The 63,996-nt window shown below is 42.6% G+C and overlaps 1 protein-coding gene across 2 annotated transcripts; it reads right to left on the bottom strand.

Moving 5' to 3' along the window:
- Window positions 1-3,277: 3,277 nt before the first annotated feature.
- LOC306706705 (mitochondrial carrier homolog 1-like) lies at window positions 3,278-21,647 on the bottom strand. 2 transcript variants are annotated; one of them, XM_079173868.1, is made up of 12 exons: window positions 21,435-21,647; window positions 17,547-17,631; window positions 17,348-17,454; window positions 15,771-15,833; window positions 14,772-14,829; window positions 14,464-14,515; window positions 13,954-14,013; window positions 13,776-13,869; window positions 12,493-12,540; window positions 12,342-12,409; window positions 11,400-11,475; window positions 3,278-3,685 (listed from the first exon to the last, which is right to left on the bottom strand). In XM_079173868.1, the coding sequence occupies exons 1-12, from the start codon at window positions 21,573-21,575 to the stop codon at window positions 3,611-3,613; spliced, it is 927 nt and encodes a 308-aa protein (XP_079029994.1). In that variant the 5' UTR covers window positions 21,576-21,647; the 3' UTR covers window positions 3,278-3,610. The 2 variants fall into 2 exon arrangements, with proteins under 2 accessions (XP_079029994.1, XP_079029995.1); XM_079173869.1 differs by lacking the exon at window positions 11,400-11,475.
- Window positions 21,648-63,996: the final 42,349 nt, after the last annotated feature.

Here is a 63,996-nt window from a genome sequence, read left to right as displayed (position 1 = left end):
GATGACGGACCACTTGACCGCAGTCTCTCTTCGTCACCCTGCTCCTCTTTGTGGCCGGATGTTGAGGGAGTCGGCTCTTCGGACCTGTCCTCTTCTTCCTCCATGCCGCTGGTCAGGTTGCTGAGGCAGAGGTCGTCAGGTTCCCGCGGGAGACATCCAAAGCGAGGAGCTCTGAAGATGTCGCAGCTGTCTTCAAACTCAAACTCATCTTTATCAGCCCAAAAACCATCCTCCCGATCGCCAGCATCCTCTTCCTCCTCAGACGACATGCTGTCGTACCCAGAATGCTCGCCGATCCAGTCAGAAGTTTCGGACCTGCCATTATGTTCATAATATATATATATTGTATTTTACCTGCACAAGATGATTGTACCATCAAATAAAGCATAATAATGAAGCATGTTCAGGAAGCCTCCACAGTGCACAGCACGGCCGCCATCATGGGGAAGAGAACAACGAGAGGTGAAACCTTTGTTGTTTAAAGCCTCCTCTGGTTGGAATAATCTATTCGATCCATGTCATCTTTACACTTGTTCAAAAATGCAATCTGTCTTCTTATCACAGGACCAGTTTGTCCATAATATCACCTCTGTAATTATGTTTTATAACTTCAGTATTTAATGTTAAATGACGTTAACGCTTTTCTATAATCTCTGATTCTCAGTTTGATCTCTTTATTTTTTTGTGATCAAATTGAGTAACGTATTTGTGATTCCATATTTCAATTTCATATACATTTAATTTCATCATACATTCTATCATCAGCTTACAATGTATACAAGTCTTATTATTCGATATTTATGTATTCATTGTTTCTTGTTTTCTGTCAATGGTTTAATTTTGTGTTATTGTTGTTGAAAACAAGGTTTATGAATGACAGTCTTACCTTGTGTTCGTGGACCTAAACACAGCCACTTCGGACGAATGTGATCCGGTTCCATTTGGCTATTTCTGTCCCCGTTGATATATGAATTGATTTGGTCATGCATGACAATGACGTTATTGAATATGTTTGTACTGTGTCTTTCAGCGTTGCACTTTGTAGAAGGTCTTTTTCCTCATAATAACGACATCATTCCTCATAACGACATCTTTCCTCATAACATCTTTCCTCATAACGACATCTTTCCTCATAATAACGACATTCCTCATAATAACGACATCTTTCCTCATAATAACGACATCTTTCCTCATAACTACATCATTCCTCATAACGACATCTTTCCTCATAACATCTTTCCTCATAACGACATCTTTCCTCATAATAACGACATCTTTCCTCATAATAACGACATTCCTCATAATAACGACATCTTTCCTCATAACGACATCTTTCCTCATAACTACATCATTCCTCATAACGACATCTTTCCTCATAACGACATCATTCCTCATAATAACGACATCTTTCCTCATAACGACATCATTCCTCATAACGACATCTTTCCTCATAACTACATCATTACTCATAACGACATCTTTCCTCATAACATCTTTCCTCATAACGACATCATTCCTCATAACGACATCTTTCCTCATAACGACATCATTCCTCATAACGACATCTTTCCTCATAACTACATCATTCCTCATAACGACATCTTTCCTCATAACATCTTTCCTCATAACGACATCTTTCCTCATAATAACGACATTCCTCATAATAACGACATCTTTCCTCATAATAACGACATCTTTCCTCATAACGACATCTTTCCTCATAACGACATCTTTCCTCATAACGACATCTTTCCTCATAACGACATCATTCCTCATAACGACATCTTTCCTCATAACTACATCATTACTCATAACGACATCTTTCCTCATAACATCTTTCCTCATAACGACATCATTCCTCATAACGACATCTTTCCTCATAACGACATCTTTCCTCATAACTACATCATTCCTCATAACGACATCATTCCTCATAACGACATCATTCCTCATAATAACGACATCTTTCCTCATAACGACATCATTCCTCATAACGACATCTTTCCTCATAACTACATCATTACTCATAACGACATCTTTCCTCATAACATCTTTCCTCATAACGACATCATTCCTCATAACGACATCTTTCCTCATAACGACATCATTCCTCATAACGACATCTTTCCTCATAACTACATCATTATTCATAACGACATCTTTCCTCATAATGACATCATTCCTCATAACTACATCATTCCTCATAACGACATCATTCCTCATAACGACATCTTTCCTCATAACGACATCTTTCCTCATAACTACATCATTACTCATAACGACATCTTTCCTCATAACATCTTTCCTCATAACATCTTTCCTCATAACGACATCTTTCCTCATAACGACATCATTCCTCATAATAACGACATCTTTCCTCATAACGACATCATTCCTCATAATAACGACATCTTTCCTCATAACGACATCATTCCTCATAATAACGACATCTTTCCTCATAACGACATCATTCCTCATAACGACATCTTTCCTCATAACGACATCTTTCCTCATAACGACATCTTTCCTCATGACATCATTCCTCATAACGAGATCGTTCCTCTTAATAACATCTTTTCTTGTTCGTTAGCTAGTTAGTACCTCATCATTATGAGATAAGGTGTATAATTATCTTTTTCTTTCTAGATGCAATGTGCTTCCATAGAAAATATATACACGTTATTTTATCAGAGTTAACATGCTCTCTCATTCTTTGCATTTCCTCTCATCAGTAAAACAAACACAATGTAGCCTTTATATTGGATTCAATGTTAGAAGTAGGCTACTATGATCAGAACAATCTGAACATTCAGGTTTTCCTCTTGTGGCTCAAAAGTGAACTGCAGACATAAATGTTGAATCAAAGATTCAAAGAAATTCTGCTAATATAAATATAAAATCTTCTGCGACCCACCTGTGGTTCCCGACCCAGTCTTTGGGAATCACTGCTGTAAACTGCTGTTGATCTGCAAACACTTTTCCCTCCACAACAAGCAGTTGTGTATGAATATTAAAGCAAAGAGCAAACTTTGATCCCAGTGAAAACAACAGGCCACATGTAGAATCCACTGGTCTGTATTAGGAGGGCCAGACTACAAGCTCTGATAGCTCTACTTTATAAAGATGAAGCAGCAGAATCACTGTCAGAAGCTCTGATACCAGACAGAGACACACGTGTAATATATTGTGTCACAGCATTGGTGTCATCACTGGAATGAATTGGTTGCCAGCGGCACAGAACCACCAGAGCACCGTTTAAGTGAGTTATACATGTATGTAAATATATATAAATCCATTTTAATGTTTCAGCTGATAAGTGTTACAAACCATTTCAGAGGAGCGCCCAAAAGCTCAGGTCAAGAGGACACGGACAGAGAGCTACTAGACTCCATTAAAGCATTCACGTCATGTTATCTGTGATTGGAGATGAAATAGATATAAATATTGCTCCCCTCACACTCCTGATGGTGTAGCTTTAAGAAGCTTCACTTTAACTAGAAAAGTTCATTGGCACTCCTTGAACTGTATCTCTGCTGCTCCTGCTACATCTGGAGGAACGTGTTTGTGAGCGGGAGGAGGAACACCCCAGCAGACGATGATGACGATGATGTCAGTCCTCGATGTCCGGCAGCGAGGTCACAGGAACCCGGCGGAAGAAGAAGCTGGATCCTCTGAAGAGGTGACCCTGACAGGAGGGGACACATACAAGCTGTAAATGCTTTGGATTACTTACTACTGAAATCTTCAGTACACAATAAGAGTATCAGCCTTTAAAAGACCTGCTCAGACTAAAGGATGTGTGTGGATGTGGAGGTTCTGAGCTTGAGGTCAACCCATTTAGCCAAATAACCGGTGCAGCCAGGACATTGGCAGGAGTATTCATGTCATATCTGATCGCTGTTGAGTCTTAATTCTTCCCAGAAAAGTTGTCTCTTGAATATATAAAGCAACACTATCAGCTTGTTGTCCACGATAAAAGACACAACTAATCATGTTACTTCACATGTTACTTTAACTTACTCCTACCTTTGTGTGCAGCAAGTCGTTTACCTTCTGGTCCCTAGCCCTATTTTTAGGCCTCTGCTCAAAAATTGCATACCCATACTAAAAAGAGTGTATTTCTGGAACTACAAGGTCTATTTGAATAATGTTGATGTTATAATAAAGGTAACACTTGTGAGATTTGTTCAGATGTATAATTATCAGTGTATATGTTACTGGTTAAGAGTAAATGAAGATGGCACACAGCTCAAACTGAAAACTTTCAGGTTCACCTGAAAAAGAAAAGGCACTTTAATTGTTATTTCTTTGGAATGATGCAGCTGCAAGTCTAAAACCACTCTCAAATCATAGCACAATATGTGAACAGTCTCTCTGCAAAGTTTGACTTTGATAAAGTGAAACAGAACAAAATTAGAGAGGTTTTAGTACAGAGGGTTCACGCGAGGTCACCCAAATTGTCATTTTGGAAACAGCTGTTCCATTGTAATTGTCTATACTATATAACTATATATATTTCACTTGTTTTATCACCAATAGTGTTCAATCTATTCAAATACAGCAGTTTGGCTTAATTTTGAGAGCCAGAATCCTCTCTGAGCCTATTTTGTGTCTGTCATCCATGGAGTTCTTTTTCAAACTTCGTTTGGTGTTTCACTATGGGAATCGCCTCGGTGTGACCAACTATGGAAGCTCCAATGACACCACGTCTGTCAGTGACAGACAGGTCGACTGTGGGAGGGCCCCGCCCCCCGCCCATACCCATTATCACAAATCATTCTCGCTTTCTTCCCGTGAAGAAACTATAGCTCCCTCAGCTCATCTAGGCTAGCTTGGATTTCTGCTCTACAGTTCACAGACGACCCATTAAGGAATCCGTTGCCGAACGCAGTTCCTGGCTTTAGTCTGGAGTTTGCTGAGTAAGTACTTAGTACTTAGTTCAGACGTTACACAGACTACCCTGTATTTGCTTAACTGTGTGACATGATTTGCTCTGGCTAACGCTTTACAGCAAGCCTACCAATTTTCGGTTAGCATTAGCTTGTTAGCCGAGTTGAGTACCGTTAGGAGTTCAGCTAACGTGTCACAGCTAGCAAACTCCTTCGGTACGCTATGAGCCCGGGCTAAAACCTGTGTGCTAGCACAATTGACCGACAGGCTAACGCATTTTGGCGCACTTGTGCGGCTAATTGTTTACGTATTTCCCTCCCTTTGCAGTCGCCATGACGAAGACCGCCACCCCCACCAGAGGGTCGGAACCGAAGGCCAAAGAGGCTGCATCCCGCTTGTGCCCTGCGTCATGCGAGGCGTCCATCTCGGGCAGGGACCCTCATCCTATGTGCATAGCTTGCATGGGTGCTAAACATGCCCAGGCAAGTTTGCACTGCGTGTCAATGCCAGAGAAAGTCCTGGAAAGGAGACAGAGTGGTGGTATCCAATAAGCAGGACCCGTGCCTGTCAGGAACCACCACAAAAGCCACCCATATGATGCAAGCTCCTTTGAGCTGGGCGGACATGAAGGAGGCTGAATGCAGGGAAATACCTCCACTTTTCGAGGAGCTCCTCGATGTGGAGCCGGGCTGTGAGGATGCAGAGGGCGTTGCCAACTCTGACTTCCTCGACATGGACGACATGGAGGAAGAGGAGGATGACTCCACATTTCCTCTCCAACAGCCCAGGCCCCCTAGTGCAGGGGTCGGCAACCTTTACTATACAAAGAGCCATTTTGCCCTATTTTCCACCAAATAAAATTTGTCTGGAGCCGCAAAAGCTATTTGATGTCAAAGTTCTCACCACATATCAAGCATTCAGGTAAGCCAGCATCGTTGGCAGTGAAAGCAAATTAATACGTCCACGCAGAATTAAACTCTCTATTTTCCTCCGTGACTTTTCTTCTTTTGGATTTATCCATCGATAGTTTACCGAGGGTGGAGGTCTGCAAATGATGATCAGGCACCTGCAGGGAAAGGCGCATTATGATGTAAGATTCAAGTGGCGCATCGCGTTAGTGTGGCCGTTTTTTAATATATTACTATTTTGCTCGATAGGGTTCGAATCCAGGTTGATGCGATCTTTCCATAAATATATTTTCTTCAATGTATTTCTTCATACGTGGCTGTGATGTAGTGCTCACTTATAAAATCGTAATCCCCGCAATATACATGAGATGTGGTTTTTAGATCTCCAGCAATATGTTTGTGAACACAAGACACGCATGGAAGGGAAACCAGTAGGTTTGAAACCAGTAGGACCGGCACCCACTGCATGCCCAGTGAATAGTCACGTGATATTTGTTTTCAGGCGTTTAAGTCTGGACGGAGATCATCTCGAAAGCGATGCTTAAACGCCGTGTGGACGGAGGACTCAGGGAGACGCAACAGAGGGGCCAAAGAGCCACATGCGGCTCCGGAGCCGCAGGTTGCCGACCCCTGCCCTAGTGCATCCGACGCTGTTTCGCCAATGGATATGGATTATACGAGGTCTGAAAACGGGCCGCATCCAAATTGGGTATACTATGGCAGGCAGCCCAGGATGCTACAAGGGGGGAGCGAGACCTGTATGACGGTAAGAGGCACCAGCCCAGCTGCCATCAAAACAACTTCTGCTGGCAGTGCCTGCTTGTATGAAAGAAATTAGCAGGTACGGGTCCAGTCCATTTAAGAGTAAGCTTCCCACCAAGCTTCCTACTCAATGCTGGAAATTGAGGGGATGGAGTTGGGTCTGGCTGAGCCCCAAGCAGTGGCTTATCACCTCCACCCAAACCGGCGCTCTCTCTCCGCTTCCTTAAACATCTCTCTGCCAAGTAAAACAGATCGCCTCACCGCCTCCGTTTTCCAGAGAATGTATAAATATGCAGCACAGTCTGTGTGCTCGCTAAATGCTATGACTCTGCTATCTGCATACCAGGCAGAAATCCTGGAGCAGATGGGCGGTCTGAACACAGGGGCACCTGACCCGTTCCTATGGGATGAGATCTGCGTGGTGAACGATCTCATCCTACGCCCCTCACGCGGTGCAGTGCAAGGATGCGGCCGTGTAATGGGTCTGGCAGTCTCAGGTGAGAGAGCCCTGTGGCTAAATCTCTCAGGCCTCGGTGATGCTCAGAAGGCAGAGGTTATGGATGCTGCATATGACCCAGCCAAAGGTCTATTTGGTCCAGCTCTTGAAAAGATGAGAGACCAGCACCCTCAGGAAACAAGAAGGTGAAGCCTTTGACCTCAGCTTACCCCGGAGACACATCCCTTGTGCCCCACAGGAGCCGAGGGCTGGTTTTGCTGCTACACCCAGCAGCCTCGATCAGAAAACTCCAAACCATGGGGCAAACACTCCTTTGCTGCAGTGGCAGCAAGAAACTGCTCATCTCACCCTGGGGAAGAGAAGAAGAAGCGTACGACCTAACCAGCCTTGTTTCTCCCTCTCCTCCTCCGTCCAAGAAAAGGAAGGAGATAGAGGGGAGACAGAAGCCCCAAGTTCATGTCTCAGGAGGGGAGGAGCATCAGAAGCAACAGCACTTCTACCCAGTTCAGCAAACAAATGAATAAAGTTAGCATTTTTGCAGCCAGGCCAAGAGCCGAGGGCAAAATGCTCCACCAAAAACAAAATAAAAACAAAACCATGTCATGGCCCCATAATCCTCACAGGGGGAGCTTACGCTCCTCCGAGGGTAGGCCGCTCCCTTCAGGTAAGGGAGGTGATGTCACCGCAGTATGTGTGCAACCCCACTTGCATGCGCAGTGCACCCATGGGTTTTGTTCACTATTTCTCGGGGGTACAGACTACAATTCGCTACGAAACCACCCAGATTCAACGGGGAGTTGGCTGGGGAAAGCCGTGTCGTTCAGACTATGGCCAAATCCCAATGTCCCCCTTAAACCCTCAAACCCTAAACCCTCAAGGACTTACTGATGTCACCTGGTAAGTGGTTGAGTATAAGAGACTGTGAGGGCTTGAGATGGTGTAAATAGGAATGGGAACAGCACTTATACACACAATATATCACGTTACCATGAAAACGACAAAAAATATGATGTATAATTGTGTGTATTTATTTTATACTTTGTACTCCCTGATTTGAACGTCTTCCAGGATCTTTACTCACAAGATGAGAAGTAATTTCATATAATCTATTTACTCGTTTTTGTCAAAACAGCTTCAATGAAAAAATCTAATAGTTGATGAATAAATATCCTCTGATTTCATGTTTATTTTTTGTTCCATCTTTAACCCTTAATGTTTCTGTGTAAATGTAATACTCCAGGCTGAACGCACGTGAGCCGTCCTCTTTGTTTAACTTTTTTTTTTTACGTCTCCATGCGTCCACTGGTTACCCCGTGTTTAACGTCACATTGCAATGATTTGTGGGTAATTCCCTTAGGCTAAGTCAGCATACCATGCTGACTTGCGGAAAGGGTTCATTAAGGGCTCAAAATGTCTGCGAGAGAGCCCTCAAACACTCAATGATTTGACAACGGGACAGCTGGCTCAGACTCTCATAAACCTCTTGGAGCACTGTGGTAGCGTACATCAACCGCCAAGGCAGCACTCGCTCACTACAGTTGCACAGGTTGGCCAAACGTGCTGCTCCCCTCTCAGCCGGATCTCCCCGACTCTAGCCAGGGTGAGAGAACGCGGCTTGTCACGAATCCTGATAGCCCCACGGTGGCCTTCCAAGCATTGGGTAGCAGAAATAATACAGCTTCTCGCGGACGAGCTGTGGCCTCTCCCCATACGCAGGGACCTTCTGTCCCAGGTGGGCGGGGAGATCTACCACCCTCACCCAGGCGCTCTGGGCTTGGCCCGTGAGAGGTGGAACTTGAATGCGGCAGGCCTGCCTGCACGGGTCATTGACACCATTCAGAGGGCTAGGGCCACGTCCACTCGCTCTCTTTACAGTGGTAAATGGCGGGGTTTTTTTGAGGAGTGGTGCCAGTTGAGGCACACTATTCCTTTTCAGTGTTCAGAGGTGGACCTGCTACGTTTCTTGCAAGAATTAGTAGATAAGGGTGAAGCCTTTTTCCACTATTAAAGTTTATTTAGCGGCTATCTTAGCCTGTCATTTAGGCTTTGGGGAGAAGCCTGTGGGGCCGCATCCTTTAGTATGTCGTTTCATGAAAGGGGCACGCCGTAAGCTCCCCTTTTCCAGGCCCCTGGTTCCTCTGTGGGATCTGTTGGTGGTGTTGGAGGCCCTCTCTCAACACCCATTTGAGCCTATGGAGGCAGTGGGGATGAAGTTTATTTCACTTAAAACAGTGTTACTCTTAGCTTTAACCACAGCAAAACGTGTGCGTGACTTACATGCTTTATGCACTCGCCCTTCTTGCTGGGCTGGGCTACGCCGCACACTTTTGTAAGGTTTACAGGCTCGATGTCTCTGGGCCTTCCTTGGCACAGGCTGTGCTCGAGGCAAACGCGCCAGAGTCTCTGCGATAGTCATTACCAGGCTGACAATATTTGGCTTCGGGTAGGGTTATGCAATCCGAGAGTGGGCTATATCTCCCATAGTGAAAAAGAAATTTGGGTTACTTAATGTAAACCCTGGTTCTTTGATAACAGAGTGAGGTGTCACCGTCACAACCCTCCTTGCATTGACACGGAAAGAAATCGGTCTAGAATGATTTGCGAAGAGGCAGTCGGCTGTGATAATGGGTAGGGGCGGGGCGACCCTCCCACAGTCGACCTCTCTGTCACTGACAGACGTGATGTCATTGGAGCTTCCATAGTTGGTCACGCTGAGGCGAATCCCATAGTGAAACACCTCACTCTGTTATCAAAGAACCAGGGTTTACATTAAGTAACCCAAAGCTTTCTCGTCTACCTGCAGTTTCTCTGTGTCTATACAGGCCTAACTCAGCAGCTCATTGGTCGATTTCAGTCAATAAACCCTCCTTCGACGCGTCAGAGCCTATAGAATTGAGCTGGGACAACGTGGTATTGATTGACAGAATCATTAGCCAGTCAGAATCAAAACCGCGCCGTCCCTCGCGAAGGTTGAAATCCGATACGCCGAAAGTCAAATCTTCCACCCCCTCGTCTCCTGGATTAGAAAAAAAACCCTTTCTTTCAGGAAACAGTTCAGTGACACACAGGATATACGTAGAACATTTTTTTTAGCTACAGAACTGGGAAATTATCCGTTCTCTTCATGAAATCAGCTCACGGTGAGGTGCATTTATGATTATTATTGATAAAGCAGTTTGTGGTTCTGGTGCTTGTTTGCTCATAGCTATGTAAGGGTTTCACGGAGAGACATTTTGAACTTATACCTGGAATCTGTGTCAAATTCTCTTGCTTTCTGATATATTGGTTGTCTGTGTTAGCTTTTAGCTTTGTGTTGTTAGCTCAGACCGTAGCGCATAGACGGCAGACTTATGGCGAAAAATACGTGATATTGTGGTACATCTTCTAGTTGAAATATTAGTTAAGTAGAATTGTGTTTGGATTGTGTAAAAATGGCTGACATGATATTGTTGCCCAGACTTATATATAACATGTGTGTATCATTCATTATATTCATTCCTGCTGTACGCTAAACTTTCTCCGTAAATCTCGGCTCTCGGGCTAGAGAGGGGCTAGGCGCCAACAAATACGGATTGATGTAATATATTTTGTTCGATAAAAATGTGTCAATTTTGGAAATGATTACCTCGATCTTTTTTGCAATACATTTAGACTTTTAGACTTTACAATGCTCTGGAGTTATTGGAAATGTTTGGATCACACGAGTTGGACACAATCCTGGGCAGATCTAGTGCATCGCCCGCTGTAAATAAATAGAACATATTCCAACCAAAGCACACTTCAGGATATTCTCTTACGAAGGATTTAAATTCAGAGTGATTATTAAAAATGGCGAATGCAAAAGTAGCCTCACGTCATAAACAGGCTGATGTCCCAGCGATAAAGAGGAAATACACTTTGTTTTCATGGTTATTTTAATGTTCAGTTCCAGATTCATATAGGCTATTTATAATTTATGACAGCGTTTTCCTGATCCAAACTATCAATATTATATCGGCCTTTACCAATCGGCCGACCTCTATTCTAAACCTTTTTGTTTCAGATGTTTAAAAAAAGCACAGCCCTGAACTTTAAAAACACCGTCCCTCCAACACTGAACATATTATAACAGTATCTAAAAGGATTTAAAGATGTACCTCTGTGTGAACCCTACTGAAAATAAAATGCTACATTTCAATGATTCATTATGAAAACACATAATACATACATAACGGAGTATATTTGGGATTTGCACCTTATTGATATTTTATATGATATCTTTGCACTCCTTCCTGTACTGTAACTGCTGCACATAACCACTTCCCTTGGGATAAATAAACTACAGCTGCGAGGATCTGTTTGTGTCATTGTGCTGTCACTGCATTTGCTAGACTGTACTTTACTTTGTTGCTCAGGTGATTCCAGCAGTGCAGCCAGGACCTAAAGATGGGGGAGCGAGGAGGAAGACCTGCAGCCAAGCTTGACAACACAAAGCACAAGCAGTCAGACCGCCGCCTTTCACAGATACAGTACGAGTACAAAGCCTTAGATGTGGTAAAACTGAAAAACATTCATTCTCAATATACTTGTATCAACTTGAAACTATCCACCAAGTTTATTTACAGGACATAAACCCCCTTTAGTTAGGTACGCCACCTGTTTTTCTCAGGTACGAGCTAACAGACTGAATGAACTGACTGCATGCTGGAGAGTAAAATACGGAAGCCGTGAGGGCCAATAGAGAAAACTCATTTTCTGAGTTTGATCTCACTCATTTTCTCTCCCGTTTAGGACTTAAGAACAGGTGAAATATGGTTTGCAAGGATAATCTTTTTAAATTAAAAATGAATCTGCTAAACAGGTAAAGAAAAGTTTTTGCAGATGTTTTTTTTTTATTGTCAGCATCAAGCGTTGAGGCTGAAGCGCACCACTACCCCATTTAAATAGGACTAAAAGCTTTCATACAGGGGAGTTTATACATATGTATATATTGTGTGTTAACAAGTTATGTACCATTACTGTCATGTCTTTCTTTTGGCTAAAAATATATTTTAATCAGCGCTAATCTTACTTTTAGTCCTATTTAGAACAAGAGGTAGAGGTGCCAGTTGTGGTCACAATAAATATGACAACAAACGGTTGATCGTGACAGAGAAATATTCACTGAGAAACATGTTTGATTAAAAAATAGATTATCCTGGGTATACATTTATCTGACCGGTTAAGACACAGGAGAAAAAAACTCATTCAGATCAGACTCAGGAATGGTTTCAGGGCTTCCGTAATAAAACCATCTGGTCCCTGATTATGAATTTGTGAATGCAATGTGTGAAAGAATGACTCACCCACAGTTGTTGACTGCCATGAGATCAGCCACCAGCATGAACGGATATGTTAGAACACTCACTGCAATCTAGAGAAGAACACGCTCCATTAACATGAAGAAACGTTGCATATGAGAAACATTTCAAATAACAGTTTGAATGTTGAACTTACTCCCATTACAAACTTAGTGTAGCTCCTTATGGCTGAGGCCTGACTGAACTGCAACAGAAGTACAAGCAGAGAGGTGAAACAGCACTTCCATTAGTTTGCATGCAACAGGAATTAAAACAAATAAATAAAAAGATACATCTATAATAGTTGTATAGCTGGCATAAACTCACTATCCAGAAGAGCATCTTGAAATTCAAACTTTACGCCTTATTCTCTAATCTTCCTGATCATTTAGTTGAATAACAGCTGGTGACCAGTACAGTTAAAAGCTGCTCACACAGAGGTCCTCAGAACATTGAGGGGGGTGGAACTACCTGTACTGTAAAAGCTCACATGCTTAATGAAAGATAATGTGCATTTCTGCAGCACTAACTCCAATTACAACAGCAGCCCTGTCCTACTGCACGCGTGTAAAACACTCTTTATAACACGATTACTGTCTTAATTCACTTATAATGTCCAGTTGCTTCTACTAGTTGCTATTTTTTTCCCAACGACACATTAAGTTACCATCAGTTAAACTCAAACAAAAAGTGAAAAACATACCAGGAGAAGACTGAATTATGCCCTTTGGACTACTGGAAGGCTTCATGGTGAAAAAAGTGCTCAATTTAATTGATAGCAACTTAAGAGATAAAAAAAATACAGAAAATTGAAGCGAGTAGAAATAAATAAAAGAATTACATCACATTTCAGAGAATATAATAAAGATGAGTTTGAGTGCAGATGGAGGCATGAGGAGATGTGGTCAGAAGAGAAACCAAAATAGTTCCAAATCATCATTTAAATAATGAGCAGCTTTTTGTCCATTCATTGTGTTCAGTAATAGTACGCAATATTGTGTTTCCCACTTGTATGATGCAAACTCCAGAGCGTTGTAAAGTCCAAAAGTCAAAATGTATTGGAAAAAGATTCACATGCTTTAATCGAACACAATATTTTGATTCAATCCATATTTGTTGGCATTTAGCCCTTAAAAAACATTTTCACTGCGGCGAAAGAACAGTTTGCACTTGTTGCTGCACACAAAGGAAGGAGTAAGTTAAAGTAACATTTGCATGCGTTATATATTCTGGGAGGTCAGATAGGACATGAATACATCTTGTCTGCTAACTGGGACCACAAAGGTTTAGCCCATATTTTCTAACGCTGGTTGTAAAAGGTTAAAACAATACATGCTTCTCTATTCAATCATTTGTATCAGTAAGAATGAGAGAGTAAACACACAGGATGTATTGCCACAGCTTGTTTTCTTGCAGCATCAGAGAAGGTGATGGACTTACACTTTCGTCCACAGCGTAGGTGTTGATGAAGTGAGCCAGGAGGTTACAGCACCACAGGAAGAGGAGCTCTCCCACCACGTGGGGCATGAGACCACTGCCAACACACAACACGGCTCAGCCCGATGCAGGTCAAAGTGTAGAAAACATTTTACTGATGAACAGCGACGTTATGACTCACACATAGAATCCAGCCACTCCTTCCTCCTTAAAAATCTTGACCATGCAACTGAACATCCCACTGCAAATGTGACAAAGTCCATTAACAGAATGTGTACAGTGTAAACACCTACAAGCAAGAAGCTCATGTTCAACGTTTTACAAGCTCTGAAAACTTTATTTTTTAAAAACTGTTACATATTTTCTCTGTGAGAAGCTGCTTGGCTTTTTATCCAGTTTAAAGACACATGTTTATGATTCACTTTTCAGATCTCGTGGTTGTTAACGACACTCGCTACATATCAGAGCTGGGTTACTTACTGTTAATGCTAAATAAAAGACATTTCCCACTGCTGCTCCCTCACATTACACGGAGGGACTTGTATTTATCACAGAGGTTACTCTACGAGGTCACTGAACATTTAAGGATCATACATTTTAAGAATAACCTCATGGTTGCTTACTTAGTCATGAGAACTGAATGTTAAAATAAAGCATTGAGGCATATCTGCAGCATTGTATGAAGTCTTACCCGTACTTGACCTCTCTGCCAACAAACTGGGCCATACACCGCACTGACATCACTGCCAAAGGAAAGCAGAACAGATGATGAGCCCAACAAGCCGTTTCCTACTTGGTTCTTATGGCGTTCCATTCCATTCAGCCAGAATATGACATCAGCTGTAAGGGGACTGACAACATGGCATTTACTGAAGGCTGCCCAAAATGGACGGATGGTCAAATCGTTTCAGAACGATAAAAACAAAAAGCAGAACCTTCTGCAATGTGCCACTGTTAAAGTGAATATGTTTGGTGTAGACAGCCTTAATGAGGACATACCATGAAAAGGATGAGTGGCTACTCTGGACAGGCACTGGATGATCATCTCATGTGAGGTCTGGAGAGAGGAGACAGTTTGAAGAGACCACCTGGTGTGAAGTTGAAAGGGTTCTGATTCATCAGCTGTCTATGTTCAGGTGGATTGATGAGTCAGCAGTTAGCGCTGGGCGGGCTACATTTTCTGATACCGACGCTGATGCAATACCTCATAATATATACGTTTTTGGTACATTGAGGATTATAAACACATTGTTTTCATTTAAAAACAGAAGCCAAAGAACTCATATTGTAAACGTTAATAAACATTAATAAGCTGTGACTGTACAGAAAACTCCCGTACAATAAACGTCTAATGTCAGCTTCCCCAACCGTCGGATCAAAGAATGACAAGAGAGACAACATGTGATCAAATAAAGTCAACTTCTGCCGCTGCACTTTTCCAGACTCTGTGTGTCTTAAACCGTGATGTGTTACATGTTGGAGCGCTACTCAAATAGATGCATTTCATAACGGAACAGTTAAAGTCACTGCAAGCAACTGTTAACTGGCTATCAAACAGCCTGTTTAACAATGACCTGCAGAAGTAAACAAGGATACTCAGTTATTTCTACATAGTTATTCTTAATGTCTGACGATTTACCGAGACATCTGACAACGCGATTTTTGGCATGCAGGTTCACCAAAAACAGCTCAGCCTCCAGCAGCGACCATCCAACCGCGGACACACTCAGATGAGGCATCCCAACACCGACACCACGCTGCTGGAGGCCCAGGCCGTATTGCTGGAGGGAAGGGAGGAACGGGAGAACCAGAACCAGGACTGAGAGGAGCAGACGGTCAGACCCTGCTGCAGTAAAACAAGAGTTTTCTTAAAGAGAATCTGGTGCTGGGAAACACTACCGCGACATACCAACATCTCCAACAGAAAGTACGAGTCACTTCAGGTCGACTCTGATTTAAATAAGTCGGGATGTTACTCAGGAGTAGCTGACCTCTCACCTCTTTGACCACTTTCCTGAGGGAAGTCTGCAGGTCCTCTCTCTTGGAAAGAATCTCCACCTGCTGAAGAAAGAAGAGACATCACTTTGACGACCCTCCACAATATCCACATCTTTAAATGCTTTCAAACAACCTTTTTACCCAAAGACATTTCTCTTATGCCCCCTGTAATGGGCCCAATTCATATGAGCCCATTCGTTCTTGAGAGAGAGCTGTTTGACTTAAGAAACAAATACCTTGATTCTGAATGGTTCTGACATTAAATAAGCTCAAATAAATATGAAATAAAACTGTAACATGACACTGTTAAATCAAGTAAAATCCTTTTGGTTATGACATTCCCTCCTTTCTTCTCCAGCTAGTGCTTTTGACCTGTGATGGAGGGATGCTAACAAAAAGAGGGAACTTCACAGTCAGAAGACTTGGATACGGAGTGTAGACGCTAGAACCAGGACTGTGTTTGTATGAACCGATCTGTGCTAATTATCCTCTCATTGTATTGAGAAGCACTTTGTGGAGTCTGTTTTACCAAATGATGGAGACTGTATCATGCAGATGATGATTTACAGGTGATGAGGTCATGATATCCAGCTGTGCGTGATGACAGCTGCTCTGTGCCGTCATGGAACCTCACAGACATTTGAGTAATATTTGCGTTCTGTGTGAGTCAAGTACACATGAAAAAAACTGTTCAAAATATAGATTTCATATAAGTTAATTGTAAAAGTGAATTTTATATATATAAAAAAAAGAATCATCTTGTTTTTGGGGATATTATTGACGGAGCTTTGAAATAATCAAATCTTTCTGCTTTCTGCAAGCAATACAGTTAAGTAACATGAATAAACATGCATTCAAAATACCTAAACATCAATCAACTCAATAGCTAGTGGGCGACCGGGGCTTAGTGGAGAGCAGGGTCGTCCTTCAATCAAAGGATAGGCGGTTCCATCCCCAGCTCTGCTGGTCGCATGTCGACACTGAACTCCAAAACTGCTCCCTGAGCTGTGCCTGCGGTGTGTGTGAATGTTAATTAGTTGGTAGCCCCTACCATCAGTGTGTGAATGGCTGAATGATGACAAGTAGTGTGAAAGTGCTCAGAGTGGTGTGAAGACTAGTACAGTCGATTCACCATTCACCATATGTCTGGAAGCAGGGCGTCAGATCCACGGCAACTGGTTTGTGAGTAAGGATTGGTAGTCGCTCCTCATCAGTGGACTATGATTTGTTTCCAGTCAAATTTATTACATTTCTTTTAAATAATATAAAAATAATATTAAAAAGCAATTATTTCATAATGAAAAAGAACAGATATCGGTAAAGAGCCAAATCGATAAGTATTGATAAGAGTGTTTTGGATAACAGCGGACATGTCGTTCCACCACAGCCATCTCTAATGCACAGCAGGCTGCACACTCTACACAGGCTTTGAAACATGGAGGTAAGTTAACTTAACATTGCCTAAATATTGGAGTAGGAAAAGCAATCACCGGTCATCACTTTCAATCGTCGATATACAATCCAATTAGAATTTTATTGTTTCAAAAGCACAGCAGCCTTCATGTCAGACAGGGTACCTGTTTAACTTTGCTCCGGACCACAGTGGAGATGGCGCTGGACACGATGCGAGGCGACAGGCCGCGGAAGAGCCCTCTCTTTCCGTCCACCGTCACGATGTGCTGCGCTGGAAGCACAATTTACATTTACCGTCAACTGCTGTCAACTTGTCCGGCGGCGAGCATTACGACATCGATTAATCCGGCCTCACTCGCTCACCGTAGGAGAAGAAGCCGGGCAGGTACAGGACTCTTCGTCCGAACATAGTGGTGCCCACCGTTGAGGGGAGCGGTTCATGTCCCACCTGAAACAACAGAGCCGGAGATTAAACACAAGCCACAAGGGTGATGCTGACCCAAAACACCACCGCCCTTAGAGTCATTAAGCCGGTTCTATTTAAAAGTAAAAAAAACTGGAAATGACTCATTCATGTGCAATATCAGTATCAATAATGTATGTATGAGCAATATTTCCTACCTCATATGTGCAATAATGTGTACCTGATTATATTGTATTTTTAGCTTTTGTTGTTTTGTTTTTCTGTCCACTCTGCTGCTGTATTCCTGCAGAATGTCCCCGCTGTGGAACTAATAAAGGATTATCATATTCCATCTTAATCTGTGATAAGAAACAAAAACAGGGTTTTCCCAAAACCGTATCCTGTCTGTCAACAACCGTCTGTCCTCTAATCAATCATTTTAGATGCTGATCACACAGCACAGGTATCACACCAGCCTGCAGGACATTGTGATCATAAAGTCATGACATTAATCAGCAGCCTAGCAGCTTGGAAATGATGGTTAACAGAATCCAGGAGGGACAATTTCATAAGATTGCTAACTAACTGCCGGTAGCAGAGTACACATTACATTACATTACATTACATTACATTACAGTCATTGAGCAGACGCTTTTATCCAAAGCGACTTACAATAAGTGTATTCAACATAGGTATTCAAGAGAACTACTAGTCACCAGAAGTCATAAGTGCATCTCCTTTTTTAAACAAGCATCTAAGAGCATAAACCAGAGCATACGTACAGTGCAACATACAATAAGTGCAACGAGCTAACACGCAATACAATAAGTGCAACGAACTAATACGATTACAATAAGTGCAATAAGCTAATACGAATAAAATAAGTGCTAAGTGGAAGGCTCAGGGTAGCACTTCTTGAAGAGGTGAGTTTTCAGCCTGATGAAAGATGGGCAGTGACTCCACTGTCCTGACATCAGTGGGGAGTTCATTCCTCCACTGTGGGGCCAGGACAGAAAACAGCCGTGACCGGGTCGATCGGCCGCAGAGACCTCTGAGCGACGGGGGTGGTCGTGCGGGGGTGTAGGGCTTGACCATGGCCTGGAGATAGGAAGGAGCTGTTCCTTTCACTGCCCTGTAGGCTAGCACCAGAGTCTGAAACTGGATGCGAGCTCTTACAGGGAGCCAGTGTAGAGCACGGAGAAGGGAAGTTGTGTGGGAGAACTTGGGGCGATCGAACACCAGACGAGCTGCAGCTTTCTGGACAAGCTCCAGCGGTCTGATGGCCGACGCCGTGGCTCCAGCAAGTAGAGAGTTGCAGTAGTCCAGGCGGGAGATGACAAGAGCCTGGATGAGCACCTGCGCCGTCTCCTCAGTGAGGAAGGGGCGAATCCTCCTGATGTTGTAGAGCAGGAATCTACAGGAGCGTGTAACCGATGAGATGTTTGCTGAGAACGACAGTTGGTCATCCAGGGTCACACCCAGGTTCCTCGCAGTCCGAGTTGGCGTCACCACGGTATCGTCCATGGTGATGGACAGGTCTCGGTGCGGGCAACCCTTTGCCCTATGTTGTCCTCTTCCTATTGGATGATCATACGGTCATAGTATCTCGCTGTGAATTGGCTGAGAGACATGACCGACTATACATTGGACCCTGACAAATCAATAGCTCGCCTGTCTTTCACAACTTGTGTGAAGCACAGAAACGATCAGTGAGGTTTTTGGGGACCGGCTCCCACTGACAGCTGCAGGGTCTTGCACTAGAGTGCTCTGCGCTCCTATTGGTCAGCGAGACATTCTGGCACCTTAGTGTTTCTCAGGATGCTGTGACGCTTCACAGATGCAGCAACTGTTGTCTTCCACTATGACACACCACACAGGATCAGGTGTAGTGCCCGACGGCCCACATCTGTCCTCATTGGGCTGATGTGGGCATACACATTGGCTACATTGTGTCAGTCTATCCACATGCAAAAGGAGCAGCTATGGAGCCAGCCATTACAACTAGACGTGTTGTAGCATCTCATGCACTGTTTCTCTGACACTTTTTTTATTCAAACGTGGTTAAATGCAGCATCTTTTCTAACGGGACGAGGGTTCAGAGCACACAGTGGACACATTGGGATTCTCAGTCAAAACTGAGGAAATATTTGACATGAGAACAATCATGCAGGCTTATTTGAAGAACATGTGCATTCATGTTTGACAATTTATAAATAAGGGCAAAACTGGGGCTTTCAAACCCCACTGGAGCTCCACGGAGAGGTTCTCTGCTATGAAGGTATATTTGTGTTTTTATTACACAAACAAACAAAATGTTTTGAGAGCAAAGGTTTTTGATTTGCAGCCACAAATTCTAGTTTCACAAGCAAAACTAACAAATAATTTATTCTCAGTTTATATATTTTTGCTTACAAACTTGATTTTAGATTGCAGTGCGATAAATTTGTTTGCGTAATAAAGACACAAATATACCTTCATATCTGCCGTACAGCATCTCCTCTTACCGGTGTTACGTGCCTACTGGTTTTTGAACCTACTGGTTTCCCTTCCGTGCGTGTGTTGTGTTCGCTTAAAAGCAGCCGCTGTTTTCTGCCTCTGTCGCCTGATTCGTCACACATTCACAAACATATTGCTGGAGATCTATATACCACATCTTATATCAATTGCGGGGATTACGATTGTATAAGTGAGCACTACATCACAGCCACGTATGAAGAAATACATTGAAGAAAATATATTTATGGAAAGATCGCAACAACCTGGTTTCGAACCCTGTCCAGCAAAATAATAAAACTCCCGATGGCGGTCGCGCTACGCACTCCGCCACCTCCACTTGTTTAATTCAAAAGGTATTCATTTATTTATTCATTAAGTCACACCTTGTCAATACCCAGGAAACGTTTTGGTTTAAGGTAAACTGAAACAACTGGTTACCTGGGGGCGTATCTTCGAACACTTCCAAACCTTTTTATCAACGCTTTTTCGCGAGGCTTTGCCCAGACACCACCCACGCATTTTGACAAAAACAAATGTACTTTTGTGACGATTATACAGTGACGTTATAGTGAAATACAGTGGCTCCCATTCCGACGGGGTTAGTTAAGCGATACATGTCGGTATCCACAGTATATTATGACAATGAAACCCCGTCGGAATGGGAGCCACTGTATTTCACTATAACGTTACAAGACACATACAATATGTAGAATGACCCTGTCAATCACTACGTCCATTTCTTCATTGTTTTGAGGATAGAACATTACTGATATTTCATTCCTCCTGTGGCTTAGTGTTCGCTAATGAGTATTTTCACAATACAATCGTCACTGTATAATCGTCACAAAAGTACATTTGTTTTTGTCAAAATGCGTGGGTGGTGTCTGGGCAAAAATATATATAAATATATTTTCTTCAATGTATTTCTTCATACGTGGCTGTGATGTAGTGCTCACTTATACAATCGTAATCCCCGCAATTGATATAAGATGAGGTATATAGATCTCCAGCAATATGTTTGTGAATGTGTGACGAATCAGGCGACAGAGGCAGAAAACAGCTGCTGCTTTTAAGCGAACACAACACACGCACGGAAGGGAAACCAGTAGGTTCAAAAACCAGTAGGCATGTAACACCGGAACAACAGCGCACCGCAGCGGGAATCTTCTGCCCGTTTAACGACCGTGGATGTAACGAGCAGCAAGCCGGTTGTCGTCGGTCGATACATTGATAAAAAGAAAGTACATGGGGACGTGGGGGGACATTTGGAGGACTCCATAAACGACACAGCAGTCGACGCGTTGACACAGTCATCAGAGTTGCGGTTAGCTAGCTAACAGCAGCTAACTTACCTGTATTAGCAGCTTCACATACAGCAGCGGATGCGTGAAGGCTGTTACTCCCGCTCCCAGCAGCAGCACCGCGGTGTCCACATCCACGAGGGTCGGTGGAGCATCCTGCTCGACATCGATTGCCTGACCGGACACTTCCATCTTTAATTGCCGTCCGTAGAGGAGGGAGACGGCTTCATGCTCTGCAGGAGTGCCCCTCCGCGGCTGCTGGAGTAGGAGGGCAACTGAAAGAACAATTTCCGCATTGTACTTTCAAAATAATATGCACTGTTTCAGAGGTAATTCAGGTAGGGACGAAATACTATTGTAATAAATCATACTCATGTATGAGACAGAGCGCGAGCAAGAGACGTGTTTTATTACGAATATGAGGACTTATTATTGCTAAAACAAATGCCACGTGACAGCTGAACCAAAACACTTGGGCGGAGTCTGGCTCGTGCACATGAACACACGTGCACACCGCTTTTTTCTAATCCCCCCCCCCCCCCCCCCCCCCCCCCCCCCCCCATTACGGAGGCAGGCGTACGCAAGGTTTTATAAATCTGAAATATTTGTAGTGTGGATTTTATAAATGAGACCCCAGATATTATACATTATTACGTTAGGAAAGAGTGGACCAGGAGGTACCAGAGATGCTTTCATAAAACCGACATTTAGAAATAATTATCCAACACCATATAAAAACCAGAAAATATATGTTGTCATAACTTTCTTCGCTTGGAGAGTCATTCCAATTATATTCTTGTGTATTCTTTTTCATTTCTGTATCTGTAACATTGAATAGATTATACTTTGTATCTTCTAGGAGGTTCATATGAAACGTACCACATATTTCAAAATATTTGGTATACAAGAAAAACATTTAGAATAGTCCCAACACATGAGTTTTTAGAATTTCTGAGGTCACAAAGGAGTTTTGAGTTTTTCAAACCCAGATGAATGTAAACGAAGCTTTAAAATAAGTCCAGCAGGTGGTGCTCTTAGCTTTACAATGGCCCTGGGTCCTGTTGTCTTCTCTGTGATCCAGGAACCAGCAGCAGTTCATCTGCATATATTCTTTATACTAAATCTTGTGAACTTTTACTCATTCCCTTGTCATTTTTTATCTACATTCTAGCACAAAACTGTACAACTCTTTCATTTTATAACAGATATATTTTATACTTTTTATTGTAAACATTTCTATTCAATATGTATGCACCAAGGCAAACTCCTTCTCTGTAAAATCCTACTTGGCAATGAACCCAATTCTGAAATAAGCTGCGAAGCCCACAGACTTGAGGGTCTACGTATTCAATTCAATGTATTTTGTGTAGCCCAAAATCACAAATTTGCCTCAGAGGGCATTACAATCTATACACATGCGACATCCTCTGTCCCAGGACCCTCACATCAGAACAGGAAAAACTCCCCCAAAAACCCTTTAACAGGGAGAAAACAGGAAGAGACCTTAGGGAGAACAACAGAGGAGGATCCTCTATCAGCCTGATAGATATAACAGAGTTACACCACATTCAATGCATATGATATCAATTATTCATATAATGAGAGAGTAAGCAGAATAATAATGGAACAATTAAGACTAATAACAGCAGCAGTGGATATAGTAGAATAATAATGATAACAAAAGCAGTAATAGCAATAGCAATGTGATTACTAATAATGACAGTAGCAGTAGGTGTGAACCACGGCAGGAGGCAGGACCAGGGTCCAGATATAACCAGGATCCATGGAATCCTGTGAGGAGAGAAAGCACAGAGACTCCGGGGAAGAGGCACAATTGGTAATGTGCATTAATGGGACATGAATTCATACAGAAGGAGAGAGAGAAGAGGAGACAGGAGCTCAGTGTATCCAAGGATGTCCCCCGGTAGTCTAGGCCTATAGCAGTTTATCTAGCGGCTGGTCCAAGGCAATCCTGAGCCAGCCCTAACTATAAACCCGAGCCAGCCCTAACTATAAACCCGAGCCGGCCCTAACTATAAACCCGAACCGGCCCTAACTATAGACCCGAGCCGGCCCTAACTATAAACCCAAACCGGCCCTAACTATAAACCCGAACCGGCCCTAACTATAAACCCGAACCGGCCCTAACTATAGACCCGAGCCGGCCCTAACTATAAACCCGAACCGGCCCTAACTATAGACCCGAGCCGGCCCTAACTATAAACCCGAACCGGCCCTAACTATAGACCCGAACCGGCCCTAACTATAAACCTGAGCCAGCCCTAACTATAAGCGAAAGTCTTAAGCCTACTCTTAAATGTGGTGAGTGTGTCTGGCCCCCGGACTGAAACGGGAAGTTTGTTCCACAGAAGAGGAGCTTGATAACTGACTTTTTAACACTAGGAACCAATACGTGCTGTTCAGTTTAGCAAGCAGGGTGTCAACTCAAAAGCTGGGGCGTCCCTGTCCCATTCTTCATCAAGTGAATTTAAAAAAGGAGAAAATAGGATAAAAAAACCATTAAACTCAGACATTACATAGTATAATATTTTAAATAATAATCCACTGTGGTCAAACTCATTAGAACCAGTTATCAAATACCAGAGAGAGTTCAAACACATTGAGAGTTACACTTAGAGGTCTGAGGCTTGCTTCTTGCTGCACCGAGGGCTTAGATGGACCTGAGCTGCATGTGGACTCTCACTCATCTTGTTCCTACTATCAAACAACAGACAACTCATTATAAAATATAAATAAAAAAAGAGATTGGAAACGCAACGCTGATTCCCTTCAACTAGATTTTTTCCTTGATGGGAGAAAAGAATCAAAGCTTGAATTGTGGAAATGTCAACGAGACACTTCAATCAGCTTGTCATCTGCAGTCATTGTTTGCATATGGCCATATCATTCATCGCAAACCGCTGAATTCCTCTTTTTCTCATATGACATCAACGATCTGCTGTCTGGATGAAAGAATATGATAAGTAGGAGCCCCCCCCCCCCCACACACACACACCACAAACGAGTGTGGTTTAGTTGCTGACACTGTGGGTGAGTTGATTTACTGTCATACTGGCAGGTGCTGGTTTCAGCCCACTGACCGTTTGCATTCATGCTGACAGACACAAGCCCTCAGACTGCAGGTGGACACATCACTTACTTCATACCACAGCTTTGTAAGCAGTGAAGTGCTGCTTGTAAAAACGAGGCTTTAAGAAAGCCAATCCTTTCTTTCATGTATCCTTCCCCAGTCTGACATGAACTATTATACTGTGTCTGGTGTGAATTCAAGTCAAAATAATCGCGATATCTTTTTATTTATATTTTGAAATAAACTATGGATCAAATGACTAAGTGTGTAATGAGAAAGGAGTCTCTGATGAATACCAACTTTTCCGTTCTCCTCAGCTCTTTTTTAGCTCATCGTTTTGGTTTTGAGACCCACAACTTTGCTGTTTAGGTTCCGTCTCAGTGTTCTCAACCTGTTTTCCTGCAGCAGCTGGCACCTGTTGTCAGTGATAAAATCCTCTGTACACTATACCTGCTCAGCAGCAACCAACAGACAGACTGCATAATGGAGGATTCAGCAGTTAAAGAGACAGATATTTAGCCTCAGGAAATGGTGGAGACCAAAAAAAGAGCTAAAAGAGGGTGAAAAGAGGGAGACCTGGCTCTGTGGATCGATACCGGACTCCGCGTTCCAGCTGGCTGGCTTCCAGCTGTTCAGAGCGGACCGCAACACGGAGCTCTCCGGCAAATCGAAGGGTGGAGGAATCTGTTTCTATACCAACAGTGGCTGGTGCAACGATGTGACAGTGGTTCTGCAGCACTGTTCTCCTGATCTGGAAACTTTTATCATAAACTGCAAACCCTTCTACTCCCCCCGTGAGTTCGCTTTATTCATTCTGGTCGGTGTTTACATGCCGCCGCTGGGCAACGTGCAGGAGGCACAGCGGACACTCGCCGAACAGATACGTTGTGTGGAGCGGACCAACCCGGAATCTCTAGTTATTGTCCTTGGTGACTTTAACAAAGGAAATCTCAGCCATGAACTCCCTAAATATAGACAGCTTATTAAATTCCCAACTAGAGAGGAGAACATTCTGGACCACTGTTACACCACAATCAGCGGGGCTTATCACGCCGTCCCTCGTGCTGCACTGGGACTCTCTGACCACGTCATGGTCCATCTGATTCCTGCATACAGGCAGAAACTCAAGCTCTGTAAACCTGTGGTGAGGAAATTCAAGAAATGGACCAGTGAGGCTCTGGAGGATCTTCGGGCATGCTTGGACTGTACAGACTGGGATGTGTTCAGGACTGCTACCAACAGACTGGATGACTACACAGAGGCTGTGACTTCATACATCAGCTTCTGTGAGGACAGCTGTGTTCCATCAAGCACCAGGGTGAGTTACAACAACGACAAACCCTGGTTCACAGCGGAACTCAGACAGCTAAGGCTGCACAAGGATCAGGCATTTAAGAGTGGGGACAAGGACTTGTATAAAGAGTCAAAGTACAGGTTTAGCAAGGCGGTGAGAGACGCTAAACGACTGTACTCTGAGAAACTTCAACACCAGCTCTCAGCAAACGACTCTTCTTCTGTCTGGAGAGGCCTCAGACAGATCACCAATTACAAGCCAAAGACCTCACACTCCATGAATGACCTCCGCCTGGCAGACGAGTTGAACGAGTTCTACTGTCGCTTTGATGGACAATGGGGCAGCTTTGATCCATCCCCCACAGCCCCGTCAACCAGCCCCAGACCACCAGGTCCCCCTCCCCCAGCCCGGCAGGGGCCCATGCCTCTGTATCACCCATCCAAGTGTCCCCCCAACCCCCAGTGACGACTCTCTCTATTCTGGAGAGGGACGTCAACGGGCTTTTTAAAAAACAGAACCCCCGCAAAGCAGCCGGCCCGGACTCTGTCTCACCCTCCACCCTGAAGCATTGTGCTGATCAGCTGTCTCCGGTGTTTACAGACATCTTCAACGCCTCCCTGGAGACATGCCACGTTCCAGCCTGCTTCAAGGCCTCCACCATCATCCCCGTCCCCAAAAAACCAAGGACCACAGGACCTAATGACTACAGGCCCGTCGCCCTGACCTCTGTGGTCATGAAGTCCTTTGAGCGCCTTGTCCTGTCCCACCTTAAAACCCTCACCGACCCACTCCTGGACCCCCTGCAGTTCGCCTACAGAGCCAACAGGTCTGTAGACGACGCAGTCAACTTGGCCCTTCATTTCATCCTCCAGCATCTGGACTCCCCAGGAACCTCCGCCAGGATCCTGTTTGTGGACTTCAGCTCTGCCTTCAATACCATCATCCCGTCTTTGCTACATGACAAGCTCTCCCAGCTGCAGGTGCCCGACTCCACCTGCAAGTGGATCACAGACTTCCTGTCTGACAGGAAGCAGCACGTCAAGCTGGGAAAACACGTCTCAGCCTCCCGGACCATCAGCACTGGTTCCCCCCAAGGCTGCGTTCTTTCCCCTCTGCTCTTCTCCCTGTACACCAACAGCTGCACCTCCAGTCACCAGTCCGTCAAGCTCCTTAAGTTCGCGGATGACACCACCCTCATTGGACTCATCTCTGGTGGGGTTGAGTCCGCCTACAGGTGGGAGACTGATCATCTGGTGACCTGGTGCGGTCTGAATAACTTGGAGCTCAACGCTCTAAAGACAGTGGAGATGGTTGTGGATTTCCGGAAGAACGCAGCCCCACCAGCCCCTATCACCCTGTGTGACTCCCCCATCGACGCGGTGGAGTCCTTCCGCTTCCTGGGCTCCATCATATCCCAGGACCTCAAGTGGGAGCTGAACATCAGCTCCATCACCAAGAGGGCTCAGCAGAGGATGTACTTCCTGAGGCAGCTGAAGAAATTCAACCTGCCAAAGACAATGATGGTGCACTTCTACACAGCCATCATTGAGTCCATCCTCTGCTCCTCCATCACGGTCTGGTACGCTGCAGCCACAGCCAAGGACAAGGGCAGGCTGCAGCGCATCATCCACTCTGCTGAGAGGGTGATTGTTAGAAAAATTCACGCAAGACCGAATGGAAAATCATTAATCAATTGGCCATTTATTCTTGCAAGAAGGAGACAGAGTTGATTCACATACAAGCTATGTCCCAATTCAGGGGCTGCATCCTTCGGAGGCTACATTCGGAGGCTACATTCGTAGACCGGTTACGTCACAGCGCGGCGACTAGGCTGTCCCAATTCGCATGTTTGTCGAAGACTCCTTCGAATGCAGCCGACGAATGCAGCCTTCAGACCCCAGATTTGAAGGATACATCTGATGTATCCTTCGCGGCCCAGCACATCCCGAGATGCATTGCGTGCCGGTGAAGATTTTATTTGAACAAACATGGCGGCGACTGATGCGAGAGCTGGAGACGCGGCAGTATTCACTTTTAAATGTAAGTATTGGGTTTCAACTCACTCGAATGTCACCGATACTAATGTTGAAGCAAAATAAGAGATCGTATAACATCACATGTGTGTTAAAATGTTCCGTTAAGTTACGTGACGTTGGTAACTGACAAGCTAACTAACGTTAGCCGCTGCGCTATTACCGGCAGCTCGGCTGCCTGCATCCGACCGTAGTTAAGCCTTAAAGTAACTTTTACTTTAAGGCTTTACTTTCAAACCTCAGAGGTTGAATAATATCTTACTGAGGTTGTGATGATTTTACAGATGATTCATACTTCATATCATGAACATAAACGGACCAACGTGAGCTCAGGTAGATAGGTAGTGAACCTGAAATATCACCTTAAGTCCGGTAACGTTAAGATTAATTACACGAATACACTGAATTTGAGTGTTTTGCTGATTCTGTTCTTGTTGTGTTACAGAGAGCCAGGAGCTGAGGGGAGAACAATGGACAAACATTCAGCAACCGTAGCTTTGAATTAAGACATTAGTCCATTTGTAATATCTGCATTTGACCATCCTGTACTTCAGGTTACAGTTACATTAGCTCATCATTATAAAGCTTCACTAATAACACAACCAGTAGATCCTCCTCATGTGTTCATGTTGCTGTCACAGAGATGGCAGTTGTGACGTCACCTTTTTATTTTATTAATTGAAATTGAAATAAGACATCCATGTAAAGGATTTCTGTGTGAATGTGTGTATATTCTGCTGTGTAAATTATAAAAAGTATGTGTTACTGCAAGTTAATAAACATGTTTGCTGACATTTGTTTTGCTGCTGTTAATGTTAACTGTCTTGATTGATTTCCTCTGCCTTAGGATTGCTATGTATGTGTGAATGAAATGAAATAAAGTAACAGATAAATACATTTAATTACAAGAACTATAACTGATTGAAAATGAGTTATTTAACATAGTAACTGATTTCATTAACTGATTAATTTAGAAAAACAATATTATGAAAAAGATAACCTCCTCCGCGAATCGCCACCTTACCGTGGTGGAGGAGTTTGAGTGGCTCAGTGATCCTGGGAGCTATGTTGTCCGGGGCAGTAGCCCCTGGTAGGGTCTCCCAAGGCAAACAGGTCTCAGGGGAGAGCCCAGACTAAGAGCGGTTCAAAATAACCCTGATGTATAGCAGCCCACGGACTTCAGCCACCTCGCCCGGACCAGGGAAACCGGGGCACCCTCCCGGAGCCAGACCCAGGAGGGGAGCTCGTCGGCGAGCGTCTGGTGGCCGGGCCTTCGCCCATGGGGCCCGGTCGGGCTCAGCCCGAAGAAACAACATGGAGCAGCCACCCTGTGGACCCACCACCCGCAGGGACAAGCATCGGGGTCGGGTGCAATGCAGACCGGGCGGCAGGTCAGGCCGGAGGCCTGGGCGAGCCGATCGCCGGCAGCATAGACTAGCTCTAGGGACGTGGAACGTCACCTCGCTAGCGGGGAAAGAGCCAGAGCTGGTGCAGGAGGTGGAGCGATACCAGCTAGATATAGTTGGACTCACCTCCACACACAGCACTGGCTCTGGAACCAAGCTCCTGGAGAGGGGTTGGACTTTGTCCTTTTCCGGAGTTGCCCAAGGTGAGAGGCGCCGGGCGGGAGTGGGGATACTCACGAGCCCCCGGCTGAGCGCCGCTGTGTTGGAGTTCTCCCCGGAGAACGAGAGGGTCGCCTCCATGCGCCTACGGGTTGCGGGGAGCAAGGCTCTGACTGTGGTTTGTGCTTATGCACCTAACAACAGTTCAGAGTATCCGGCCTTCTTGGAGTCGGTGGGAGGGGTCCTGGAAAGGGCGCCGCCTGCCGACTCCATAGTTCTCCTGGGGGACTTCAACGCTCACGTGGGCAATGACGGAGAAACCTGGCGGGGGGTGATTGGGAGGAACGGCCTGCCCGATCTGAACCCGAGTGGTGTCTCGTTATTGGACTTCTGTGCTAGCCACGGTTTGGCCATAACGAACACCATGTTCGAACATAAGGTGGTTCATAAGTGTACCTGGTACCAGAACACCTTAGGCCGGAGATCAATGATCGACTTTGTAATCGTATCATCTGATCTGCGGCCGTATGTCTTGGACACTCGGGTGAAGAGAGGAGCAGAGCTGTCAACTGATCACCACCTGGTGGTGAGTTGGATCAGATGGCAGGGGAACCGGTTGGAAAGACCCGGCAAGCCCAAACGTATAGTGAGGGTGAACTGGGAACGTCTGGCGGAGGACCCTGTCCGGGAGGTCTTTAACTCCCACCTCCGGAAGAACTTCTCACACATCCCGAGGGAGGCTGGGAACATGGAATCCGAATGGACCATGTTCAAAGCCTCTATTGTGGACGCGGCCGCTAGGAGCTGTGGCCGGAAGGTCATCGGTGCCTGTCGTGGCGGCAACCCGAGAACCCGATGGTGGACACCGGAGGTGAGGGAAGCCGTCAAGCTGAAGAAGGAGGCCTTCAGGGCCTGTTTGGCCCAGGGGTCTCCTGAAGCAGCTGAGAGGTACCGGCAGGCCAGAAGGACTGCAGCTGCGGTGGTCGCGGGTGCTAAAACTCGGGCATGGGAGGAGTTCGGGGAGGCCATGGAGAAGGACTTTCGGTTGGCCTCAAGGAGGTTCTGGCAAACCATCCGACGGCTCAGGAAGGGAAAGCAGGGCCTACCCCAGGCTGTTCTCAGCAGGGGGGGGGAACTGTTGACCCGGACGGGGGACATCGTCGGGCGGTGGAAAGAACACTTTGAGGAACTCCTAAACCCGACCAACATGTCCTCTGCAGAGGAGGCAGCGCCTGAAGACCTGGGGGGCTCACCCATATCCCTGGCAGAGGTCGCTAAGGTAGTCAAAAAGCTCCTTGGTGGCAAGGCGCCGGGGGTGGATGAGATCCGCCCTGAGATGCTGAAGGCGCTGGACACTGTTGGGCTGTCTTGGCTGACACGCCTCTTCAGTGTCGCATGGGGGTCGGGATCAGTGCCCATGGACTGGCAGACCGGGGTGGTGGTTCCCATTTTCAAAAAGGGGGACCGGAGAGTGTGCTCGAATTATCGGGGTATCACACTACTCAGCCTCCCGGGGAAAGCTTATGCCAGGGTGCTGGAAAGGAGGCTCCGACCGTTTGTCGAACCTCGGATTCAAGAGGAGCAGTGCGAATTCCGTCCCGGCCGTGGAACAGTGGACCAGCTCTTTACCCTCGCAAGACTACTGGAGGGGTTCTGGGAGTTTGCCCAACCAGTCTACATGTGTTTTGTGGACTTGGAGAAGGCTTTCGACCAGGTCCCTCGGGGGTTCTTGTGGGGGGTGCTGCGGGAGTATGGGGTGCCGGACCCGTTACAACGGGCGATCCGGTCTCTGTACGACTGCAGTAGGAGCTGTGTCCGCATTCTCGGCAATAAGTCAGACACGTTCCCGGTGGGTGTTGGCCTCCGCCAGGGCTGCCCTTTGTCACCGGTCCTGTTCGTGACTTTCATGGACAGGATTTCTAGGCGCAGCCGGGCGGTGGAGAACGTCAGGTTCGGGGGTCTCGGGATCACCTCTCTGCTATATGCAGACGATGTGGTCCTGTTGGCCTCCTCGGATCGTGACCTCCAGCATTCATTGGGGCGGTTTGCAGCTGAGTGTGAAGCGGCGGGGATGAGAGTTAGCACCTCCAAATCCGAGGCCATGGTGCTCTGCCGGAAACCGGTGGATTGCTCCCTCCAGGTGGGGACGGAGTGCCTACCTCAAGTGAAGGAGTTTAAGTATCTCGGGGTCTTGTTCACGAGTGAGGGTAAGATGGAGCGGGAGATCGACAGGCGGATCGGTGCGGCTGCAGCAGTAAAGCAGGCGCTGCACCGGACCGTCTTGGTGAAGAGAGAGCTGAGCCGGAAGGCAAAGCTCTCAATTTACTGGTCGGTCTACGTTCCTACCCTCACCTATGGTCACGAACTCTGGGTCGTGACCGAAAGGACAAGGTCGCGGGTACAAGCGGCCGAAATGAGTTTCCTCCGTAGGGTGGCCGGGCTCAGCCTTAGAGATAGGGTAAGGAGCTCGGACATCAGGAGGGAACTTGGAGTCGAGCCGCTACTCCTTCGCATCGAAAGGAGTCAGCTGAGGTGGTTCGGGCATCTGATTAGGATGCCTCCTGGACGCCTCCCACTGGAGGTTTTCCGGGCACGTCCAACTGGGAGGAGACCCCGGGGAAGACCCAGAACACGCTGGAGGGATTATATCTCCCAGCTGGCCTGGGAACGCCTCGGGATCCCCCAGTATGAGCTGGAAAATGTTGCGGGCGAGAGGGAAGTCTGGGTCAGCCTGCTTGGCCTGCTGCCACCGCGACCCGACCCCGGATAAGCGGAGGAAAATGGATGGATGGATGAAAAAGATCTATGAATTTATTATTGAATAACTGATTAAACACTAAACTAAAACCTTGGAGGCTGCATATATACTGAAAAGGTGTTTAGTTTAATGTATATATATTTATAATCCTGCTGAGCAGGGATTATATATAGATATATATATATACACACACTATAAATGTATATATACTATAAATATATACACACACTATAAATGTGTATATATATATATACTATAAATATATATATAATCCTGTTGAGCAGGGATTTTAGGCGACGGGAGCAGCAAGAGGGGGCGGGAACAGCTGTTGACGCAAACAGGAAGTCCTCTGTAGCGTAGGCCGTCTCATTTCGTAGACCGCACGGTCTAGCCTACGCGGTCCTCAAAGGACGCAGCCCACGTGGACCGCGAAGGCTGGGTCCTCCGAAGGATGCAGCCCCTGAATTGGGACATAGCTACAGTATACATGGATCAAGGCTGCTCAGAGGTCTGACTCTGAGCCTCGGATATTTATACCAAGTAAACAATACAGTGTCACAGGCAATACGTCACGAAAGCATAACACACACACAAAATGGCTTCCACGCCATGTAGTAGTCAGGAGGCTATGTTCTCATAACATAGCTCTGTACCCATCTTAACGCTCCCACAGTCCTTATTATCATTTCAATCCAGGACATGCTGCTGAGTGTTCTTTCGCATAGACTAAACAACTGTGGTGAGGCAGTTCACACAACAAGGACACATAAGGACACCAAGCTTTTAAAGCACACCTTATAATTAGTCATTTAGATTTTCCCCAACATAACCCACCTGTTTATACTATTGTATAACTTCTAATAAAATCAAAATGAATAAACGAATCAACGTCCAACCACCTTCTATAAAATTGAAAAAATGTCCAAGCATAAACAACACATCAAAAATCAACAACAATAAAATTGAATGTATCAAGAATACATATATATTTTAATGTTATATGAATTATACTAAGAGTACCACATTGAATAAAAAGAACGTTCTAACAAACATTCTGTGTACTGTATTACTGCAATCATCATTTCATCTCTTTTCTCGATTTTCAACATATGAATCATCATTAATTTACAGTTCAGTGTAAACATTTCGTTGAGTAGTCACTTCCCAGTTCCTCGCCATCCCGCTAGGAATTCTGTAAGTACACTAGAGTATGTTCAGTCATGTTAACATCATTTCATCGCTGCATTAATCTCCCCAAACATGGTATGAAAGTTCAATCCAGATGAACCAAACATTTTTGTAGACTTCTCCCTCTTTCCACCTGCAACACCTCCTGAGCTCTCTACCATATTGTTGCTCACCAAAATAGCATTGATTCCAACCCCACAGCAATTTGATTTCCCCTAGGGACCCCAATGCCATCCATGTACACAGACTGACTGAAACTGCCAGATGGGCTGAGCTTTATGGTCGTGGTCTGTCTCTAGGAGTTTACGCAGGAGTCATCCATAAGTAATGCATAGAATGCCATCACCAACTCGTGCCAATGCACGAGCCGCTCCACTGCTCAGCTTACCTCCACAGAACCACCAGGTGTCAGCTCTGGGCATCGTTCGCTTCCATCAGTTGTCTGTGAGATGTTTACATATTACGCACCATATCAAGGTCCTCACAGGAACTCATTCTGAAAACAAATAGTTTGCTGCATCGGGTGAGAAACAGTGTGATATCTCGTCAACAGGTGGCAACAGACAGTAAACAATTGTACGGCACATTTGAACCCTGTTGGATTATTTTCTAGTTCCCAGCATGTAATGTTAGTGTAGTTGTCATTTTGTATTTATTAATTGTCCATTTAATCTGCCTAAATTCCCACCATAAATTGAAACTCGCTAAAGCAAAGCAAAACATAGTTATGCTTATGCCACATAGCCCTGTCTATCTAAATTTACCAATTTCCGCGATGTTAGTTCTACCACGGAGCTCTTCTGTTTCTTAAAAACACCGCTAAATCCCTCTGAGCGTGTTAGTATGTTCACTGGTCAGACAAGCGGTCCCAGAGACTTTCGCTTCCCTGCTCTTCCAGACTCACTCAGAGGAAGCAGGTGTCCCAAGATTAAGAGTTATCAGTGTACAATTGATTCACTTTTATATGCTCTCTGCTCTTCAGAGAGCTGTTGGTAATTTCTTTTCTTTTTACCAAATCTTTTTAATATATTCTGCTGTATCTTCCCCCATATCTTACAAATGGTTTAGGCTCGTTAAGATATGTTTTCTTAATTTTAATTTAATTGTACCATTTATTCTTTCAATCAACCCTGCTAACTGTCGATGATAATAGCAATGATATTTCATGTTTATTCCTAATACCTCAGCCTAACGTTTTATCACCTTGTTTACAAAATGTGTATCATATTCACAATAATTTATTTCTAAAAGTTAGTATTTCTTTAAGCTTTTGCTTCCCTAATAGCATCTCGATCCATTTAGACCTCTGTCAATTATTGTCAAACAATATTTCTTCCCTTCATATTAGTTTAGTTCAATGAAATCCCTGCAAATATGTTGAAATGGATTATATTTTGCACATATAATGCCAGAAACTTTTTCTTTTTTAGTAATTTGTAAAGACCCTGCTTATCATAGATAACCTTCCCCCCTGTTGAGACATGGTTTAAACCCATGACTCAAAAGAACCGTATATCTATATAAGGTCTTAGGTAATATTAGTTTGCCCTCAGGTCATTCCCAGAACCTTTGTTGTTGTTGTTTTTTCAGTTTTGTTTATCCAATACTTTTTTATTGCTGTGGAGCATCTGTTTGCATGTCTTTTAAGATCTCGTAATCTACTTTTGCACTTCAAAAGAAAGTTGGTCACTTGTTTTCTGTGCACCCTTTTTTTTCCCCCTGCTTCATCATCAGCTTTGCTGTTTCCTGTTGAAACAGGTCAGCACCTGTTTTGTGTGCTATGCATTTAAAAACCCCAATTGTACTGCATCTCGTAATTGTAATATCAATTCTCTCTCTGTATAATAGGTTTGTTAGTTGATGTCACCATCTCTCTATTTTCCCACGCAAACACCTGCAAGCATGAGTATGCATAGTTACTATCTGTATCTTAGTAACGACCTTGTCTTTTCCCCTCTCTGTGTCTGTGAGAGCGATTAGTTCTTCAGCTTTGTGCTGAAGAATGTGATGTTTAGAGATTCAAATTTTAAAACCTTAGTATTTGTCACTACTGCATATCCCGTTGCATTTTTACCATCTCAATAATTTTTACCCGAGTCATCAACAAACCTAGTCACATCTGTATCTTTAAATGGAATGTAAAACTCCCTCAGTCTACTGTTTGTGTAAAAAACTTGTCATAATTTGGCAATCCCACCTGATGAACTTGTTAACATCTTTTTTAATATCATTAAAGCTTCGTCTGCTTCAAGAGTCCTGCACAACTTGTCATGTGCTCCCATAGTTTTATCATACATCAATTCTGATAAAGGTTTTCCTAATTCCGCGTAATTAGGAACCCAATTTCCACATAAATTAGTCATTTCTAAGAATAACATCATTTGTTTGTTTTTTGTTTGCTTTGAGAATGGCTTCTTTTCTTTTGTCGATCGGCCATTTTTTGATAAACCATAACCCAAATATTTAACTCTCTTTCCAAAGTTGGAGTTTGTTTCTGCTTACTTTATGACCTTGTTCCCCGAGAAACTTTAGCAGTGCAAGAGTATCCTCTTTGCATTGTTATTGTATCTTAGAGCATATCAAAATGTCATCTACATAAAGTAAGATTCTTCCCCTGGTGGGTCGAATTTAGCTTTTTAGTTGCATTCATTGTTTTCAAAACCTCTTCCTCAGCAGAGGAGAGGGTGAAAATGTCTCTCTTATTTTGTTTAAATTAGATAAGTGCACAGCCTTTGCTGTGACCCTGGACCAGTTTATCAAGACTGCAGCTTAATAATTTTGTTGAGTTTAGAAACCTCTTTCACACAACAGTCAATCGTTTATTCGAACCACTTTCATTCTCCGCCTAACAGGTTAACTGGACAGTTTAACACAAATGCTGTTTTGTCTGTAAACCTGCTTTGGGATCTTATGATCGTTGATGGTACCGATAGATATTCTGCTTCTACATGCCCCAAAATCACACAAAATTACTACTTCACATCCTTCAATAACTCTAACCCCACAATTCTATTCGATATAGTTCTAATATTTCTATTTATTATTCTTTACCGTCAGTTTGTGCATCAGTGTGTGTGTGCTTTTACATGACCTGATTTATCCGCTGAATTAGGTGTCCTGACGGCCTCCTCCTCCGATGTCCTCCTCCTGTCCACTCTCTTCCACACACAACCAAACTCCGCTCCGTAAAACTCCCGTCCATCCTCTCTCTCTCTCCCCTCCATCCGCTCTCTCTCCACGTTTCCCACTGTCCCGTCCACACCTGCCTCCGCGTCTTTGATTGTCTCGGAAACACACATTAAAACAAACAGGTTCAGATATTTCAAATAGCATCATCATAGTCAAATATCATATTTTGTTTCCCTTTTTCCTTTTCATGGTTACACTGCAACACTGTTGCTGTGTACAGTTAATAATACTGGTGGGTTTTGCTCACCATATTCTGTGCCCGATCTGGTGTGTGCTGGCCTGTAGAGCGGTCCGTTGGAGTCCTCGCTCATGAGTTTTTCAGCGCAGACACAATTTCAGCTGAATTGTCTGTGCTGGGATTTTTCGCGTTCGGGCCTGGCATGTCCAGAACAGTGGCAGGAGAAGAGCGGAGTGGAGTTTTTGGAGGATCAGGAACCTGTTGAGCCTGTTGTGAGATGGCTGAAGGAGAAGCAGAGGGAAGGAGGTGGAGGAGGTCGTCCTCTGCACACCCCCTCACTAAAATGTATGCTTGGATACAAATCAGGAGAATTAGTCACGTTATTTTTGCATTTCTTTCTCATTGTCTTGTTTTTTTCTGTAGTCTTTACTCTCTTTTTATTCCCCTTGAATTGTTTTCTATCTGGTGAATCTAAAGTTGACATCCTATGACTGTCAATTTCTCATTAAACCCATATTTTTCCTTCCATCTCTTTACATGTTTAATGCTTTCTCCATCTTCATCTTCATATATTTAATCTCTCCCTTTTAAATTTTCATCTTCATATATTTAATCTCTCCCTTTAAGATGTTTTCATCTTCACTTTTCTTGCTCATGCATGAACCCATTATTTCTTATAGTTTTGTTGTTTTGTCTTTTACTTTAAATTATTATTACCTGATTTTAGGTGTTTTTTCTAGACTCCTTGAGTCAAAGACAAATTTCTAATTCCCCCAGTTTGCTCGTCAGCAAGGTCTGGAATTTCTCTAATTTTCTGTCTGTCTCACTCTCTCCCCTCTTTCTTTTTTTTTTATTTTAAAAAGACTCCCTGAGCCTATGACAAATAGTGAATTCTTTAAGTAGTTCGCCCTTACAAGTCAACAAACCCTCCTTTGCTCAGAGGTCTTAAATGGCATGGGACTCGAACCCAGCCTCAGGACTTTAACCTGAAAAAGACACGGACTCTAACCCTGTCTCGGACACGGGACTCTAACCCTGTCTCGGACACGGGACTCTAACCCTGTCTCGGCCTCCACCCTTACAAGTCAACATACATATAGAATTCTACCCTAAATGCCTTTCCCTTTTAGGTTCCGTGAACCTAAGTATTAGCCAGTCCGCGACTGCTATCTTTGTTTACTAAGTCCCTTAGACTTTCTAATTAGTAATGGCGTGGGACTCGAACCCACCCTTACTAAAGTTGTTAATCTTCCCACAAAATTTGTTTTAGGGTACTTAACGAGGTTTAGGCTCACGCACGCCTTATAACCTATTTCTATTACCTGCAATGATTGTGGATTCCCAGAATCCCAGGTTGCAATGATTTCCAAACGGCCTGGTTCACCAAAAGGAACTCGTCACGCCTCCTCCTCTGCAGCAGAATCCTGGCCTCTCAATTCGCCAAACTATCCTCTTGTGAGGATAGGGCTGAGGACTTTGTCAAGAGTCCTGGACTCTGTCGTGCACGATTTCAGGATCTCAAAGCTGGAGAGAAGTAGGAGATGTTGAATCCCGGCTTCGAAGGACCATCTATGTTAGAAAAATTCACGCAAGACCGAATGGAAAATCATTAATCAATTGGCCATTTATTCTTGCAAGAAGGAGACAGAGTTGATTCACATACAGTATACATGGATAGGCTGCTGAGAGGTCTGACTCTGAGCCTCGGATATTTATACCAAGTAAACAATACAGTGTCACAGGCAATACGTCACGAAAGCATAACACACACACAAAATGGCTTCCACGCCATGTAGTAGTCAGGAGGCTATGTTCTCATAACATAGCTCTGTACCCATCTTAACGCTCCCACAGTCCTTATTATCATTTCAATCCAGGACATGCTGCTGAGTGTTCTTTCGCATAGACTAAACAACTGTGGTGAGGCAGTTCACACAACAAGGACACATAAGGACACCAAGCTTTTAAAGCACACCTTATAATTAGTCATTTAGATTTTCCCCAACAGTGATTGGCTGCAATCTGTCGTCCCTCCAGGACTTGTTCGCTTCAAGGACCCTGAAGCGAACAAGAAAGATTGTAGCCGACCCCTCTCACCCTGGACAAAAACTGTTTGTGCCACTCCCATCTGGCAGGAGGCTGAGGTCCATCAGGACCAAGACCTCCCAACACATGAACAGCTTCTTCCCTTCCGCCGTCGGGCTCATTAACAGAGCCCGGGACCCCCACTGACTGTCATCCCCAGGAAAAATTCCTACCGGTCACTCCCCTGCATCCCTTCGATCCATATTTCACTCGACACTTTTACACTACACATCTTACTTGTTTATAGTCCTGTTATCTGTTCGTTGTTTATAGTCCTGTTATCGGTTCGTTTGTGCACTTTATTTTATATTTCACTTTATTTTATATTTCATCCTTATTCTATGTTTCACTTTATTTTATATCTTACTTTATTTTATATCCCAATATTAATATTATTTTGTTTCTACTTGCACTGATTGTTGTTGTTGTTGTTGATTGTTAAATGTTAAGCACCTTCCCGTCATGTCAAATTCCTTGTATGTTCAACATACCATGGCAATAAACGGTTCTGATTCTGATTCTGATTCTGATATTGGACTTACATTCATCAAGTTGACACAAACATTTCTCCTACCTTTCTCTCCTTTAGCATAGGATACACTGGACCATCCTTTACCAAACGAAAGAAGATAATGCCGCCCCACAATTCCTTGCGGTGGCAATATTTAAAGTGATGCACTATTCGGCCGTGATAAAAAACGATTTGCCTATCTTGCACAGGTTTAACAACTATTGTCATACAGTCATAAACTAATTGGATTCATGTTGATGACTATGAATAGACAGTGACAATCTTTTCGTTTCATTTTATATGTATTTATTCACTTCTAACATGTAACAAATAAGTAAAAAAAAAAAAAAACAAGAATACAAAGTAAAATAAACAGTAAATGAACAAATTGTCATTCTTAATAATAAGAAGCATCAGTATGAAAAAAAGCTAAGCCTATAATAAATTATGAAACTGTTAAAAAACTAAATATAACCAAACGATTAATCTGTTACTGCACAAAGGCAATAGTTACCAAAGGAGGTCTATATATATATATATATATATATATATATATATATATATATATAATAGATTTCACGAGGCCATATCTTATCTTTTATGTTTTTGTAGACTTTTGTTGTAGTTTCGCCATAGCAGACCTACGTCAGTGACATCCACCGTCGCATCATAATTACGTAGTTTAGAGAAAGTGGAGTCGGATTCTCTGAGCACCGCGATTGTCTTTTCCTAACTCCTTATGAATTCTCCTTCACATCTTTCCTAGACCTCATGACATTTTCAAAAAAGACGCTAGGAGGTAACTTTTTGACTTTTCGACCGTAGCCTGGGTTTCAAATTCAAATATGGCAACACAGAGACTTGTTGGTACTTTTGGAGGTATTGGGTCTTGGAAGCTGAGAATAGTCATCTGATAACTAAGTGTGGTACTTATTCATAGTCACGCAGCTGGTAACTTGGTCATTCTCAGACAGAGCTAACTAGTTTACGTTAACTGTAAAACAAGTGGCATGAATAACAACCCAAGTGCAGACACAGACAGGAAGCAGATCATGTTTTTAACAGGTTTATTGCAGGTGAGTTGAGGTTGTGCTATAGGAGCAGAGGGATTATGCGGTAGGTGGCTGGTCGGTGTGCCGACAGAGAAAGCTGAGGGAATGAGCAGGCAGGTTAACAGGAACCCCTTGAGCACCAGGGACAAAGAAGTATTGATTTGGTTGACAAGCCTATGATTGTTAAAGCTAGAGGCCTGAGCGTAGCTACCGCTGTGACTAGAACAATGCTGTGGAGACGAGTCGCGTTAAAATACTGCTGAGGTCGATGAGGATTGTAGCCAGGTGTGTGGTGAGCCTGGAGAGGTGAGCTGATTACCAGCAGGCATGTTGGTATAGGCTGGATCCAGGATGGGAACACACACACACATACATAGCGAGAGACAAACAGGGGACTAGAAACAACGGAGAGGGGACAGGGGTCCTGACACCTATATGAACCAATATATCATGTGTGCATGGAGATGCCCAGCCGGTCTGCTGTGCTTGCTTGTTGTGCGTGCCCCATTAAAATAGGGCTCTGAGTGTTTTTAGCCACACAAAGAATTCATGCTGAAATATGAACTGTGTTGAAGGTTGACTCTTAATTTTTACTGTTGTAGATTGTAAATCATATTTTATAGGCTTGGTGAATTCCATTACAGAGGTGTGGATTTACATTCCTCCTCTATCCTGTTGGATATAAATTTAGATTAAATATCTATGCCCATCATGCTCAGCATAAATTGAAATGATGGAGTCTCTTTTGTTCATTTAAATCTGCAGAGTTGGCTCCGTTTATTTAAAAGTTTTCTTTAATTAATCCCAGGGACCTTGTTTTTTTCTGTTCTTTGTTATACACACACAGCCTGAGTATTTTATTAGCTGGTGGTCATACAGGGTTTGGATGGATCGGTGCACCTGGTGGGAGGTGAGTGGGGTTGTACTCAGGTTTAGCTAGGGTCAAATTCTGAAAGCAGGCCAACAAATTGTGTAATGGTTTAATAATTCCCCTTTGCTTTTCTTCTCTTGTCAAATTGTTGATGTAGTTCTGTGGGGAGGGACTGTGTGGTTCGTAAGCCCTGATGGTGTCTGTTGTCAGAGGTTAATGAATATGTGTAAGTGTTTGCTAATACATTCACCATATCAACTAAAAGTGGGATTTCTTCTGACCCCAAATAGCCCAAAAAGTGATTATGCAGCTTTAATTTTAATTCTTTTTTAAGAATACCTAAATATAAAGACCATTTCAGTCTTATACGAGGAGCCTCGGCAGACTTTGTGATGGTGTCTGCAGTGGTGGAACATTATTATGTACATCTCGCTGCTGTACTTTAATATAGTTTTTAAGTATTTGTACTTTACTTGGGTGTTTAAATTCTATGCTGCTTTATACTTACTCCACTGCATTTATTACTACTAGTTACTTTACAGATTATTAATTATTAGATTATTAATACAAAAATATAAATCAACTAAAACATTAGCCTATATATTGTTATAGCTTATGATACTCAGCAGTATATAAATTAACTTAAATTAACTCCACTAATAACAGCTGCAAGATTGGTGCTGCTTATGCATTAATGCATCAATAATTATAAACCATAAATATAATGTACTGTATATTAACCTGAAATTAAATACATTTTACTTTTGGTATGATAAATATATTTTTACATTACATTACATTACAGTCATTTAGCAGACGCTTTTATCCAAAGCGACTTACAAGAAGTGTATTCAACATCGGTATTCAAGAGAACTACTAGTCACCAGAAGTCATAAGTGCATCTCCTTTTATAAACAAGCATCTAAGAGTATAACCCAGAGCAAACGTACAGTGCAGAAACAAACTAATACGAATAAAATAAGTGCAGGGTAGTACTTCTTGAAGAGGTGAGTTTTCAGCCTGCGCCAAAAGATGGGCAGTGACTCCACTGTCCTGACATCAGTGAGGAGTTCATTCCTCCACTGTGGGGCCAGGACAGAAAACAGCCGTGACCGGGTCGATCGGCCGCAGAGACCTCTGAGCGACGGGGGTGGTCGTGCGGGGGTGTAGGGCTTGACCATGGCCTGGAGATCGGAAGGAGCTGTTCCTTTCACTGCCCTGTAGGCTAGCACCAGAGTCTGAAACTGGATGCGAGCTCTTACAGGGAGCCAGTGTAGAGAACGGAGAAGGGAAGTTGTGTGGGAGAACTTGGGGCAATTGAACACCAGGCGAGCTGCAGCTTTCTGGACAAGCTCCAGAGGTCTGATGGCCGACGCCGGGGCTCCGGCAAGTTGCAGTAGTCCAGGCGGAAGATGACAAGAGCCCTGATGAGCACCTGCGCCGTCCCGTCGGTGAAGAAGAGGCAAATCCTCCTGATGTTGTAGAGCAGGAATCTACAGGAGCATGTAACCGATGAGATGTTTGCTGAGAACAACAGTTGGTCATCCAGGGTCACACCCAGGTTCCTCGCAGTCAGAGTTGGCGTCACCATGGTATTGTCAATGGTGATGGACAGGTCTCGGTGCGGGCAACCCTTCCCCGGGAGGAACAGTACCTCGGTTTTGTCCAGGTTGAGCTTGAGGTGATGTGTTGCCATCCACCTCGAGATGTCAGCCAAGCACGCAGCTATGTATACCTCCACTTGAGTGTTACCGGGGGGAAATGACAAGACCAGCTGGGTGTCATCGGCATAACAATGGCTAGGGAAGATTAAAAAAAGAAAAGTTTTGCAGTCTAGGATATGTCAATGATTAGTAACAACATTGATTCTGATGCATTTTATTAACCCACTTAACACTCCACGATACAGCAACAATGTCCCTGGTGGAAACCAGGGGAATAGCATCTATTAGCCTCAAAGGGCAAAAATGGAACATGTCTTAATCTGATGGAAAATAGGAAAAAGAAAAATTTTGAAGCCAGGGCACTTGTTTAAAAGCCTGATATAATTTATACTGTAATGGCTGTGAGAGCAGAAATTGTGGTGGGATTCAATGGGGACATTTCTGTTCTTAGGGGTCTTAGTGTCTTGGGTACATAGTTTATTATAAACTTATTTTAGCTGAGGTTGAGCTGCCAAAATTAGAAAAAAATGCATTAATATAGACAAAATGTCAACAAATATAAATGAAAAAGCCCAAAATGTCCATAGTGAAGCACAAGGATTAGTAAGTAAGTATAAGATTTATTTATAAAGGCTTTTCACAGACATTAGTCACAAAGTGCTTAACAAGAGCAGAATTACAAACATAACAAACACAATGTGACCATATAAGGGCCAATAATTTACATTAAGAATGCACAAAAAACAGAAAGTACAAAATTAAAACCTGGTTTAAAAGCAGGCCTAGGACATGAGTTGTTACTCAAACGCCAGTTTAAACAGGTGTGTCTGGAGCTGATTTTTGAATGAGTTCACAGAAACAGCAAACCGTCGGGGTGCAGGCAGAACATTCCACAACCTTGATGCTACTGCCTCAAAGGCTCGGCCACCACGGATCTTAAGCAGGGGCGGGCTGGGGGAAAAAAATGGCCCGGGAGTTACTGTCAGACCGGCCCACTCAATACACGGCGCGTTGCCCACTCAATGCATCGCACGTATCGACTATGTCAGTGGCCTACTTGGAAAAATACCCATACACTTAACATTATTTTGGATGATTACAAAGAAATTACATCATATATGTTTTTGGATTTGGATCCACCAATTTGCCTGGATGGACACATGGAATAAAATGATACTGGCTATTGTAACACAGGTAGGTATAGTTTACTAGATAAATATGCTGAACTCTGGGCTAGTATCAGAAGGTTATACGTATAACTACAGAGCCTTATGGAATGAATGTCAGCAGAGAAAGACCACACAATAAAGAAACTGGAATCAGAGGGTAGAATTAGTATGAACTATATTGTAGAAATGAACAGAACAGAACATACGATGGGGTGTGAACATCAGTGGTATCAGTAGTGTTGCATGCTGGGTGTGTGATTGTGTGTGTGTGTAGGGGTGTTGAAGGTGCATAACAAATCAATAAGTTAAGTAACAGAACCTAAACTAACTCTGCCGGGCCAGGTTCATTATAGTCACATGGTAATAAAAAACAATATCAGTATACTCATGTGTTATTATTACCTCACTACATGAGTAGTTTTTGCAGCAGCTCACTCTTTTCTGCAACACCGTCACCAGTCGGTGGTTTCCCAAATAAGTCAGAGATTTTTTTATATTTTGATGCACCTTCCTCCAGGCATCTCAAGGGCGTAGGTTTGGTCTCAGCATTGGTAGGGACACTGACAGCGCCCCCCCTGACAAATATATTAACATTTGTGTAACTTGGAACTGATTTAAACATAATAACAGTAATAAAACCTTAGTTTAAATACAAAACAGTATTCTGCACCAAATAAATAATAATAATAAATAATTAAATAAATGAATAAAAAACGTTCCGCTAAAATGCCAATATACAGTAACAGTATATTCTATATCTAAAATATATATAAAAAACTTTTCAGTTGTGCAGGCAAAAAAGACAAAAAAATAGATCTATTCTGCAGCACTTAATAGACTATAAATAACGTGCTTTCCTCCTTTATGCAATTATTAGTAGTGCTGGGCAACGATTAACATTTTTAATCTTGATTAATCGCATGCATTATTTGCGATTAATCGTATTGTTATGGCAAAGTTCAATAATGAATTCAAAAGTAGTGTATTACACACTAATATTTTAAAGTACTGCTATATAAACAAAAGTGCAACAACATTTGGTTTGCAAACACTTAAAACAAATAAGGTGCTTTTTAACAGCAGTATTCCCTTTACACAGCAGCAGTTATATCTCTTCACTATCTGTGCTCAGTGTGCTGACTGTATGTGAAACGTTCCACTGCTGTGCAACAGGAATAAAGTGTTTCAGCACGTTTCATCTAAATGTGTGTCTTGTGTCTTCATGACAGTCAGAGCATGTGAATGCAGCTCTACTGTTCATCAATATAATGCTGTAACTCAGAGGTAATGATGGTTACCCAGCGATCAAAGAATAAAGACACTTTACGCACGATTTAGGTGTATTTTCCCTTTAACTCACGAGATGCAGGTAGCATGTTTTATACTTAATGTGAATATAATTCATACTTTGTTGGCATCTTATTCTGAAAACCGGATGTTCGTCTGAAGAAACCGGATGTTGTCTCACGTTAATCTTTCTGCTAACTTTCAAAGTCCTTCGCTCGCTCCCGATCTGTGCCGTTTGAATGAGTTTACCGTGAATTTCAGCATATAGGTCACTAACATGTACGTGTCTGCTGAGTTGACCACGGAGACCTGAGTGTCTGCTGACTTTACCGCAGCGATGTCCAGTAGTCTCCATTCCTCCACCGCTGCCAGTGAGCAACGGACTTTCAAAATAAAAAAGTGCGCTATAAAATAATTGTCGGCGTTAATTAATGAATGCGTTAACGCGATAATAACGCGTTAACTTGCCCAACACTAATAATAATACGAATGAGTTTGCAAATATACTGTGCAAAATATTGTTTTCTAACAGGCAATTCAAATTAACAAAATATTGGTGGGGACAATTGTGTCTTTCCCAAACTTTGGTCATGACTAGTCCCTATGGATCATATGCAAACCTACGCCCTTGAGTGCAGCAATACTCTGCTTGATCGTAGGGACAAATTCATCTGGTGCAATAACTAGAACCTACGTCTTAGTGCTGTTAAGTTGTGAGCATTTAGGTAAAAGTTCTGAATGTTGGGCATTACATTTGAGTGCACTCTTCTGGTCTGTTTTGGTAAACAGAAGGTAACAGCCGTATACTTCTCAGACATTCTCAGATAAACCTGAAATATTACGGCGCAGTTGTGTCGTAGGCAGTGTCTGGGCTGCTTGCCGTGAAATGAAAAAGTCTGTGGTGCAAATTGATATAAAGCAGCTTGAACGACCGCCCCTCGCTCAAATGTGTGTTATGATGAACAGACATATCAGGAGATGGTACCTGTTCAAACATTTGGAAATAACTAAGATAAAAAAAAATCATGGACACCATGCAGTCTGATTCAGTTGAGTCCTTCAAATCTAAACTTGAAACTCATCTTTTCGCCTTCACTTTCCAGTAGCGTGTTATTATCCGTCTAATGGGTCAGTCCCACTCTCAATGAAACACACGTCACCATAGTTTTCCCTACAACATAACTGATTGGTTTTAGAGAGTCATAGTTTGATGGAAAAAAACTGCCAAACGTGTCCAGCTTGTCGCAGAGTTGCTGTTGAATTGTTGCTCAAGCGATTTTTTTGACATAGTTACGTTGTTACTCTGGCAAACGGCATTTGTTTTAGATGGAATGGATCAAGGTGATTGGTTTCCCCATAACCGCGCCATCGGAGCGCTGAAACAAGTTGAGCTCAACTTAGATTTGTAGCGAGTGTAGTGTCTTTTAACGAGATATTAAGGGAAGAACTCGTCTTGGACGCGTGTTTAAGGCTAAAAATCCAGTGCGGTGTATATCTTTGGATTTGGCTGTCCATTTACTCACATTCTGAAATTATATGCTCACTACCATTATGTAGATAGCTATTGTTGCAAAACTGTAGCTGTCGGGCGTCAGTTTGTGGCGTTATGTCACCGGCTTCCATTGAAAATGACTGTAGTGTGTTAGACTGCATCAGTAGAAGATGGTGCCTCAGAAACTACAGAGAATGGGGAGAAAAAAGAATCATGTCTCATTGAGATTCATATGCTGTAATTTCCGGTCAACCCTGAAAAATTAACCCATCAATTTAAGCTTTTCTGTGCTTGGACGAACCATCCTTTCCCATTATTGCATTTCCCCCCATTTCCTTTGTGTACATTTATTAAGTTCCAGTGGTCCTGAGGTTGATATATGAATCACTGCTCTCTCATGGTGGTACCACAAATGCCAACGAGTGTTCATTAAAATCCCTGCAAACAGATAAAATAGATTCCCCTTGGTGCTGCAGAGAAACATTACCACAGATTTCCCTTATACTAATGATTGTGATTAAAATACTATCTGGAGATGGTAAAAGCGAACCGGAGATGTCTGGTCATCCCACCATACCGGGGACAGAGATACATTTTTTTTAGTTTTAACCATTATTGCTATTGGTGAAGATAACATTGACAAGCAACCAGTGGTGGGCCGTCAGGGCCTGCAAGGCCTTCTCTGCTGGCCTAAACAGAAGCACAAAGTTATAGCTATTTTATAATTTAATATTTTTTCTTAAATACACTACATGTATTATAATTTATAAGAATATTTTTCCCATTATTTTATTTTCTCATTGCACAGCTACTGTGTTCCTCAGTTGCTCTGCTTCCAGTGCAGCTTGTTTTAAGTAGAGCTTTTATCCAATCAGATTTCACCTCTGTGTCTCTAAGAAGAGAGGCCCGAGGCCTGCAGACTCACAAGTGAATCCCTTTGCAGTTTAAGTGAATGGGGATGATATTGTTGATTGTCATAGTCTTCAACCAATCAGATCTTTAGTTTGACATTTTGGGCGTATTCTTTGACGTGCCAGAGCCTTCTAGCTGGCCTACAAGTATGTCAGCATTACATGCAGCTCAGTTTGCAGGTGCAGCTCTGCAGTGAGGTGCAGCGTGTGCTGTGATTGGTCAGTGGGCAAGCACGTGACTATTGTGAAACGAAACTTAAAATAGCCATCAGAGGCTTAGTCTGAGTAGTAAGAGTTCAAATTGAAAGATATGGAAGAAATTATGACATTTTTAGCATTTAGCTTGGTGTCGATTTTTTTTATTTTACCTAGCTTTGTTTTTTTAACACTCAATGGCTGAAGGAGGAGAAACGGATTTGTGAGTTGGGATTTAACCGTGGGATTAAAGGATGGAGGATGGAGTTTGTCTTTAAGTGATCAGCATCTGGTAAGTCAACTGCGGTTTTTTACATCTAATATCTTAATGGCCCTCGAGTGTGTAGGTGTTCCGCTGCAGTGTTGCTGGATTGATTTGTTGCTCTGTTGTCATATGACTATATGTGACTGGTTCTTGTGAGTTTGTTGTTGTCATTGTGTTAATTATATAGATTTGGACTATATGCATTGTCCGTATACCGTCATGCGCGGAGTTATTGTTTGCTAAGCTAGTTTAGCCTAGCCTCTCAGAAGTGCGGGCCTCAGCTGTTTTTTGTTGTGTTTTTTTTGGTTCCGGGTTGAGAGGTCATAAAGCCCGTTGTCTCCTACATGAGCGCAGTCCACCGAAAACATTATATTTCCCATAATTTAAGCTTCTGCATTTTCCAAATGCACTAGTATTATTCAAAAGTATTGTTTGGTTTGTAAGCCTCGTACCGAACGGTTTAATATGAATATGTGTATTATTAAATCCCTAGAAACAAATAACCGCATCATGAGGTTATTAGGTGGTGTTTCAGCTGCAAGACAGCACTGAAGGCCCAGGTATAAAATGCACGGCCCGTCACTGCAAGCAACTGCTGAGATCTGTCACATCGCTACAACAAAATCAGATGGGTTGAAGAAAATAGCAAACAATGAATAAACATGCACTAAAACCCTTTATTTGAAGGTTGAATTAAAAGTGCAGTCATAATCGACAGCCTGGTTCCAGAACTATGAATCTCAGGTTGTATCAGCTATAAGGCTGTTTAGTCCAGTTGGAGTAACAATTAACCAATCCTAGCTTTGTAGTCAGGGTTAAGAACGCCATCTTCCTACATATAGCTATCTAGCTATAGATAATAAATAGCATTACAATTAGCCACTGAAATGGCATCACATGTACATTTTTTCTTCTTTACGTTCTTTTAATGTCTTCCTGTAGTCCAATGTCCGATGGCTCACTCTTCTTTCATGGTCTAGCTGTTGGTGTCTGTGGTGGCCTGAATGGTGACAAGAGCTGACTGTGGCTGCAGATCAGACGGTACCTCTTTCACGCCGGGTTTGAGCTCAGCAATAGTTCTTTCCTCTGATATTCTTCTTTTCTTCTTGATCAAATGAATGCCCATGAAGAATGAATTTTGATTGCTCACTTGTTCCTCTGAATACCATCTATTGTCATGGTATGATAAAATAAGTTGCACTCAAGTCTAATATTACTGATCTGGCTTTACCAGACCTTGTGTTTTGGGTGAGCAGTTGACTTGAGTCCTTTTCATTTTCAGAAATTAAATAAATGGTTTTGTGCTCCTAATAAAATCACATATTTAACTCCAGTAATTTGTTGCGTATTTTATAGATCAATCATAATTTCTCTTTTACTTCTTAGTACTCAGTAACAGTTTAGTTAGAGCATCCTTCCCTGTTTCTATAGAGCAGCCTCCTCTGCTATCCAAGTAAATCGTGACTCATTTCACTCTGTACTCGTTTTATGCATGCTAACTCAGTAATCCAAATTATATCTGGCAACTTCAATAAAAACACAGGCAGCCTTAATCACTGACTTCATTCACTTAATTATATTCAGTTTGTTCTCAATCTCGAGATGATCTGTTCGGCCTTGAAAGTCTCTTTTTTGTCCCCTGAGCTGCAATCATCTCGCTCCCACCATGCCTTTGTTCTAGTGGTCCGGCCTTATCGGACACTTTGAATGTCCCCTCTCATGTCCGGAGCAGACCGGCTGACAAGACCTGCTCACAGCGAGGATGGTGACTCAGCAGCTCCAATGCTGTCATCCACTGACAAGAACAGAGACTGTGTGCTGGAGTTAATTAGCAAAGGTGCCCTCATCTGTGAGATGGTAAAAACTCATTAGCAGCTTAGTGTTGTGTTGTCGTACTGAAAGGCGACACGTGAGGGGGTGGGGTGGTAACAACTCTTCTGTGTTGATCGTCATCCCTGTCGAGTCCACCATGACGGGATCTGAAACTGTGGCCACAAACTGCCACAAACATGTCAGGGGGACCACTTCTCCCTCTGCAATTAATCCACAGAGCTCGCTGGTAGCGAGTATTCTTCATGTTTCACAAGTTTACTGAGTTATGCAGCTGCAAAAACATAGACAAAGTTAGATAACCGATACCGCAGTCGTCTGAGAGCTATAACGTTTGTGTGTTTAGTGTTGACAGTTCATGACCAATGCAGAGAAACTGACAATCAGTGTCACCTGCTGACAACTGCAAACAAAGAACAAGCCGGAGCCACTACCTTCTTCACCCCAAAGGTGTTCAATGTTAAATAAATCCTACTGTTACACTCCCTTGCACATCCTTTCTGTTTCTATAGTTAAATACACTTGCCACTTTTACAATATACTTGTTTTAAAGTACTGTTACCATTTTAATATTTTTATTTTTTTCAATTTTGTCTCGGTTATTGCATTGTGTTTATTGTTTATTGTTATGCACCATTCACCAAGTCAAATTCATTGCATGTGTAACGTACTTGGCAATAAACGGTTCTGATTCAGATTCAGATTCTGATAAATGAAAAAGATATCATGAAATATCAATTGATTAAAAATATAAATTAACCAACAATTTGACAATAGAAGTCTATGAGAAAATGACTCTACTTCTCTCTTGATTTATTACCTCAGTAAACATTGTAAACATGAGTTTATGTTCTCAATCTCTAGTTTCAAGTCTTCTTCAATACAGCATGATGTTCATTTAGTAAATGATGGTCCATTTAGAGTCAAACAGACCATAAAGCAGAGTATGCTTTAGGGCGGGGCTACTGTGATTGACAGGTTGCTGCAGCTACCAGAATATGGCAAAATATATATATATATATACCAAATATGCCGTCTTTACGTCACTCCTCCGCATTCTAAATATGGTTACATCTGCTCATTGGTTGTGAAAAAAAACAACAGGAGTAATCTAAAATGGCTACGACAAAATCGTCGAACTCGAGGCATCATAACGGCAGTCCACAAACCAATGGGTGACGTCACGGTGGCTACGTCCACTTCTCATATACAGTCTATGGTCACACCACATCTTAACTGCTGCTAAAAGTAAAACCAATTAGATATGCACTGCAATGAGGACTCAAGTTATATTTTCCCACGATCTATAGAATAGCAAGAATCAAGGCCTTGGCGTGTTCAAAACAAACTGGTTCGTCCAACCGCACCTGAGGGACAAAGGTTGAAAAGACTGCTGTGATAGAGAGGGCGGAGACACCATTCTGTCTTAATTTGGATAATGATCCACAGGACATTCATGGTGTTTGTATATACAGGGTGGCAGAAATATGTAGCTGGGCGAGGAATAAAAAGAGAGACATGCTGGCTACTCTCTCACCTCCGAAACTCAGAAAGTTAGAATGAGAGCGGGAATATTCCTGATGACAAGGGGAGACACAAGCCCACTGACCCCTTCAGTCACCTACGCGTTGACCGATCAACTATTTTGTTCTCTTTTTGCATCCCGTCTCTGACTTGTACCTCAACAATTAGCTGGAGTTGTGAGGTGTGACGGCTCCCTTTTGGGTTTCCAGTGACGCCGCATCGATCTGTTTGGCCGTAATCCTGCTGAACGCCTCGGAGCCGGAGTGGAAGTGCAGCCTCTTCTTCTTCGGGATGTCACATGTTAAACGGACTGTGTCAAAGTGTTACAGCTGGAGTTCGGCAATATGATATGATGTAATGTCCCATGAGGGAGGTTAAAATTGAGAATGGCCGCCAGTGTCATCGTCTGTGAGTGTACAGTAAGCTATGAGTCACAGTGCGAACGCCATACTGTACAAAGCTTTGACGTATCACATGATTACATCCCCACAAGTCACATTACGCTGTTGATATGAAATACCTGAAAAGAATAGCTTTGTTGAACACAACTCCAATTTACAGTTAATCCAAACACTGTAATGTCACAAACATTTGTAAGATGTAGCCCTTGACTCGAGGCTAAAGCAGACTCAGCAGTGGGAGCTGTTAAGAGTCCTGCAGAGATTAGCCACATCCTAAATCAAATAGGCTCACCGTCTCTCCAGACGGACCTAAAGCATCATGTTTATTTGCTCTGGCAATAAAGGCCAATACACGCAGGATTAGAGCAGGAAGACACGGCTCTGTCCAATTTATACAGACCTATAAAATATACTTTCCAATTCAACCTCCTGATCTGCACTCTATAAATAATGTCCACGGTCGGTTTACGTCTGCTGCTCTTGTGCAGGGTCTAATGGTGTTAGAGCACCACCTCTTAAAAATGTAATCTGATTAATGAATGTCTGCATGACTGTTAAATGATCATGTATGAACCATCACAAGCCAAGAATGAAAATATGACCTTACATTTATGTTTGTGCTATTTTTGCATTATGATCATAAAATCACAGAAGCCTCTCTTGTATCACAACACCTGTTGCTGTTATGATGTTAAAAGTGCACTAATTTGTATTTTAAAGTATTTTCACTTTCAAAAAACAGGTAATGGGATGAACCATCCGTGTGCCATGAATTACACAAATGGTGTTTGTCAATTTATAAAATACTTTTTCAAGTCAATAAAGTCACAGTTTGTCATAATGGCATTTGTGTTATTGCACATTTAAAAAAACAACCTAGTGTGGCTGTATAGGGTTCTTTAGAAATGATTTGTATGGGGGACACAGACCTTTAACAGGATGTACAGGGGTAATCGCACAAAGACTTTATTCATGTGACTTGCTGTCCACACTTTGCGTGATAAAAAAATATCTCCAGAAAATGTAAGTTGAACACTCACAAATCTTTTCCTGTATGTAAAATGTCCCATCGGGAGCTCAGGGTGAGCAGAAGAGTGTTTGTGGAGGACAAATGTTTTAACTTCATCTTTCACAAACAGAAACAAGATTTGCATAAGTAGCCTGCTTCACCGACTCATTCCTCGCATCATGCAGAAGACTTTGATTGGATATTAATTCAAATGAATCATATAAATGTCTGCAACAGATTGATTATTCAAAGATGCGTCAGTGTCGGTGCTCTGTCAGTTAAAGAAGTCTTGGAAGACAAATGCCTGGGACTGAAGTTGACCCTAATCAGAGGTCAAGAAGTTTCTCTTAATTACTTATTGATCCATCAGACGTTGGTGAATGTGCCGTGTGTTGTTTGTTTGGTGACTGATAATCCTGCACCAATAGGGGGCAGTCTATAACTGTGATAATGCCATTGATGTTTCTAACAGGTTTGACAGAAGGTTTGGTACATACCTATTTCACAGTTAATGCACAAGCAGCAGTGACAATAAAGTCACCTTATTGATTAGGTTAGTACAATATCAGTTGGGATATAAAAGAGAAATGATTCACGCACAGTATACATACCTTTTAATAAAGGTGTCTGGTAACAGATAGGCTGATATCCTATTTGATAAAAGCATTTATCAACAATCTGAAGAACATTTATGTCCCAATATTAAGTCTTGATTTGCAATAGTACATGCGGGGAAACAGTTTATAATGTTGTGTACATCATGCTTGTGATGTAAGTTATGTAGCTTGTAAGGAAATCTTTACATTAATAATTATATTGTATCCATAATAGTATTTATATATTTTAAAGGTGCAGTGTGTAGGATTGGTTGCATCTAGCGGTGAGATTGCAAATTGCAACGAACTTAACCACTCCCATGTGGAAAACATGAAAACGAGAATGGCCCATCTAGAGCCAGTGTTTAGTTTGTCCGTTCGAGGCCACCATAGAAAACATGGCTGCCGGCTCCATGTGTAGATATAAATGGCTCATTCTAAGCTAACGAAAACACAATGATTCTTATTTCCAGGAAAAGTGAAGCCAATACTGAAGTGCCTTAAACTTGCATTCTCTCTACTGTCCACCAGGGGGCGACTCCTCTGGTTGTATAGAAGTCTATGAGAAAATGACTCTACTTCTCTCTTGATTTATTACCTCAGTAAACATTGTAAACATGAGTTGATGGTCTCAATCTCTAGTTTCAAGTCTTCTTCAATACAGCATGATGTTCATTTAGTAAATGATGGTCCATTTAGAGTCAAACAGACCATACAGCAGGGATCCATGAACCATAAAGTGTGGCTAGCTTGTGATTGACAGGTCGCTACCGCAACGTTGTCCGGTCTGGGAGTTTTCTGTTTTCATCTTTCAATTTTAACCCTTTGACAGTGTGTTTTTATTTGGTCGCCTAAAAGAGTCACTTCTGGTTCCCAAAAAAACAAGATGGCGACAACCAAAATGCCGAACTCAAGGCTTCAGAGCACTAATCCACAGACCAATGGGTGATGTCGCTATGCCAGGTTCTTTTTTTGTATCTGGGATTGCTACACAGATGGAGAGCTGTATATTTTGTGCTCAGTTTCTTACATTAAAATAGTGGGCGGCAAGGTGGTGCAGCGTCGCCTCACAGCAAGAAGATCAAGGGCCTCTCTGTGTAGTTTCTATGTACTCTCTATGTTTGCGTGGGTTTCTTTCGGGCTCTTGATTTGGCATATCAAATACGCAGCTCATAGAATCTGATTTCCACACCGGAGGCCCAGATGATCCGCTGTATTTAGCGACCCCTAACCGGTGCAGCCGAAAAGAAGAACAACTCCTACATTTTATTTCTTCACAGTCAGCATGAACATCAGGAATATTTTGGTGTAGAGTTGAAAAAATGTAAAGAAATTCGGATTATTTTGTCAGTTTATAATTTTATATTTTATAATTTCTTTTTTTTTTATGTATCAGTTAAGTAAACAGACATTATTATGGACTAAAAAGTTAGATAATCAACCCCAGTATAACATTGGTCAGTTCTTTGGCACGCATATAATCATGTCATATCCAACATATGGGAAGTACATAACACGATCTAGGCAGAGGTCTAGGACAAAAACATGCCCATGTCAATTGTGAGATTTTGGTCTATTTATCTTCCATAATATGTCAAAAGTCACCATTAGATAACGCCTTACTTGCATATCTAAACATTACAAAAAACACAATTGTCCTAATGTAAGTAATCAACCGTGGAAGTTTCATGGTGATATCTATTAGTTAAATATTTGTTTACCTGATTCACTGGGGTGTCTCCCCTTCATTAGTCATATTTGTAAATAATTAGTAGTAACAGATGATCCTAATGTCAAGACTCATATACCTCCTAACCGGATCACCATAACCACCAGTAGGAGCAGTAGCAACAGTAGTGCAGACAGATAGAGGGCAGCACTGCTCCCTAAATGCTGCCACTGTGGTGTAATGGATGAGCTGAGCTTTCATGTACATCCACCAGTGCTCAGGCTGAGGACACAGAGCTGTAAATGTGCTGGGACATCGTGTACTGAACGCTATGTGCTGCTGCTCAAAACACAAACACACAGACAGACACAAAAGACTGAACCGCTGTCCCCAGAAAAGCCTGTATGTGGGCACTAATACAGCAGTTAGTCATATACATGTACAAGACTATGGTTGGACATGATATATCCTGATTCATACCCTTAATGTCAAATTTAGTCTTCAGTTTTATATTTAATGTAGTGCTTCCTTTGGCTGTGTTTTCCTTCTGATGTTGTTGTTGTTGTTTTGTGTGTGTGCGTATTTATATTATCTGACATCATTTAGTGTATATATAATGAATAGCATTTATAATATGTTTTAGATAGTCTACAACTGTAAAAACTTTCCAAACTTACATCAATAACCTTGTATCGAAACTCAAACCAAATTAGGTTTACAATTCCACGCTAAAGCGCCGAGTCATTATTTCTATAGACACATTGTATGAAATGAAATTGTGAAAACAAAGTGTTCGCTCATAGTGATCAACGGTTAACCTACAGAGAATGACAAGCTGGACCTGCAGCTCCCCGAGGCTTTTTTTGGGTTTTTTTTAGCTTTCTAGTGAGTTTCAGCTCGTGGTTTATCCGTCCTGCTCACAACTTCCCTGTTTAGGTTCACTCTTACTGCACCCATTTCCCACTGTGAAAAAAGATAAGTTACAATATAATTAGCCTTTATTTAATATACCAGAAAAAAACATTTAGTATATCCCAACTCCTAGTATATCACATGCAGTGTGCCAAAATACCAGGATGTTCTACAGCATCTGGTTGCATTTTACAGTGTGCAAGCCAGCATGATCTTCTGTCTATTTTGGCCCACAATCCTCGATGCAGCAGATATGTGAGCGAGCGGGTCAAAGTTCAAGGTGCCATGCTATGAGGAAGTAATATGTCCCGATTGAATGCACACTGCATGCAACAGTTCATTCTATGTAAGGGCAGCTGCAGTACGTTCTAAATGTAAAAAGAAAAAGTATAGAAGATCTGGATATAGACACAATAAGGTAAACTAACATACCCCCTTGATAACAATGTCTATTTTCTTTAAAAAATATATAATATCAATATAATATGTGATTCAGACTACGGAGCCTCCGTGTTGTTGTACATTATATTGTACGTTTTGAATATGTCTGTTAATCAAAATGTGATTGGTCGATGCTCAGGAAAATCGACCTAAACGGAACAGGAATAATGACAGCTTCTGTCTTTATGGTGGGAGTAGCTCTTGAATCAACAGAGAACTGAAATAAAGGACTCCAGGTAGAGATCTACTCACAGCAGACTACCTTCTGGCCCACTGGCCTTCTTAGTGTGCATCTTTGGTTTTTTTCTTTTTTTTAAAGGCCACAGCCCTTTGATCAATCTCTCTTCTATCCTGCGTTGGATCACTTCACTGTAGTTGAAACATACATTCGGTCACTCCCTTCAGAATCAAAAGGGTTACCGAAATTGTTGAGTTAGTTTGCTTATCGAAGTATATTCAGTACATGCATTTCCCTCTTGTCAAAGTTCAGTTTCTTTCACGGAGCCCCACAGTTCTTTTCGAAAAAAATGTTGCTCTCGCGCTTCCCTTAGTTTCCCCGTTAGTTCTCTTTGAATAACTCTCAGTTCCATTATATCGTTGTTCCGTCCCGTTTTCATCCAAAACATTGTTTGATCTTCGGATGTAATGTAGTGTCCGTTGTGTGTGTCCTAATGGTCTTCTTTTGCACTGAAGTGTTGACACAAAAAAGTACCCTGTGATCGCCTCCGCAGTACTGTTAATGTTATTGTCGTGATGGATGCGTATCTCATATAAATGTGTCTCACAGAAATATACGTGAAATGACCACGACCTCTTACGTGGTGGTGGTTACATGCTGCCACCATGGAAACAGTCTAACCTTATGGTTTAGGCAACAAAACCGCTTAGCTAAGTTTAGGAAAAACATCATGGTTAGACTTAAAATAACTACATAAACTAACTAAAATACGTATACACGTCACAAACGTAACCTCACGAACACATTGGGACACGAACGGGGGTCTCCTGGCTTAAAGTTCTGTGTTTGTTTGACCCATCCACCTGATGTTTATACTACCTCACTAGATCTGAGCGTTACGTTTACATGTGACTCTACCACTAAAAAAGAGTCCTAATTGACTTTCCATTGGCAGCATTGTTTCTGTGGTACCGACACGTCATTTTAACACATTACGTGTCACAACCAATTAATTAGCTGTAAAGAAGTCGTGGTCATCACATATATCTCTGTGAGATCAGGCTGGTTAGGGGCATCTCCTCCATCTTTGCATTGCTGAAGAGTATTGATAGCAGAAGTGGCTTGTTGCTCCTTTGGCAAAGTCGATGTTCAATGCCGCCCGTCCTCCCTCGTTTCCACGGACCAACTCATTATCTCCCTATCGGGATTTGTAATTTTGTTTCAAAGTGTTTAGAAAAAGAAAAAAATATATATTTTTTTTATTAGTGTTGTTGATGAGCTGTGAACTTTGCCAGCTGCCATCAGCATAGACTGTAAATAAGAAGTAATCATCGTGGCGTCACCCATTGGTTTGTGGACTGCGGTTTGGACTTGAGTTCGGCACTTTCGCTGTCGCCATTTTGGATTACGTCTTTTCCCATGTTTTTTTTTTGCAACCTATCAACAGAAGTTACCATATTTGGAATGCGGAGGAGTGACGTAGAGACACCGTATACGTCTCTGGTAGTGACAGCAACCTGTCAATCACAGTAAGCCCGCCCTAAAGCATCCCCTGCTTTATGGTCTGTTTGACTCTAAATGGACCATCATTTACTAAATGAACATCATGCTGTATTGAAGAAGACTTGAAACTAGAGATTGAGAACATAAACTCATGTTTACAATGTTTACTGAGGTAATAAATCAAGAGAGAAGTAGAGTCATTTTCTCATAGACTTCTATACAACCAGAGGAGTCGCCCCCTGGTGGACAGTAGAGAGAATGCACGTTTTAAGACACTTCTTCATTGGCTTCACTCAACAGAACCGGAGGTTGCCGTCTGGCCATCACCATAGCCCACTGGTAAGACTTCAACAATATTGCTTGACGCCTGCAGACGGTCTCCTAAGAAGAGACCATCCATGTGTAATGTTATGCACTCGGACAAATCAGAAGTACAGAAAAATCACATGAATGAAATTCAGATCAGTCACAGTGATCAAAGTCACACTCAAGACTACATCGTCTATTTAACAATCACCATTTAATTTGTGTGTGACGCATGATGCAGTGCCTACTTCGATCAACCCGATCTTATGGGACGGTGTATGAATAGCTCAACATTTAAAGGACATTCCATTTTTTGCCTGTCATTTTACTGCACGTCGTTACAGTGAAACGGCCGTAGTTAAGTTTAGGCAACAAAACCACTTAAATAAGTTTAGGATAAAACATCATGGTAGGCTTAAAATAAGTACTTACACTATGTAAAATATGTAAATGTAACATAAGGAAAACACATCACAAACATCAGTATTGTAGCTTCAAACACTGTAGGACACAGACTTTGGTTTTACCCATCCACCCACACTACTTTCTCACTTTTACCACTATGTCACTAGCTCTGAACTGACAACATGGTGTAAAATGACATGCAAATAGTTGAGTTTGCCGTTGTTAATGCTTCCTAAATTTGTGTGTCTTTCAAACGCCGCGTGATGAGACCGAGCTGATTCTGATTAGTGTGGTCGTGATTCTACATGCAGGATGAGATCCTGAGGCCAAAACTTGAGGAAATTGCTTTTTTTTTGCAGCTGTATAACACATGGGGGAGGGCGTGAATGACACGGAATGAACTTGGATTGAATAACGATGCCGTGAAAAGTAACACAAGGAAAGAATAATGGAAAACAAAGGAAGACACAATGAAACACAAAAATAAATTAAGCCATGCCGCCTTTAAATAAGTGAATAAAACAACATATAAACAGCAGAGAGGGCTGTGTAATCTGGTCCGTCTCATGTGCTCACGACTCCATTCTCTGCTGCGTCATCCTCAGCGGATTGGATTGAGGACAATCATCCAGGTCAGGCTGTCGAGGCAAAGTGTGTCCACCGCTCGTTCTCACAGCAGATTAAAACCCTGTGGATTAGGATTAGTCAAATCCACGTATACCTGTGCACATTTAGCGTTGGTGGGAAGGAAATAAAGCACTGACCCAGGTCAGAGGTAAGGCAGCTTGCACACTGTGCTGCAACAGGTGCTGGACTGGTGAGAACTTATTGTAAATGGATTTACAGTCTGTTAGACCTCAGCAGGCAGAGATGACGAAGCAGTTCTGTGTCATAGCTTTTTGTATCTTATCTTTTAGCTCCGCTCCTCTCTCGTCACACCATGTTATCATACTGGATAAACTTGATTTTATAATTTGAACATGAATAATTTGTGCGAATAAATTTGAAATGCACGTCAATTCAAAAATTGGAGCCCATCTATCTATATGAGCATACCCATCAAATCCAAAACTTTAATATTTGTCACTGCAGGTTTTTTTTCCTCCGCAGTTGTTTCGATTTCTGCGAATTTTGGATAGCGATAAAAACAACACAAGAAGTAAAATAATGACTTCAGCTCACACGATCAATAGATTTTCTCAGATGTAAATGTAATCGTGTTCACACCGTCACACAACAATCTGGATTTTGATCCATTTGGTCTCACAGCATAGTGCCCTGTTTGACAAACCAAATAAATAAATAAAAAAATGCGATGACAACAAATGGGGAAGTGTAGCAGTCAAAGATGGCGAGTGGCCGACAAGAGATGGGGAATCATACCTGTCGTTGTCAAGGTAACATACAGAGAGAGAACTATTCATTTCCAAATGCATTAGCTGATGTTTTTTCTATGGACATTATCCATGTCAGAAATGACAGATGTACTATAACACCTGACCATAGAGGATAAGTGGCAGCGTTACATCGCTTACGTCCATTATCATTATTATTCCCAGCAGTGGAAGCGTGAGAGCTCACTATCTTTCCCTTAAAAGGTTACCATTATGTATTAAAGGCCATGTAACGTATGATTAACACACACACACATAGGTGTATATATATTATATATATGTGTATATATATATAGTCAATTTTAACTTCACATCACCGTTTTTAAATCATACAAAGAGAAAGTGTTAATGCATCCAGCATTTCTATAACGAGTCACCATATGACTAGATGTGGATCTTCAGACGGTTCATCAGACCTCAGCCATGATTCAGCAGATCTGTGTGTGTGTGTGTGTGTGCATGTCTGCACGTGTGTCAGACGCGTGCCTCCCTGCAACAAGGCAGCACCAATGAAGAAGTGGGTCAGCCTGGTCTGAGAGAGACAACAGCTCACTGCAGCTCGTGTGTTTGCTTTCACCCTTGGGTTAAGCTCCTGTACCAACACTGACACTTTTGAATTCATTTCATATTTCTTGTCCAGGTGTATCTTTAAATTTGACCATTTTGAATGCCAAAAAAATGAAGCAAAATACAGATTGTTGTTGTAGATAGTGTTTCTAAATGTTATTGTTATCAAGCTAAATAATGTTTTAATTTGCAGTCTGGCCCCTTCACAGTTCCACACCTATTCCCTTTCCTTCTGAGAGTCACATGAGGAGATTGACTGTCTTCAAACAATATTCAAACCACATGCACATTAAAACAGTTTGTGGTGGCTGTAATCTTTCCCCGTTCATACCAGCCACTAAGAGTCCTAACATAAGCTGAGGATGACTTCATGGTCCTCATTCCATGACAAATTACGGTTCAGATTGTATCTGAAGACGATATGAGACGTCAATAGTCTGTGTCAATTGATATGTGAGGACTCTTAGCGGCCAGTATGAACAGCAGGCTATCAGGATGGTTCAAAGACAGAACAACTGTAAACCTATACTTGAAGTACAGAGCTGGGGTCAATTAGCAAGCTAACTAGCAGACAGCTGGCTACTTAACTATTTTACCAATAACGCCATGCAACACTGGCTACAGAAAATTATCCAACAAGGTTGTTTCTTAACTGGCGATGGCAGTCGCCAGTTAAGTAGATTCCTACCTGTGTGGATGAAGAATTAAGTTGTTCAATTTGACAAATTCAGCAGCTAGTAAGCTGTGTTCCTTGCTTAATTCCAGCATGCTTTCATGCAAACATTACACTGGATATAAAAAGGTCTACGGTCCCTCTGCCTCACTCCTTGCCTTTAGGAGACTACTTTGCAGTTCGAGCTCCTGAGACTAGCTAGCTAGCTAGCCACCTGTGCAGATGGACACGCTAGCAAGCTAGTTGTCCTCTCCGGAGCTTCTGCCAGCGGCAAAGGGGTCGGTTAACATGTTAACATGTTAATATGTTAATATGTTAATGGTAACTTGACCTTCCATATTGACAAACTTTCTTCGGCCATTTAAAAAAAAAAAAAAGCCAACAAAAATTGCTAGTCAGCATCAACTAACGTGTTCAGAGAATTATTCTGCCTCCACCTGTACTCCGCCCACAAAAACATGTCATCATGTTTACCAATTAAAAGGGGTCTATAGCGTCCGTACCACTGATTCATCATAACTTATGATGATTAAGCGGTGATATCTCAATGATGATGATTAAATGTCAGAAGAATGATCAATAATTGATTTATAGCATATTTATTTACTCGCACAAAGTGCTCCACAATTCAGTAGGAACAAAGTGTGTCCATTGCTGTTTAGTTTTCATTGACTACAAAAACGGTCAACAACCAAATGACTGAATAATAATACAATTAAAATTAAGCCAATTGTTTTTAAACTGAATGACGCTGCAAATGTCCTCTTTTCAGGAGGGAACAGTAGAGTTAGCAGCTGGTAACTTCTTGCTTTGTGCTAAGAAACTTTCCAATGTCCTGGTCACGTGTGAAAAGAGACAGCCTAGAGCCAATAACTAGAGCAACTGAACTGAGATTCAAACCAAACTTAACAAAAACGACATCAGTCACTTCGTGGTCTCCTTTCACAAAATGACTCATAAAGACGTACTCGAGACACCTTTATGCTGTCATTGGCGTATGACACTCAGTTCGATCAATACTTCTTTTATGAGGAGATGAAACCTCTACAGAAAGGAAGAACCCATTAGGCCCATTAATTATCATGTTAACAGCACAGGAAGAGCATTATTTTTGCTTCTCCAGGCCGGGTAGAAAATCTCACAAAGTCTCTCACCACATTAGGGAACGCACAGTTGAAAGGACAGAACCTAATGGAGTGCTTGAAGATCAAGAAATCATTCAATGGGTGACTATTTCTAGCGATGCTTTCTTCTGAACAACTTTACAATCACTAATGAAGAACCAAAGATGTTTTGTAACTGACATTTAGTCAGTCTGATGTGTTTTTTGCATAATCAATCTGCCCATGACTAATAGAAGGCTTACAGCCCACCACATATCAGCTGCTTATCTAATAATGATGTTTTAATAATTGCATTATCATACAATTTGGCAAGTAAAGGTCTTAAAAATCTAATTTGAATGCCCTACTTTGCTAACCTGATAATCAGACTGAATTGCCATGTTGTTTTCAACTTAATTCTGACATGGTGTTCATATTAGCTGTTTTTCTGTTTGGGTAGTTCGTCATGTTGATTGAAGAAAAATGCTTCTAAACTACAGTTAATTACCACTCCGTTTGTATTTTTGCAGCTCTGGCCACAGGTTATGATGACACTATGCCAACCCACAGACTGCAAAACAGCTGTTTCCAGCACCATCATTTATAATTTAAAACACACGCTCTCACGCTCTAATAGTGCCACATTCTTATGTGAGTGCCAGGCAGCAACCTCCGGTTCTGCCGAGTGAAGCCAATGCCGAAGTGTCTTAAAACTTCCATTCTCTCCTGACCAGCAGGGGGCGACTCCTCTGGTTGTATAGAAGTCTATGAGAAAATGACTCTACTTCTCTCTTGATTTATTACCTCAGTAAACATTGTAAACATGAGTTTATGTTCTCAATCTCTAGTTTCAAGTCTTCTTCAATACAGCATGATGTTCATTTAGTAAATGATGGTCCATTTAGAGTCAAACAGACCATAAAGCAGGGGATGCTTTAGGGCGGGGCTACTGTGATTGACAGGTCGCTACCGCTTCCAGAGACGTATACGGCGTCTCTACGTCACTCCTCTGCATCCAAATATGGTAACTTCTGTTCATTGGTTGCGAAAAAAACAACATGGTGACGGCATAATCGTCGAACCCGAGGATTCAAAACGGCAGTCCACAAACCAACAGGCAACATCACAATGACTACGTCCACTTCTTATATACAGTGAGTGCTCTGATTTTGAAACGTATTTGGAAGGATTTTTAATAATCTTTTATCGATTCTCGGGTGGTAAAAATTGCTTCAATTTAGCACCAAATATCTGTAAGAAATAGTATCAACCACCAAAACAACTAAAGAGGCTTAATAGAGCGA

The sequence above is a fragment of the Pholis gunnellus genome (assembly GCF_910591455.1).
Source record: "Pholis gunnellus genome assembly, chromosome: 2".
NCBI lineage: Eukaryota > Metazoa > Chordata > Actinopteri > Perciformes > Pholidae > Pholis > Pholis gunnellus.
The sequence above is the reverse complement of the archived record's forward strand: the minus strand, read 5'-3'. Positions and strand labels throughout refer to the sequence as shown.

Coding starts and splice junctions, on each gene's coding strand:
- LOC306706705 (XM_079173868.1), bottom strand. CDS start 21,575: ATGGAAGTGTCCGGTCAGGCAATCGATGTCGAGCAGGATGCTCCACCG. Junction 15,834..17,347: donor TCCGGAGCAAAGTTAAACAG/GTACCCTGTCTG, acceptor TTCTTTCTTCAG/CAGGTGGAGATTCTTTCCAA. Junction 12,410..12,492: donor ACACTAAGTTTGTAATGGGA/GTAAGTTCAACA, acceptor GTTCTTCTCTAG/ATTGCAGTGAGTGTTCTAAC.